Source organism: Thunnus maccoyii, chromosome 4, assembly GCF_910596095.1.
Source record: "Thunnus maccoyii chromosome 4, fThuMac1.1, whole genome shotgun sequence".
In the NCBI taxonomy this organism is placed as follows: Eukaryota; Metazoa; Chordata; class Actinopteri; order Scombriformes; family Scombridae; genus Thunnus; species Thunnus maccoyii.
Window position 1 is genome coordinate 4,866,445 of NC_056536.1, and position 72,089 is coordinate 4,938,533.

General features: G+C 40.6%; 1 protein-coding gene across 3 annotated transcripts; it reads right to left on the reverse strand.

Moving 5' to 3' along the window:
• Positions 1–4,823: 4,823 nt before the first annotated feature.
• myt1b (myelin transcription factor 1b) lies at positions 4,824–48,032 on the reverse strand. 3 transcript variants are annotated; one of them, XM_042410386.1, is made up of 23 exons: positions 47,915–48,032; positions 38,373–38,479; positions 33,373–33,427; positions 31,468–31,498; positions 30,295–30,357; positions 28,822–29,216; positions 26,225–27,418; positions 22,395–22,529; positions 21,068–21,158; positions 18,979–19,095; positions 17,116–17,330; positions 16,559–16,746; positions 14,037–14,294; positions 13,244–13,380; positions 11,687–11,749; positions 11,169–11,237; positions 10,656–10,718; positions 10,249–10,329; positions 9,406–9,627; positions 8,506–8,597; positions 8,073–8,176; positions 7,030–7,173; positions 4,824–6,821 (listed from the first exon to the last, which is right to left on the reverse strand). In XM_042410386.1, the coding sequence occupies exons 1-23, from the start codon at positions 47,937–47,939 to the stop codon at positions 6,681–6,683; spliced, it is 3,990 nt and encodes a 1,329-aa protein (XP_042266320.1). In that variant the 5' UTR covers positions 47,940–48,032; the 3' UTR covers positions 4,824–6,680. The 3 variants fall into 3 exon arrangements, with proteins under 3 accessions (XP_042266320.1, XP_042266319.1, XP_042266321.1); XM_042410385.1 differs by having other exon boundaries at positions 4,824–6,824; XM_042410387.1 differs by lacking the exon at positions 11,169–11,237 and having other exon boundaries at positions 4,824–6,824.
• Between the last annotated feature and the right edge of the window lie 24,057 nt (positions 48,033–72,089).

The window sequence follows — 72,089 nt, forward strand, 5'->3', positions numbered from 1 at the left end:
TGTCAACTTTCTGATAGGTCTCCAAATCAAAGTAAGAATCTTGTATGTGACTGTATCATAAACACAAAATGAAGGCACAAAATGTGGAAATTCATGTAAAGTGGGAACTATTTAGAAATGGAAAACAAAATGTACACATCTCAATGGCTATCCAAATACTCCTGTCAGTCTGCGTATTACAGTGTTTCATCTGACACTTCAACTGAGTAAAAACCATGGTAAGTAGTCAGTGTTGGTGACATTAAACAACAGGTTCACTAAAATGATCCACCAGATGTCAGTGTTGTTCAACATAACACACATGTAACTGCATGTTAACAGCATAGAGGTCACCCATTTTGTTCACCAGTCAAGCAGTGTGTGTATCTGCTCAGCCAGTATATCAATGCGCATAAGATATACTTAAACATCTTGCATCCCAGTTTACTTATCCACAAGACCTGGTGTTATGGCAATGTAAAATTAGTAAATAATAAGTAAATAAAAATAGTTTCTTTCTTATGGACACACACAGTTCCTGGAGACTTACTCCAACCCCTGACCATAACCACAACTTGCCTAAACCTAACCTAAAATGTACTTATTTACAGTGGTGGAAGAATTCTTCAGTTCCTTTACTTAAGTAAAAGTACCAATACAGCAATGTAAAAATACTCCATTACAAGTAAAAGTCCTGCATGAAAAGTCTTACTTAAGTAAAAGTATTATCAGCTTGATGTAGTTAAAGTATTAAAGTAAAAGTAACGGTTTGGTCCCTCTGACTGACATATTATTAAATATCATTAGATTATTATTACTGAAGCATTAGTGTGTAAGCAGCATGTTACTGTTGTAGCTGCTGGGGGTGGAGCTAGTTTGAACTACTTTTTTTAGAGTTAGCTAGTTTAGTCCATTGGTTCCCAACCTAGGGGTCAGGACCCTCCAAAGGGTCACCAGACAAATCTGAGGGGTCGTGAGATGATTAATGGGAAAGGAAAGTTGTTCTGATACAAAAATCTGTTTTCAGTTTTTTATTGAAATGAAACCATGTGAGAAGTTTAGAGGGAAAAATCACTATTTGGTGGAGCTGTTAACAACGCATAGACATGTGAAATGTGACCCCGACTACACACTGCTTTTTGTAAGATGTCAAAAGCCAAAAAGGTTGGAAACCACTGGTTTCATCTTTAACAACTGTTGTATTTTAAAAGTTTGTTATTTTATCCATGGCGTTGGATCTTCATCTGAAAAGTAACTAAAGCTGTCAAATAAATGTAGTGGAATGGAAAGTACAATATTTCCCTCTAAAATGTAGCAGAGTGGAGGCATAAAGTAACATAAAATGGAAATAGTCAAGTAAAGTACAGGTACCTCAAGATTGTACAGTATGTGAATAAATGTACTTAGTTACTCTCCACCCCTGCTGATTTATGTTATGGGAACTTGGTTTTTGTCCCCAAAAGGGAGGCGAGTCCTCACAGTGTGACTGTGTAAACAGATTTATGTCCCAAAAACACACAAGTATACACCCGCACACTGACACAACTGAGTCATCCTTGTCTATGATTCTTTATTTGCGTTTTTCATAGAGAACATTTAAAATGGTTCATACCCCCACAATAACTGACATCACTTCTCTGGTTTATAACACTGACACAGGAACAGGGGAACATGTACACAAGTACACAAACACACAGTCACAAATTCAGCCCATCTACAGTGTTTTACTTCCCAAAGAAACGCAATAAATAAAAATAAAAAAAACAATAAAAAATACATGAGACCCCGAGGACACACAGCCAAGGCCTGTCCCACTTTACAAAATGGTGCAGTACCAAAGGAACAACCACATCTACAAAAGTAACAAAAATTACCATACAATCTATCATTGTGGAAGTGCTTGTAATTTTGGAAGTTTTGTACTTTCTTAAAAGGATATCAATATCAATGCCTAGAAAATCACCAGTAAAAATAGCTCATCTCTGTAAAAATGTGCTAGCAGGACAACCCTTGGCTGTGGATTTATTTTTTTGTCGCAAACTATTCTTTTTTTTTTTTTTAACCATTTTCAACTTGACTTCAATACAACAACAATAACACTGTTTCTTCTTAATACAAATATGTACAGAGACTTCCACTTGTTTTAAAATAATGCCCTGCACAATGATGCATTATTTAGGGATGATGGTGATGTTCTTCAAATTCCTTCACAGAAACTGTCCGTGCAGTTTGGTACCTGAATCAACTGAATGAGATCACAGTTTCTTTACTCTAACAAAAAGCTTGTTGTTTTGCATCTCTGTCACAAAATGGCCTCTACCTGCATGTAATAGACACATTTATTTTTTTCCCTATACATACTGTAGTAAAACCCCCACTTCCCCTAAAAGTATTGGTTAAGAGATCTAGATCCAGACCAAATGTTTTAAGCAGTATTTGAACCAGGTTTGCCGAGTGTAAACACACCATATCTTGAAATGAGTTGAGTGAGAAAGGCACACACGATAAGACCACACAGCATACAGCAGGGAAGAGGAGGGGAAGAAATGGGGGAGGGGGCTTTTGGTTTTGCTCAGCATGATGGAAAGTGCCACTCAACTTGACGTTTTACACACACCTGTACCTAAAATGAAACCAGGATGCAAAGGTGTACCCCCTCCCCTTCTTAAACACACAGCTGGATTTTGGTCTGGGCTGGTTTCCCTGAAAGTGTCATCATGTTAAATTCATTTTTATTAAGGGTGCTTTAGGGAAAAAACTGGACCCTGACCAGTTTGTTGTTTTTAATTTACTTTGCTATTTAGAATAATACAACTCCTTACTCCATCACTCAGTACTTTAATGTAAATAAGAAAACATATAGTACGTGGGCACAGAACCAACTGTAGGCTGTATTTGCTTTCACAGCTGACATTTTTTGAAAATGTTATGCTTTCATGGTCTCAGTGTTATTCATTTACATACCTCACTAGACAATGTCATCAAGCAGTTTAAAATTGGTCATGCCATATAAATAAGTTAGGAGAATATTCACACTTAGGAGTCTTAACACTCTTGGGTAGTATTCTCGTGCATTTCAAGAGAGGAAGAATATCCTACTTTGTTAACCAAATGCATCAGAACTATCTTTCCCGAGGAAAGGTTAAACAAGACATGAGAGAGAGGGGGGTGGACGGGGAGGGGGGTTTAAAAGTCATAAAAAGCTTTGACATTCTTTTGAGTGATGGACACATGTTTATGCAACAAACGCCTCCTCCTAAAACAAAGGGGAGATTGTGAAGCCTGGCAAATCAATTTCCCACTCCCACACACTCATCTCGTTTCACACAAGTCCTTGATCCAGCCGCTGCTATCGCCTCTAGCCTCAGCTGACTGGCTGACCTATGGCATTGCTCTGTTCTGCTTTAGCAGCTCACTCCAGTCACCTGAGAACCAAACTCTGCTTCCTGTCAATCTCTTTTGGTTTTTGTTTTTGGAAAAGAAAGCATTGCTTCCTTTTTGTACATTTCCGAGCTTTGACAGCACGGGCTGAATCCCCTGACTCAAAGAGAAATATCTATCTGACATAATCTATAGGTTGTTTCTATGTGAACAGCAACAAACAGCAACAAAATGCTTTGTAATGCGCCCTCCAGATGGGGGGAATACTTGCTATTGCCCGTGATCTATTGGGTTCTTACAAGTCAAGACTCAAATGCTGGCATTTTCAACAGTTATTCAGAAAGTGCACAAAGGATTTTCATTCTACATTGGCTAAAAGCACATTTACAACAGGCCTTTGACATCAGAGTTACACAAGGGTATCATACTGTACACCACAGTAGCTGCAACAGACCACTCAAAGGCAGGTTACACTAAAGTATCCTACTTGCTTGTTTCAACATTAGAGAGAACGGGCTCATAACGAGCAGGCCTTACCATTAATAATACAATAACTGCACAACATAGCCAAACACTATGTGCAGGACATTATTCAGAGGCATCAGCTTTTTTTTGCTTTTTTTTTTTTTACTATACATGAATTCACATGACACTTAGGAACAAAGAGCCAACCATCTAGTTCAAATTGACAGTCATTTCTCAGATTCAGTAGTACAACATACAGTAGATGTTTCTGACATTCTGGGGACAGACAAATAAAGGGTGGGGAGGGGGGGGTTGGAGACACATCCAAAGTATTGTACTGTATCATCAACAATGCCTGCTTGCCTTCAGCTTGACTGAATTGTATGTTTAAAGCCACAGTTGAACAGGTCTTAGTGATATTAAATAAGGTGTAACTGCCTCCTATTGATAATGCCCCTCACATCTCTTCTAGACAGCTAGTGATCCTTTGATAAGGTAATACAAGAGAAGAAGAGCAAGTCAACAATTACACTGGAAAAATATATGTATGTTTATATTCATATATATATCATCTTTAAAATCTATTTATACAGAATGTATATATAGTGTTCTTATGGCCATCTTGGCAGAGAAATAAAGGCATCTGAAACAATCACCACTCTCTTGATGCCATGGTCTTCCTGGGACCAGACATTGTTACATTGCAGAAATGCGAAGGATCAGGAAAGAAAGTGAGTTTTTTTGTTTTTATTTTCTTTTTTAGTGGCACTTTGTGCATCAAAAAATTAAAAACTAGAGTAAGGCTACAAGGGTGTGTATGTTTATCTGATAGAAGTTTGTCAAAGGAGGCCATCCTACAGTGTCTTCGAGGGTTGGATATGTCATTGTGTGTGTGTGTGTGTGTGTGTGTGTGTGTGTGTGTGTGTGTGTGTGTGTGTGTGTGTGTGTGTGTGTGTGTGTTTTAGAGTCATTCATCCAGCCTAAAAACACAGCTGGAATACAGCTCTATATATGTACCATTGTACAGATGAAAATAAAAAATAATCAAAAAGCATCACTTAAGCATCTATAGTACATTACAGAGGTTTTGGGTGAGCCAGTGTGGCCGCTACAAAGCGCTTAGAAGAGGTAACATTTTTGAACTGTATTTTTTTTTTTTTCAATTTCCTTGGTTTTCTTTCACCTGACAAAAGCAAACACAAGATGGCTCAAAAAACACAGACACCAGATACCAACAGAACAGTGATTGCTTTTGTTGGATTATTTTTATGTCTTTACAATCAGCTGCTGGTATGTCTAGGTATAAGCCTAAGTAATCAAACAGTTTTTGTATCGATTTTGTTTCTTTATTTAAATATCAGCAGTGGATCTTTAAGACTACTCAGACTCAACCGTCACATCACGCACATAAATAATAAAATAAATATACAGCCATGTCAATCAATTTCTTTCATATTAAATAAATAATAAATACATATTTCCTTTTTTTTCAGAAGTGGGTTTCTGAATGTACCAGTAACAGAAAGAACACAAACAATAGGGAGGAAAAACAAGAACAACCCCACAAAAATTACTTTTTTTGTAAAATTATCAAAAAATGCTTTTGTCAGTTATAAAACATCTGCACTGTTTTAAAAAGTACTCAAAACAAAATATGCCTTGTCAGTTATCTATAGAGATTCTTAAAATATTGACGTAAGACATCTGCAAATCGCTTCGACCATGATAATCAGTAAAGATGCATTCTTTTTGTGTTACAAAACAAAGTTAATAAATAGATTGATTCAAATAAATAAACCTCAATAACATAAATGGCAATAAGTTACAATTTAAAAGTTTGCTAATTTAAATAATTCATATATAATAATAATTACTGTACCACAAAACTATTCATTGAAATGAAGTGCAATTCCTATTTTGATAAATACTATAGATATGACTAACTGAATTTGAAATGTGTGCACACTATCACTATTATCATTTCAGTTTTTCAAATAAAAAAACAGAAAAAAAAAGGTTTTATATGCTGCTTTTCAAAACATAGTATCAGTTGTCCCATGAAAAATAAACAACCTACACTATTCCTGGATCGGTCTCACGACCTTGCTTGGAGAATTTCTTTTCTGCTAAACCGAGTCAACATTGCGTTGTTGACACCTCAGTAATACCACAAAGCAAACACACATTCAATTTAGTGCCTTGCCACATATTGCTGGGGTGTGCGTGTGTGGTCATTGATCAGAGAGCCTTTAGAGTTGACGAACATACACACACACACACACACACTCACACACTCACACACACACACACACACACACACACACTCGCCACACACTGTGAATGCTACAGGACAGCACTGAGATACTTTACGTTCAACTCGTCTTGTGTCCTCTTAGTGTCACCGTGCTCTCCTGTAAGTGATCCTCCATGTTTTAAGCTCAGAATCTGATCAGCCAGGGAACAGTGAAACCCTCTCCAAAGACAGTTCAGGACACAAAAGAGACAACAGGTAAACATACAGCATATTGAAACCCCCCAGATACAGTTTATAGTAACATTATTCTTCTTTTCCATCCATTCTGACTGACAGATTTGTTTCCTCCTCCTATTTCCGCTCCAATCCCAGCAGCAGCATGGTGTGGATTTTGGTCCGCGTCACTTTTTCTTCTAACAGTGTGCTCCCTGGGTTGATTTTCTTAAGTTGCCATTTATTAAAATAACCTGAATTCCCTTTTTGTTTTTGAATCATATTTCAATATATTGTAGAGTATTTCAACATCTCTCCTTCATTTCTCAGACTCTGTCACGCTCCTGCGCTTCAGGACAGCTTCACTCTTCCGTGTGCGTGTCAAGCCTCAGACTTTGATGCCCTTCACAGCTTTGTTGATGCTCTCAAGCAGAGCCTTGTTCTCAGGGCTCTGGAAGCAGTCCTTGTTGGTGTACATATCGGTCAGGGTGCTCACGTAGCTGTCAAAGTTCTGCTCTGTGATTGGCTCCTGCTGTGGTGCAAACAACAACCAATCTCAACTGAGAAGAGCAGGTAAATGAATAACTGCGCTTGTCAACACACCAGATTCACCTTGAAACAAATACAAAGTTTCTCTCACATGTTGAAGGCGTGTGAGTGGGTCCCTGTGTGTGTGTGTGTGTGTGTGTGTGTGTGTGTGTGTGTGTGTGTGTGTGTGTGTGTGGACAACAACTCACCATGTGTGGCAGTCGAATGTTAGCCAGGCTGCGGATCAGGGCGTGACTGAGACCGGACAGCTCCATGAACAGAGCCTCGTTCTGCTCCTCGATCATTTTGTTCTCATGCTCAATAGTCTTCAGGTTCTTCTCCATGGATGATATCTGCAACATAAACAGCAGCCAGAGTTAGCTCAACACCACCAGGACCAAAAGAACATGTGTTTGTTTATCTTTACTGCCCAAGTAATACAGTAGAAGTAGAAATACAGGGATATCACACAGTTCTACTGCAGAGCAGATACATTTCTACACTTAAGGTGTTAGGTTGAAGCATGTCTTTTATCTGCAACTGGAAATTGAAATATGAAGAGACTCATTTAAATGAGTCTGGTGATTTTCTATATTATTCTTCATGTCAACAAATCCCATAAAAAGACCAAACCAATGATGAACTGATCCTACTTAAAAGTAATGTGTGTATTGTGTTGATATATCTTATTCCTCGGTGCTGTAGAGCTCCACACATTAATGAGCCACACTGTTGCACTGGGTGACATGTTCTTTCATTACCATAACCACAGTCACTGTAGTTTATTTTAAATTAATCCCACACACACTACTCTGTGGAGAACCAAATCCTTGTCAGTCCATTGCTGAAAATAGTCCCCAACAAATGTTCTATTTCCACCTGTTTGAGTAATGTTTGCTAAAAACTACAATGACCAACTGTTTCAGGAAATTACTGGTCTTACTCGACTTGTTTCACTCAACTGTACAGATTTGTTATGGTAGTAAGTGCTAATGTAGCCCCCAGCAGGGATGAGGAGCGGGCTACAGAGGTCTGGTAACCTGACTTCTTTCTAACTCCACACCCACAGATTTTTTTCCTTTTCAAACTTGAAGTCTTCAGCCCCAACTGACACTGACTCAAGTGACATCAGTTGAGGCCTCATCTCACCTGGAAACACACTTAGATGAATAAATTCAGTGATACACATATCATCATTTCTGCCCTGTAAGAAGCCACCACACATTAATAAAACAAAAATAGAAACACACACCTGAGTCTGCAGGTTGACCATGTCAGCCTCCATTTCATTGTTGGATTCGTTGAGGTCATCAATCTCTTTGTTGAGCTGCTTGATGTCCTCGTCATTGTCCAGAACTAAAGGGGAAACCAGATACATTAGAAGAGAATAGCAGCTGTGTATGTGGTCGGCATTTGTGTTTAGTTCTTTCATATTTTGGTATTCACAGTATAGTGGTTTTGTTTAAATGATGTTGTTTTGAGTGAATCATTACACCTCCATTTACCTGGACTTATCCTGTATGTACTGGTGACATGTAAGTTCACAATGGTTCTATTTTTGACATCATCATTTTTGTTTGTTTGTTTCTGTTTAGATAAGTGCTCTATGAGCAAAAGGTATATCATGTACACACATAGGCCCACATACACATTTATTGATTGATTTTTTTCCCCCCAGGTCTTACCATCACTGGCTCTGAACTTGGTGCTCAAGTAGTCCTCCGTGGGGAACTTGGCCTTCTTCTTGGCATACAAGGCTCTGGGGCATCCTGAGAGACTGCACAAACAAGTGAAGCACATGGGAGGGGGGGACTATTCTGTCATACAGTGTTACACTGAAATATCAAATTTGACATTATGTAAACAAATATAGGACACTGTAACTTGCAGTGGACCAACTATTAATACAGCTAGCTGGTAATGTCACAGAGACATAAAACATGGAAAAATGACAGTACAACGTGGATTTTAACAACCCCATACCTGCTAACCCTTTCCTCATATAAAAAAAACTGTCAAAATGACACAAGTGACAACATGGTATGTTGAAAAGATTTTTTTCACCAGAAATATGTCAAATTTAGGAAAGTATCAATGTGAATGTTGTTTTCTTGTAACTTAAAGAAATAGTTTGGCATTTTTGGTAATATTTGCTTGCCAAGATTTAAATGAGAAAAGTTTCAATTTGAAAAGTTTCAGTGTCATAGTGTTCCTAAACACACTGGCACAGAGTGTTTCAAAACAGTCCCTGCTCATTACAGATTTAGTATGTGAAGACAATGTAGCATTGACAAAAATAAAAGTGCAAAGTATTTGCTGTGATGGACTAAGAAAGTGAATAAGCGTATACTTTCCGAAATGTTGAACTATTTCTTTAAATGAATATGTTTAATACAAAAAAAAACTTAATGCACAGGACTAAATTTGCATTAGGTTCTTTCCCAGCTAACTCACAATACTATCCTTCTCACTTTGTGACCCACAAACAGGCGAATAAGCAGTTCTTATAGTTTAGGACACTGGATAACACACCTAAGGATCGCATAACTGAACATAAATTGACTATCCCTTTAAAAAAAACCTACCTGCGGTGTGTGAGGAAGCTTCCATTGGCGTGTCCGGAGCCGTCACATCCTGGTGTGGGGCAGGTAGGCCCCTCTGTCTTGAAGGCTTTCCAGTTGAAGGGCGTGCCATTCAGGAGACCCTCCTTCTGTCTGCGGGCTGCCAGCGGACATCCGTAGGCGCTACGGTGCGTGGCGTACTTCCCACTGATGTGGCCCAGGCTGTCGCAGCCTGGCACCGGGCATCTACAGGGAGCAGAGGAAAGGAGGGAAACAAGAAAAAAAGAGAAGAGAGTTGTGCAGTAGGAGAGGGAGAAGAAGAAGAGTTGAAGCCAGGCAGAGGTGAAAAAAAATGAAGAGAAGAGAGTGAGAAGGCACAAAGGTTAGACATGGAGAATCCAAAAATATAAACTGTAGAGAAAGTTGAGAATAGTCTACTGAAGATTGAAGTTATACACTTTCTCTACTGGGCCAAATTCATTTTCTTAGGTCTGTAACTGACAGATTATTTATGCAATGAATAATATTACTGGATAGAAGAGCTATTAAGGTTTAGCACATGCTGTTATCAACATGCTGTTGAATTTACTGTTTTGTGTGCAAATGCAATATGAAGCCCATGTATTTCTTATGTATTGACAATCTACTCTACAATATTCTACCATGAACTACATTCAGAATCAGTATCTGCAGTCAAGCGTCTTTTCCCATGAATAAAGGCCTGATTGTTTGATTCCATTACGGGGGCAGGTCACTACCTCTGCATATGATTCACAGAGATTTTCTCTCTCTCTCCTTCTCTCTCTTTTTTTTTTTACCGTCAGTCTCGCTAAAAGCAGACATTATGGCTTTCTGAGCAGTACGAACTTTAAAAGCTCGGAGTCCTCCTGGTTGTCCTTGGTAGGAGTTTTAATTCCACTTTTCTTGGCACGCGGGCACCCAGAGAGACTGAAAACAGAAAGTATGGAATTGATAACATAGGGTTGAAAAAGGTCTGGTGAAGTGATTGCTTGATAAAGGGAAAACATTATAAGGAAGAATATTTTCACAGAGGTTGTTCAACCAAATTACAAACCAAATCATCTCAAACGCCTAACATGGCCGAAAACAGGATTATGGAAAGTTGTGAAAATGTGTGAGTATGTGGTCCCTGTCTAATTCTACCATGAACTGTCACTAGGCCTCTCTGACTGACTGTGTGTGTGAGTGTGTGTGTGTGTGTGTTCATGTCTGTGCATGTTTTTGTGTGTGCATTTGTGTTTTTACTTTATTACCTTCTGTGCGAGGCGTAGTTTCCTGTGATATGACCTGAGCCGTCACATCCTGGAGTGGGACATCTGGGAAAAGACACAGCAATGTTTAACATTTAATACAAGGTTAGCAGGAAAGATAGCACTGCAGATGTCTCACAGTGGAGTGTCTTAAAGAAAATGGCATCATGCAAATGAGAGAAATGGTCTGCTTATTAATTCTGCTCATCTCTGTGTTCACCCTTGAGTGTAATGTTTCTTTTAAATCTTTTTAAGGCTCATTGCCATTTCAACACTTCTTGTATCTGTCTATAGTGAGCCATGAAAATCTTATTTTCTAGAAAAGCACTTTATATACTACAGAACTACAGTTATAGTGCAAGTAAGTATAGCCCAAGTCAAATGCAGCAGATGCAGCAGCCAGCAACAAAAGATAAGTGAACATCAGCAGAATAAAGCATTGTGGCATTGGACAGTGTCAGTAGCAGTGCATCGAAGTGGCAGTGAAAAGACAGTGAAGGTGTAGAGCAGACATACTTGAGTTCAGGGGTGTGGGCCGCCATGAGGGACCGAAGGCTCTTATCAGCAAGAGGACACCCAGACAGACTGAAGGGTGAGGAGAAGACAATAAGAGAAAGGAGAGAGAGAGAGAGAGAGAGAGAGAGTGAAGGAGCGAAGGACAGGCAGAAGAAGAGAAAGATGAAAAAGAGGCGAGGAAGCGAGTTAAAGGAGAGGGGAGAAAGACATGAGTGAAGGGAAATCAAGAATGCGAGGTATACCAAGGTCATTTAGGAAGAAGAGGACAGACGGCAAGAAGTAAATTACTGATGCATATCAAAGTCAATGACCGTCTTTGCTTTCTGGGCTCACAGTACATTATTGCCTCTGGCATGTCAGGATCAAATACAATATTTGAATTAGTTGTGGTGCACCCACTTTGGACTCAGGTGCAGAGTGGGAAGCAGAAACTCTCAATAGAGTCAACATTTCACACAAGAGTTCATATAGAGCACCAGCATAGTGTATCATCCAAATAAGTCTGCAGTGGTGCGTACCTGCGATGGGATGCATAGTTTCCAGTGATGTGGCCACTGCCATCACAGCCAGGTGTAGGGCACCTGGAGAGGAAAAGGAAGAGAGGGGTACATAGAGGAGAAAAGACAGACAGAGATGCAGAGTTAATTACAGAGGGCCTAAACACCTCTGATTAAATATGAGAATTTTCCATCCCTGTTTATTAATTGATGTTATCAGCCATGCTAGCAGGGTATGGATGGTCTGTTTTTTCTGTCCAATACTTTGGTCCAGACTAAAATATCTCAACAACTATTGGATGGATTGCATTAAAATTTTGTACAGACATGAAGGAAGATAGAATGATTTGCATCAACTTTGGTGATCCTTAACTTTTCATGTACTGCCATCATCAGGTCAAGATATTAATTTTCAGAATACTTTGTTTTATGACCAAATACCTGCAAAACTAATGACATTCCCATGAGCCTCGGCTGGACTTTGTGTTTGGTGCTAGTTAACAAATGGTAGCATGCAACACATTAAAATAAGATGGTGTACATTGTAAACATTATATCTGCTAAACATCACCATGTTAGCATCATCCCTGTGAGCATGTTAGTGGTGATGTTAGCTTTTAGCTTGAAGCCTCACAGAGCCTCACAGAGCCTCACAGAGTGGCTAGCATGGCTGTAAACACTTAGGAGCAAATCCACAAAAGTACTGCACAGCCTTTGTGGCTGCTAAACCTGCGCAAATGAGACAAAAGTAAATTGTAATTCACAAAGCACCCGCAAAGGGTGGAATGCAAAACAGTGCTGCCAAGCAAATAGTGTCTTAGTGCTCATTTGCTATTTGTATGTATGTAAATTACATATTATGCATACTTTTGGTGCAAAATTGGCCGCTTTCTATGCAAATGAGCCTTATTGAGAAAACAGAACATTAATTAGCCTACCATCAAATCCTGACCAATCCTGTGTTAATGAAGTTACTGCTGCTATGCCGCATGCGTAAATGCACTGCGCCTCTTTCTCAGTTTGGAGATGTACTTATCTTTTCAGCTGCTGCATGATGCTGCAGCCAGCTGTGACACACAGCCAGCTGTGGGTAACAACAAAACATCAGTAATGATGTTGTTTCGAAATCCCTGATACATTGAGTGACACCTGAACAACGTTATTGTAAGATTCAGACATCAATCTAACATGTTTCAAACCTGAGTCACATTAACAGCTGTATTTTGACATTTGACATTTCAGTAGATTACATTATAGATGTGAAATACTAGAGAAGTAAAAGAAGCAAAATAAATGAAAGTTGTGTTCTGAAAGTATTGTGCTCTCTGTGGTTATCGACCAATCTGTGTGCTGAAATGTGGAGAAAAGCCTAAAACACTGGAAACTGCTTCACTCCCTCAATCAGACGCAAAACAGGGGCAAATTGCACTCAGCTGCGAAACTTTGTGCGTGTGTTTGCACCATCATATCATTAGCGCAAAAGTCTTTTATGAATCGGACCTTGAACAGGGCAGATAGCGGTTGCAAATGATGCGCAATCCATTCTTTGTGAATTCACCCCTTAGCCTTGCTACTTACGAGAGCAGCTCTTTTTTGCTGTCCTTGGGCTGGAACTTGACCTTGAAGCTTGGAGTCGTGACCTCTCCCGGGTACTTCCTGTCCTCAAGACAGTCCTCTGGGTCGGATGAGACAAATGACTGACCAGTGTGCTCCATCTGAAAAATGCAGAAGCCGAATTAAAATGAGAACAAATGTGTTCTGGGCATTAATGCACCAGTAACTCCCCTGTGATATTTTTGTTATTTGAATCACACTAATGTGCTGTTGTGTGAACTGTGTTGACTTTTTTAGACAGTTTTTAAAGGGATACCTCTCCCTCAATAGTTTGAATATTTGTACACAAGAAAAGACACTTTGCAAACCACTGTGCACACACTCTCATGAGCCATTTTTATTCTTCTGTAGACAAGTGATGTTTCCAAATGCAGAATGTGCTCATAAAAAATTAACACTCAAGACCCTTTATATTTCTTTTGAAAAAGTTCAAAGGAGTAAAATTTGCATATGCCAAAGACAGGATGGTGCAATGCACCTGACACACCACCTCTGTTACACAGTGCAATGTTTTAACGGTACAGTAACTCCCGCATTTCAGTGAAATAAATTAATAATAGAAAGAGGAAAAGGCGACAGGAAATAAGGCAAGGGCATTAGCGAAAGTGATGTAAACAATTATGAGTTTTTTGTTCAAAAAGCTTAGGGGGGATTTTGTCTGTTGTTATTTATGTTGCAATACTTCCTCTGTGACTAATATCACAGGAAATATTGTATTTTTATAACTTGTACTGTTGTTCAGTCTCATTGTACCGACCTCGTCCATTTCCTCCTCCCTTTGGCGGTTGGGTTTGGTGTAATCCAGAGGTCCCTCCCATTCCTCCTGCTTGTAGCTGTTCAGGTTTGGTGATGTCATTCCACTGCTTCCACCATGATGGAGTGAAGAAGAGGAAGAAGAAGAAGGGTCTGGGGACCGAACCCCAGGGCTGGTGCCAGACAGACTGCCCTCTCGTTTGATGGGCTTCTTCATACTCAGGTCCAGAGTGCCATTCTCATCCACCTCAATGTCCATTTCCTGGAGAAAACACATGAAATATTTAGAACTGCGGCTGCATCATCAGCTTTTCATACAACCAATAATCTTAACTTGTAAACGTTGTTTAATGTCTTCTACAACTTCACAAAAATCCTCATGAAGCCCCAAATATTAAATAAATAAAAAAAGACATTATGAAATAAATAATCATATCAATAAGTAATGTGAAATATGTAAATGAACCAATGCATAGCAAAATCATTTAATGAAAATATATTATTAATAAAACTCATTATGAAAATGTTCATAACAGGAGTTTGTTTTTTATTTCAAATAAAAGCAGAAGTATGTGCATTGTGTTTATTTATAGCAGCAGTTGGTTGGCTGGTTCGAATGATTTGAACATTTTTAAAAAGGTTTTTCATTTGTAGTATCAAAGGTAGCAACTCCACATTATGAAATTAAAATAAAAATTATAAAATAACATTTCATATTAATGAGCTGGGTTTTAATAATTTGTATTAATTTAGTATTAAAAAGTATTTAGTATAATTATTTAACAATTTATTGGTTCATTTATATATTTCACACACTTATTTTATACTATTAACTTATTTAACACTGAGCACTTTTGGGCTCAATACATAGTTGGCAACTGGGAAAAAATGAATACAGATACATAGTTAACTAATACATCTAATTAAGTATTCTCAAATATAAATTACTAATGCAGTCTCCCCTGGTGCACTTCAGTGTATATGAGAGGCAGTCCTGTAGGATGATGACTATGATTATTTTAATTACCCTCTTGAGCAGATTCAGTTGCAACACTACACATACATTAACATATCTACATTTTCCCGAATCATAACATCATATAACCCACAGTCATACTCAGGGAGATTCAGATTCAGATTCAGATTCAGATTCAGATTCAGATTAAACTAAACTTTCATGTGGTGAAACAATCCATTTCCTCCCAATTTCACCCATCCACCTTCACCTGCTTGTAGAATAGCACTCTAGCTCATACTGAACAAGCATTTACATGGGCCTAGCCATACAACAGTGTGATACACTTTACTACGTGTTTGAGTTCAGAACACCACCTTCATCGCTTAAGCATGTTAGTGATGATATCTAATGTACTGCAGTCACACCTTGTCAACAGCACCAACACTGCTGTTCATCTCTCCGTGCTCTGTTATAGTGCTGGCAGGTGAACAGAAACAGAGGGGTGAGATGAGCCATGTTTTCCAGCATTCATCTAAAATGGCGCTCATATGGGCTGGTCAAGGGCCAGAAAAATCAAAGGTTTAGGAGAAGAGGAGAGAAAACGGGAACAGTTCCCAGAAATGTTCATGGCTGATGAGCTCAGTGTTCCAATGTTTCAATATTGGATTTCAACTGGCTCCGATTCTGATTCCAGATCAGTCCCCAGTTGATGTGCGCCATAATATCATGCAGCTAAGTCCTGCTCTTGGATCAGTGCCTCGCTGAACTACACCTTGTGCTGCTGTGCTGCCGGAGACATTAATCTTTTATCTTCCTAAAACCATGTCAGGAAATCGAAAAATGATGAAGCAGTCACTTTCTCTCCTCTGTGAGGCAAAAAGGCTTTTAAGAATCACAATATGGGGGAAAGTGGTGTTCCAATTTCACCTCCTGTGCATAGGAAGGGAAAAGAGGGAGCGAGTGAGAGACAGTGAAGTATAGACTGAGGGGAGACAGAAACAGAGAGAGAAACGGTAAAACTTGCATGGGAGGAAGAGAGGACAATAAAAGAGAGGAAAAAGAGATATGAAAAGAAAATGAAAGAAAGAGTGGCAGGGGTGGAGAGAGAGAGTGGGAGATCCTCCCAGCAGATAATGAAAAAAGGCTACCTGGTGGAAAAGTAATCCAGGGAACTGGCAGTCAGCCAAATTCAATAACAACATGAAAAGTGTGTGGGATGGGGGGATGAAAGGATGAAAGAGGATGGGAGAGGTGATGCAACTGTGTCTCAACACCATCCTGTTGCTGTAAGCTAATACCTCCTGATGATATATTCAAGCAGAGTTGATGGAAAGGGGAAAAAATGAGCAACAGAGAGGAGAGGAGAGGAGAGGAGAGGCACACCCACTATCTCCTCTCATCTGACCAGCTGTGGTCTGCAGTGTTTCAATCTGCACTATAATGAGCTAATAATCTCTTTCTTTGAGTGCTGAGGAGAGAAGAACAGGGTAACACTTTACAATAATTATCATCACCCATAAATTATTAACCTGAGAAACTGTATATACGGATAACTGAGGTCTGTTTACCTTGTTTTGGGGTTTGGTGCTGAGGTTCTCAGGTTTCTCCCAGCAGCGTGTGGACAAGTTGAGGATGGCTGTGGCAGCCATGTGGGCGGCCTCGGCATCATGGGAATAGTCATAGGCCAAGGAGCTGCTCTTCCCATAACCGTGGAGACTCAGGCTAGGCGACAATGACTTGGGGAATGAGGGCTTAGCTGCAGGAGGAAAAAAAATTCAATTTTAGATCAGATGATAATACAAGTAGGATACAACAGTGTGGTAAAGTAATTAAAACTGATGAAAGAAAGAGACTAAAAAGCAAAAATAACAAAGGGAGGGCAGATAGCCTAGCTGAAGCTTACATCTGCTTAGCTTAGCTTAACATAACCTTCTCAGGCATATTTAGGCATATTCAAAGTATCAGACCATTCCTTTAACAAAATACCAACAGTAGAATATGTTGAGACAAAATGTAAAACATATGCAAAAATATGCATGATATGAAACTGAATGGCCAGCATTAACCTACACTTAACATCTCAACCAGGACCACTCAAAAGAAGAAAATGCATTCTCTCTCTTACTTTTGAAGGCTTTGGGTGAGGTTTCGCTGGTGGGCATCTTTGGAGCAAGCATGTGCTTCCCAAATACTTGAGCATCAAAGCTTGCATAATCAAATGACACCTTGGAGTACTTCTCCAGCTCCTTGGCCAGGTTGGCACGAGGCGTGGTGGGTGCCATGTTGGGCCTGTAGCTGCCATACTGGGGCACCTCCAGCTGCTTCACAAAGCACATGGGCCTGTAAGGAGGAGAGGGAGAGGGAGAAGACGTCAGGGTGGGGCTGCTGAAATTCAGGCAGGAGGGGGATTTAAGACGCAAAAAAAGCAAGTAAAGTACAATAAAATAGAATAAACCTAGAGAGATGGAAATAAAAAAAAGGATTGATGCAATAAAGAGTCACACAGTCATCACAAAAACAAAGAAGGGGAAAAAGAGTGAGAGAAAGAGAGGAAGGTAGAGTGACAGAGAGAGTAAAGATAGGGTGTATTTAGCAGGAGTGCAGCAGGATTAAAAGCTCTCTTATCAGCAGAGGGCACATTTGCATGTTGTACAGCATGGAATTTATGAGCTTTAAGCCCTCTCATTTTCCTGGAGAGCCTGGGCTTTTGTCAGACCTGTTGGCATAAATCCACTGATAGACCAGGGAGAGGCGGAAGGGTGAGGGAAGAGAGAAAGAGGAGGGGAGGAGAAAGAAGTGGAAAAGAAAGAAGAGGGAGTGGTGAAAGAGGGAGGGAGGTAGGGAGGGTAGGGGTGGGTCCTCATCTTTTTTTTTTTTTTTAAATCCAATCCGTTGGTCCAGACCTCTTTCTCCTCCTCTGCATCCCATATCACAATCTCTGGTCTCCAAGTATACACTCATTAATAAGCTACATGACCTGGCCTGTAGTCTCACTGCTGTCGGAATGGCACAATGATAAAAACAGAGGTCATCTAAAGGAGGGTTTTCATGACAGTAAAAACTTTCTACCATTTATCACAGGGTTTTTTTTCCTTTTTTATTCAGACAACATGGATTCCATTAGATGACATGGATTAAATGAGAAATTCACATAACTGACAACCAGGCTCATTTTAATAACAATCTGAGAAGCAAGGCAAGCCTTATTACGTTTAATCCTCAATGCTTTGTCCAACCACTGATGAGGTTTTCCTCAAGGAAAGCAATTATTTTTCCTATCCCCCTGCAATGCCCCTATAACTTGCATAATTAGCTTATTGGCTGCATTATTAATTAAAATACCAATGAGGATGAGCGTGAACTTAGCATAATACCAATGTCTGGTTCATGTTAATTATCATTCTTTTGGCCATGATCATGATGCCTGGCCAGTTGGGGATATGAATGGAGATAAAGAGATCTCAGTGTTTGAGGTGACAGTAATGATTAGACCGCCAGACTGGATGCTTCACTTTCTTGTTATATTCAGCCGTTCACAGGCCAGCTCCACCTATGGTGAGGGGCCCAGTAACCAAGGTCAGGACTGTCTCTGCGGTTTCCATGTGGCTCAGAGGTAAAGTAGCTAACCTTGAGAAGGACTCAACTGTGTGGGGTTTGGACTTTTTATGCAGTGAGGTTCACTATCAGCATGCTAGTTTGTTTTGAAAATGTATTGAAATAACAAAGGTGAGTTTCCTCTGTGAATCCACAGTCACGCATTCCATTTATTCCTCACATTGTGTCTTTTTGCATGTTATAACAGCTCATAGTCTAGTCTACCTTAGTTCTTCACTATCTTATGTATGGAGCCATCGGATGAGTCAACGATATAACTGAATGCATCAATTAATAATGTTATTAGTTGCATTATTAAAATGAGGCACAAAAGGTATTTTTTTGTTTTTTGGTATATGTAAGTATATGATTTTATAATTTTTTGGTCACCCACCTTAACACCCTGTCGTTGGAACTTCCTTTGAGGTGCTCGCTGCCTGGCTGAGAGAGATGCTGCTTATCGTGGGTCTTGGACAGCTTCTCTGCAGCAGCAATGGGGCATCCAGAGAGACTGAAAGGTTGGAGGAGGAGAAGAAAGATAAATATTCAAGGAGAGCGTGTTGCTGACCATGTAAATCTGCATCGCCCTGATGTGGACTGATACATTCATTGTACTGCATACATGAATATATGAGCTTGCAAAAACACAAAGGAAAACACGCCCTGTCTGCAGCAATCATAGACTGTAAAAAATATGGACGTAATGACTGTGACGTCTGCCATTGGTTTGCGAACTGCCGTTTTGAAGCCTCAAGTGTAGCGATTTGACAATCGCCATCTTGGATTTGGCCGTCACCATGTTTGATTTTTGGTGCCAGAAGTATCCATATTTGGATGAGAGAGTGTAGCTGATCATAGTGCTAGCTGCTAGCGTGGTTAGCACGGTGCATTTACAATCTATGGTTAACAGTGATAATACTAATGCTAAGGCTAATTTTCGCTAGCGAAAAACAGGCCTAAAACTATGGAAGCCCATTTCTGCCACTGTGATGAAAAAAAAAGATCCTGTAAGTCATTATAATGAGAAACTATCTCAAAATAATGACTTAGTATCTGAAAATAATGACTTAGTATCTCATAATAATGACTTAGTATCTCATGATAATGAGACATGAAAATCTTAAATGTATTTATTGTCTTGCATATCTTGTATCATGAGTCTCTGTATTGCATGTTTTAAGGATATCCTGGATGATGTTTTTATTAATATTAATATGTTCTTTTTTTCTTCATCTTATTATTTGTTCTGCATGCTTATAAATGATCTCAGTAACTTTGTAATTTCAATCTCATTTCCAAATTCTGTTTTTAGGGTGACTCTAACATCTGTCCAGGGACTGCAGATGAAAAATAGCCTCTTGGCTAACTCTGGCGCATTTACAGCAATGTTAGTATCTCAAAATAACGACTTAGTATCTCATAATAATGACTTGGTATCTCAAAATAATGACTTAGTGGCATAACACCTGTAGATGGCATTGTTCAGTCATTTTCAAGCTAATTCTTGAACTGAAAAATATAACAAATAGGGGGAAGATGAAATAAGAATGAATCATAGAATCATCATGAAATGGCCTTTAATTGATTTACAATCCTAAATTTTAATTATTTTAATCTAGATGTGAAAAAAGCAGTGCAATCTCCCTGTTTTGCATTTTCACAAATAAAATAAAGGTTTCAAGGTCAATAAGAAAAAAATACACCTGTAAAAATGAAATAACTCAGGATTATGATACCCTGTGATGTCCCCTGTCATATTAGAGCATTGGTTTCTTGAGACTTTTTAATACTGAGCAGGCAGCAAATAGGCAGGAATAGCAATAAGACTCAAAATCAGTTTAACATGACTAAAGGCAATGAGAAAAAAATGCTACAGTTAAAAAAATCACAGAGGCGGAAATGGGCTTCCATATAAAACCGTTAAAAGAAAATGTACTCACCGGAAAAACTGATCATCCGACTCATTGATGGGTCTTTTATTACAACCAAACCCTGAACAAGACTATTTTTAGGTGACCACAATGTTACAATTAACTTCAGTGAACTGAAAACAGACTGTGAAATAGCAGCAGCTATGTCTATATGCAATGGTTACGTTACGTAAGCGATGTTATCGCCGTGATGGCGACTTGTCAATCACAATGTAGCCACGCCCTAATTCATACCCTGCTTTATCATCAAATTTAAATTAAATGGGACCATAATTTACAAAATGAACATTATGCTGTATAGCAATTGAGACCATAAATTTATTAGGAAACAGTTTACTGAGGTAATAAATCAAGAGAGAAGTAGGGTCATTTTCTTATAGACTTCCATACACGGACTTCTTTTTGCAGCCAGTGGAGTCGCCCCCTGCTGGCCATTAGAGAGAATGCAGGTTTTTTAGCACTTCTGCATTGGCTTCATTTTCAGCCCCGGAGGTTGCCGCTTGGCAGGAATATACACTCAAACACAGATACTGTATAATCATGTATGTATACCTGCGGTGTGTGTTACGGTTGCTGTTAACATGGCCCTGTCCAGTGCAGCCAGGAGTGGGACACTTCAGCACATTCTCATGCATGGCCAGAACTGAGGAGAAATTAGGATACATACAAATACATATGCACAAACAATAACACATTCAGTCTCCAGTTTGAAGAAAAAATCCACAACATTCTTTTGATGTAAGGGACTGCATGAAAATTACTGGGGTTAGGAGGGGGTGCTGAATCTTATATTTCATTCTATTAAACAGCAAGACCCTCCCCAGCATTACAAATATTTTCTCTGGAACCTTCCCCTCCCCTAAATTATGGCAAACATGGTGAATATTCCAGCCACTATCTATTTTTGAATAAAGAGCTGCTATATAAACAGTAATTACTGCCACCAGATGGGTGAACCGGACACAGGCGACAGTTCTATGGCTACTGATGGAGTTGAGCACTGCAATATTTTTTTATATGTCTGACTTTTCATCAGAACTAAACCAACTGAAAGGCCCTGTTATTCGCTGTTGGCAAATAAGTTGGTGTAAGTCCACTGCTTGCCACACAGGGAGAGCAAGATAACTGAGTATGGTACACATTCCTATGTTTCTGGGGTTTTTTTCTTTTACAATAAATATTAGATAAAATATAAATGTGCCATGAGAAAAAAAGAAGATTATTTCATGCTCTCCCCAAAAGAAGTTGACTACCTTACCATCAGCAAAAAGGAAAAAATACAACCCCCCCCCTTGCCATTCCTAATTATTTTCATACAGTGTAAATACCAGCAGGATATGAAATGAACCTTAATCAGAGAATAGCAGGAAACTGGACTACATTTAATGGACCTGTAGTCATGACTACTGTAAGATGCCCTCTGATGTGTACGTAGGAAGCATCTTTACAATCAATATGCAGAGACAAGGCTAAGCAGGAAAAAACACACTAACAATGCAGATTCTGATCAGCATATTTTTAGTGAATCAAATCCAAACATCTATTTTGAATTTTGGCAGCCTGTCAACCTTTTTGACCTGTCAGCTTGGACATGTTTGACCATATCCTCAATCAACAGCATGCATAATGGTAAGAGTGAATAGGTTGGTAATGACAACAGCCTGCTGAGTTAGCTGTGTCCTGCAAAATGTTCTGTGATTAATTGATTCAGTAAGCCTGGATCAGAAAACCCACTCCTAAAATCAAAATGAAATCATGATTATTTACTACTTGTGAATATACATGTGATGTCTAACTGTTTCCATCACTGTCAGACTGTTCTTTGTTCTTCATTTTTCTTCTCTCTGTGTTTTTCATATTCAGCTTGAAGAAAACTCACTCTCGGGGGGGATCCTGTCCTTGTGAGGACAGCCTGACAGGCTGCGATGGTGGGGGTAAAGACCAGTCACGTGACCCGTCCCATCACACCCTGGGGTGGGACACTTGATCTCCCTCTTCTCTGGCCTACTGCTCTCTGGATACAAGAGAATAGGAGGGTAGGAGGAGAAGGAGGAGAGATAAGAGGAGACGGGAAGATGGGATGAATAAGGAGGACAAAAGCAAGTGGTTCATGCCATCAGACAGTCTGCTTGGCTAAGCATGAAATCTAGACATATTTCAGACAACTGTACAAAAGCAACACCATCTGTATCTGTTCCTCATGTCTTATGTATCTCTGTAAATGCACAATGTGATTTGTGTGTTTCTGTTAATGCTTTCAAGGATGAAATACTATCATATGTATGAAATATTACTGCTTTTTCAGAGTTAACCAGAACAAAGTCGACCCACTTATCCTGTAAAGTTAGATCATTTCCATCCCCTTGATACACTTATCTGACATTTTCAAGGATCTTGTTCAAATCTAAGACAAAACACCTGAAAATACATCAGGGAGAAATCATTCCACTATAATTTACACACAATTAAAGATGTCCACTCATCTCTTCTGCTGTTGGAGCTAGGCCAGCTAGTATCACTGGTGCTGGAGAGAGGAAAAAGGAGCAAGAGGCTGGTGTGATGCTATATTGGCCTTCAAATTGAATGTTAACGAGACATGCATCTCCTAATTAGCGTTGAGCTGAACAGGAACGTCACCACAGGAGGGAGTTGAGGCCAAGGAGAAGGCAACACTACCATGCATGTAATCACACTAGTGCTATACTGTGAGGAGCATGACAAGTGGGCAGCATGCCAACTGTACAAGGCTCGAAAAATACAAGGCTCGAACACATGCAGCACGTAAACAAACACTCCACCACTGACTGTGGAACAACCTGCACTCTTTCTCTCTCGTCGTTCTTTCTCCTTCTCCCTGACATGCTGTTGTCTCTCTTATGTTCCCTCTTGCTGTTGTCTCTTCTTGCTCTCTCCTCAAGCACTTCCTCTCCACTCTTCATGGAAGTCTATTCAGCTGGAACCACTTCATCCCCATCACAATGGAGAGGGGAGTATCTAAACAGAACTCTGTGACTCATCGCTGTTTATTTGGTACACTGTGTTCATTTGTACGCTCTGCACTAGGGATGCATGATAATGGACTTTTTGCCGATATCTCATGTGCCGATATTTCCAACTCATTGTGGCCAATTGCCGATGCCGATACCGATATATGCACATATTTTTTTCCAGCTGGCTGAAGAGACTATTATGCATGCAAGCATAGATTGTACTAAGTATGATCAAGAAAGACAACATATCTCTGGTCCACACTCTGGAGCAGAGGGTGGCGGTAATGCACCTAATATGCTAGTTGCCAACCGCTGGTATAAACCAAAAAGAAGAAGTTATTTTTTTCCAAACAGAGCGGTACATCCTGGCAGCCGAAGTGTTTCCTATCTGTGCAGCCGAACATAGCAGCTCCTCCGCAGACTGTTTAACCCGGTGTTTCCTCCACAGGCCCCACCCACTTCACTCAGCTGCCAGTCAGACCCACTGCTTCTTCCCACATTAACCTGAATAACATACCTTTGCTGTGCAAAGATGCTCCAGTTCAGCACGTAATAGCAGGGTGTAATATGCAGGCATGAACAGGGTACATGGAACACCATAATAATTTCTCCCGTTAGCTTAACAACAATCCTTAACAGTCCTTCCATGGATGTATAAAGAGTCCTTCAGGCTGTTACAACAAGCCAGCTGTTACATTGGCTAACGCAAGCAGCTATCTACTGCTGCTACTCCGCCTTAGAGTGGAGAGAATTGAAGATGAAATCTGGAAACTATCACTGGACCAACTCAATGTCAATATTGCATTCTGGTTGTTGATTGGTAAGGGAGGACAGCCTCCCTTGGAGCGTCATTTTATGTGTCTTGGCCAATCACAGATTAGCATGAAAAAAAATAAAATACATTAAGTCCAATGTAAGAGATCCCGCCCTGCGGAGGTCAGCAGGCACCCGTCCTCCTCTATCCCCAACTCCACCTCCACCAATTGCCCCCTTCACTCAAGCTGCCCGTCAGACCAGCTGCTTCTTCCCACTTCCCACTTTACACATGAATAACAAATCGGTGCTCGGTGCTCCGGTTTGATCCACATGGAGAGCCGAGGCTAATGTTAGCTGAGAGGCTAGCGGAGCGTTAGCCACAGCATGACCAGAGGGAAGCACAGCCAGCTAGCCTCCCAATTAACGTTAGCCCCGGCTCTCCATGTGGATCCAACCAGAGCACCGAGCACCGATTTGTTATTCATGTTAAAGTGGGAAGAAGCAGCTGGTCTGACGGGCAGCTTGAGTGAAGCTGAGCCTGCGGAGGAAGCCCTGGGGAGGGGGCAATTGGTGGAGGTGGAGTTGGGGATAGAGGAGGACGGGTGCCTGCTGACCTCCGCAGGGCGGGATCTCTTACATTGGACTTAATGTATTTCATTTTTTTTCATGCTAATCTGTGATTGGCCAAGACACATAAAATGACACTCCAAGGGAGGCTGTCCTCCCTTACCAATCAACAACCAGAATGCAATATTGACATTGAGTTGGTCCAGTGATAGTTTCCAGATTTCATCTTCAATTCTCTCCACTCTAAGGCGGAGTAGCAGCAGTAGATAGCTGTTTGCGTTAGCCAATGCAACAGCTGGCTTGTTGTAACAGCCTGAAGGACTCTTTATACATCCATGGAAGGACTGTTAAGGATTGTTGTTAAGCTAACGGGAGAAATTTTTATGGTGTTCCATGTACCCTGTTCATGCCTGCATATTACACCCTGCTATTATGTGCTGAACTGGAGCATCTTTGCACAGCATATATATATATATAGAGAGAGAGAGAGTACTGTTGTTTAGATAGATATTTAGATTCTATGCAGATTCTATGCAATACCATCAGGGAGGTGTCTGATCGGTCCCGAATTTATTCATGACATGACAATGACCCCAAGCATACAGCTGGAGTCATAAAGAACTATTTTCAGCAACAAGAAGAATGATGAGTCCTGCAACAGATGGTATGGTATGGCCCCCAAAGAGCCCTGATCTCAACATCATGGAGTCAATCTGGGATTACATGAAGAAGCACCTGAGATGGCCTAAATAATAAATCCACAGAAGAACATTCTTTCTCCAGGATGGTTACAACAATCTACCTGCAAGTTACCATGAAAAACTGTGTTAAAGTGAACCGAGGAGAACTGTTGCTGTTTTACAGGAAAAGCTGCTCACAGCAAATATTGATTTCATTTAGGTTTCTGCTGTTTACTCAACTTTGTAAGAAATTAATTGATAAATTAAAACAATTTATAGCAATATTTTTGTAAGCATTCTCACTTTACTTTTAGTGCCTAAAACTTTTGCACAGTACTGTATATATGAAGAATAAGCGCATTTTCCAAAGTGAATTTTTTTTTTTTTAATGCAAGAAACAACCAATTCAGTCTTAACTTCATTGTTTATTGTTTTGTTTTCTGAATTAGATTTTTCCCCAACACACAGTAACTTGTAACTTGTGAAATACAATCAGCAGGCGACTATCAAGCCTCAGATGTTGGAGTGTCCTTGAATTCATCACCATGTTTAGGTCTTTGCTTGTAGAAACACTTCAATGTGATGCTAACGCAGCTTAAAAAAATAATATAAATAATAATATGTTCATGATGTATTGCCTATCTCAAGCAATTTTTTACGTCTCAGTACATGCTGTAACTCTGCTCTCCCCTATTTGTTTCTTCACTCCGTCCTACCTTTGCTGAAGTAGCTCTTGCGGAGGACATCCAGGTGCTTGGGCCTGTCATCCATGGTGAAGTATCGCTGGTGGTGGATATCTGGGGCACAGCACAGCTCTCTGGGCCCGGCTGGCTTCACCTGCTCTGCCTTCAGGGCAATGGCTTGCTCCAGCAGGCCCAGGTTCCCTCGGGTCATGTCAAACATCTCTGACTCATCTGTCACAGTAGAACGCTGGGAAAGGCTGTCTTCGTCATCGTGCTCGTCATCCCCATCAACATCATCAAACTCCTTCTCTTCTGACTTATCGGAACGCACCTCGATAATGTCGGGAGAGGCTTTGTGGATTTTATAGTTCTCATCTCTGGTGTTGGGAAAGTAGTCCTCCAGTGGACTGGTCCTGTGGGAGCCGTAGCTTAAAAGAGGGCTGGCCTTGTAGTTCTGAAGTGGGCTTGGTTTATGAGAGTCATATTTGTCAAGTGGACTGGCTCTATTGACATTGTAGTTTTCGAGGGGACTTGCTCTGTGTGACTTGTAGTCCTCCAGAGGACTGGCCCTGTGGTCTTCAGACATTTGTGTTCCCTGAGCAGCTGCGGTGCTGGTGACGGTGCAGATGGCAGTTGGCACATCAGAAACAGGCAGAATGTGGTTCACCTCCCTGTGTTCCTCTTCATCTTTCTCCTTATCCTCTTCTGCTGGAGAGTTCTGCCTCTGCTGTGCTGGCACTGCCATCTCTTCCTCTTCTTCTTCTTCCTCCTCTTCATCTGTGTTTTGGTGGTGTTGGACATCTTCAGTGATATACTGGTGGTTCTCCTGGTTCATGTGGTTGCTCATATCTTCGTACTCTCTTTGCTCCTCTTCCACCTCCTCTTCCTCCTCTTCAGCCGCCTCCTTCTGCAGTACAGATGACTCTTCCGATACTTGAACTCTCTGTGTCACCTCCTCCTCTTCTCCCTCATTCATTTCCCCACCCTGCTCATCCTTTACTTCTTCACCCCCCTCGGCTGTCATAATGACATCCTCCTCAGTCTCCATAGCAACAGGCTGCTGAATGGCCACAGTTGGAGTATTGTTGTTGGTGGTGGTGTTGGAGACTCGGCCGAGGTGGAGGAGAGAGTTGGCCACCTCTTCGGCGCTCTGAGAAGGAGACTGACACTCCTCGGCTGCAGGTGGCGCCACGCCAAGCTCAGGCTCAATGATCACACACTCCTCCTCTGTGGAAACAAAGATGAAGAGGTCAGAGTGGTAACACAGAGGAAAGAGTTAGTCACACAGTGAGCTAAAGTGGCATCACTTCCCTGCCTGCCAAGTCACTTACTGTGAATTCACAATGAAGTAGAAACACCTATTGTGATGGAGTGTATAGATGTAAAGCAGCACTCACTCACAAAGTCCTAGTGCCTCTAGTGGTTGTTAGAAGGCATGGCAATTTATCTCTTGCAATATTAGATAACCATGTAAGGACTTCTTTGTAACTTAGTGTTTTTGTGTGTGTGTTTTGCTGGATTGATATTAACCACATTCCCATGATTTAATCTGTGCTTTTGGCCTTCACATATAGAAACCACTTAGCTCCACTCTACCTAAATGCTAGTGTAGTTGGATCGCAAATAATGTGTTTGGGGAAATTTCTTGCCCTATTTAAAGCCTCCCAGGCAGTATTCATTTGTAAGTTCTGTACCACAAATGAAAAAATATTATGTTCGGTCATACAGGTTATGGTTAAACTTAATCTTTATTGTCAATTAAAGGATACCTTAATCAAAGGGCTACAACTAATGATTATTTCTGTTACTGATTAAAGGAGCAGTTCAGTTTACTCATCAGGAGAAGTACCACTCAGCCTGTGAAAACAGCTGTATAATGCATTCTATGGCCCTGGAGGGAGCTTTCCAGTCTGAAAAAGTTACCCTGATAATGTCATAGTGACATAATCAGGGTCATCTTGGCTTATGCTTGAAACTTAACATTTTTAGGAGGTCTAGGGTTTGAAAGAGATGTCCATTTAGTAGACAAGGAGGGTCTAATGAAAGATGCTATTGGGTTGCATTACAGGAAATGTAGGATCCAGCATTTCTGGATCCATACAATGGACAAAAATCAGGATATCTCAGCCTCTGCTGCTTCGAATTTGACCATACTTTTTAAAATCTGTACCTTGTGAAGTGCAATTCTAAATAACTCCTACCCCTTTAATCTCACAATTATTTTTAACCATTGAATCCATAAAATGTCATAAAATACCCCTCACAACTTCCAAGAGCCAAAATTGACGTCTTCAAATTGCTTGTTTTGTTCTTTTAACACTCCAAAACCCCAAAAGGTTCAGCATATAATGAAACAAAACTGAGAAAAGCAGCAAATCTTCACATTTAAGAAACTGAAGCCAGTGAACATTTGGCATTTTTGCTTGATGAACAAATAATCAGTTATCAAAATTGTCATTGATGGACTAGATTATTGTTTTATCGTTTGGAATTAGTTGGTTCTTTTTCAAAATCATATGGACATAGAGAAAGCTCCTGAGTTTAGTTGGAGCAGACATTTCCTCACCAGCAAAGAAGAGGCAGAGATGAGGTTAATATTAGCTGGTTTGCCTCAATGAGAAGAAACCTACCTTCATCAGCTGCAAATGTGTATTCCTCTTTCTGATATGTTTCTTCTTCCTCCCTCTCCTCCTCCTTCTGTTGACTATGTGTCTCCTCCTTTTCTCCATTTGTCTGTCTGTCTTGCGTCAGGTCTTCTGTCATCTCTTCTCTCTCTTCCTCTACAGCTGGCTCTGTCTCCTCCTCCTCCTTGGTCTCTCCTCCTCCTCCTTTTTCTCCATCCTTCTCTCCCTCTCCCTCAGCCTCACTGCTGGCATCACTTTCTGCACTGAAGCCCTCGTCCAGGGCCAGTTTCAGGGGATGGGACTTCCTCTTGGAGGCTGGGCGCTCTGTTTCTTGTTCCTGCTCGTGATCGGCCTCTGATTCTTCTAGACGGCGCTTTCTGGCTATGGGGCAACCCAGAATGCTGATGGAGGGAAAGAGAAGGAGAGAGAATTGTGAAAACTTAACAGGGATGCAATTGGAAATCACATACTCACTCTAACATGTCCAATAAAACCTCATGCACCTCATCATGTCCATGACTGAGTTGAAGCAAAGTGATGGAGGGTGTGTGTGTATTTTGATATGAATAGTGATGAGAGTATGAGTCAACACATACAGCCTGAGGGGGGCGCCATGCTCGCTCACTCAGACATCAGAACCAATCTCAGCCAATTGACTAACGTTTAATGAACAACTTGTATGGAGAGAGGGGCAGGCGACTCAATGGAGGGTGAAATCCAATAAACTCCCTCTTACTCTCACCTGGGATACACCAAGGGAGATTGAGGGAGGATCTATAACCAAAGTGCATCTGAAATAGCCTGCTGAACAAATACACATGTAAACAGATAGCTAATATCTGCCCCTCAATAAAGAGGAGTCACAAGCCAGTGAGCTGCCTTGAGTCCCACAGGCTCTCTGATGGTGAACGGCAAAGATGAGGATTACAGCTGCTGAATAAAACCTGAAGAAATTACTTTTCACTGCTGCCCATGGAAATCTTTACATTTTAAGTTTATATTAAAACTTCATATCTTGTTTGTTCATTCTGTTCAAGATGGGGTTTTTTACAGTAGGTTTTGTACTAGACTATTTCTTGGCAAGGAGCAGCTAATGAATGGAGTCTTGTCGTCACCATGAAGTTGCCATGGAAATCACCACAACCAGCCAAGAAATTGTCCAGAATAGTCCCCCGTAAAACCACATCTTGTCATTTTTACACTTTGTTGTATGGATTAAACAAACAAGACATATCGTGTTAATTAATTAGCTTTAGAGGTGCTGGTAGGTGGATTTAAGTGGTTGTATCGATATTCTCATCTAGGTCTCGGCAAGATAGCAATGAGTGCATTTCCCAAAATGTCCAACTATTCCTTTAAACAACTGAAACGAAACTGGCTGTTTTTTCCATGAGCGGATGCTGTGGGGCAGAGAAGACAAGGAGAACAGACAGACAAAGAAAAAGGACAGACAGAGGGTGGGTTTTTAATCTGCCCTACCTTCTGTGTCGTGAGTATCTCCCACTGATATGGCCAGAGCCATTGCATCCAGGGGTGGGGCAGCTGGATGAGATGGATGGAGGTTAGAGATATGTTTAAGACATGGTGCATTTTAGTTCCTATGCAGAAGCAATGATAACCACAGGCAATACAAAAGTAATTTAAGATGAACAAAACAAAGAAGCAAAGACATGCAAACCGAGCACACATGTCACACAAAATGCACATGCACAAAGGCGCACATTGCTCACAGATATGTAACCCCCCCCCACACCTTCTTCCAACAGACACACATAATGCATGAATGCAGGTGGCAACAAGCTGGGGAGAACATAATATTGTGTGTCGTACATCAACCCTGGCCTATATCCTGTTACTATGATCGATAAGGATCAGCCAAGACCTGCTGTAATTTCCCCTGCTCTGCTCTCCTCACCAGACATCATCATCAGGTCTCCCTCTCTCCCTCCCTCTCTCTCTCTCTCTCCTCTGATTCAGGTTGCTACGACCCCTCAGGACGGCTCATTTCAATTCTCATTAACTTCCCCCAGCAATTGCCCTTTATTACTCCAATTATCCTTACTATTAATTTCACTTATTAAAAAATGCTGCATTTGCATTTTAAATGAGGTGGTTTCTGGCCCTCCGACTGTTTTTTTCCTCCCATGATCCAGACACCCAAAGGTTTTTTTGGAGTGCTGACAAAATGAGAGAGGATGCAAAAATAATTTAGAAGGAGGGGAGAGGAGAGAGGACAATGGACTTCATGACTAGCGAGGCCCTGAAAGGTGTAGCCTGGGTGGGAAAGTAAGAGGAGGACAAAACCGGGAAGGTAGGGCAAGAGAAAAACTAAATATTCGCCCCTCACCATCCTCTCTCCTTTTGCTGTATCCCTCGATCGAATTGCAAAATGATCATACGCCCCTTTCACTGCATCTACTCTATGTGTTCACAGCAGGAAATAGCAAAAGGCTATGATAAATCAATAGCAGCCAGTAGGAGGTACTGACCACAAGCTAAGAAGTGATGATAAGAAATAAAAAAAAATATATATATACAACATCATCTAAAGAAGCACTGATAGTGAGTCTACAAGTGCCGGGGGGTGCTCTGCCGTGTGCATAAAAGAACTTTCTGAAAGGGATTTGCACAAAGATGAAGGTGTTTCCTTACCTCAGCTCTTGTCCTACGAGCTCAATAGGAACTGAGAGAAGGAGAAAGGGGGGAGAGAAAGAGGAGGGTCAAGAAAGATACAGGGAGGCAGAACAAAGGTGAACGACTGCTAAGAACGCTGTGCTGCTAAAAGAAACTCAGATCAATAAATCACAAATGCATACGAATCCCACGAGGCTTCCTCATAGAGGCTTACACACTGCTGACTGTACAATCAGGGGAAACACCTACACACTCCCAAGCTCACATAAAAACACATACACATATCTACATGCAAACTTATACACATACATACACATGCTCACAAAGGCAAGCACAAAACAAACACTAGTATAAGTGCTGGCCTGCACAAACATACCGTATGAATAGGGCACACACACACACATAGGCAAACACAAAAGCATACAAAAAACCTAAATCGGCCAAAAAAAACAGACAATTATATGCAGACTTCAGCAATAAAACAGGAATGATTGTTGCACCTTATGTATCATAATTGGGAAAATATAAATCAAGCTCTGCTCACAAACAACACACACGCACAAACACACATATTGCCTAAATATCCTATTTTCATTCAGAGCAAACAAGAAAACAATACAATCCTGGAGAATTAAGTTTAGGCTCTGATATCACATGCATTAATCAAATGTCAGAAAGACCCAGCGCATACCAATACACCAAGAGCACGGGAAACACACACTAACATGCTGCACACACACATCAGCAATGTGTGTGTGGAGTGTTTCTCAGTCTTTCATCATGCAGTTGGAATGACTGGACACCTTCCTGCGCTCTGAACGCCCTATGAACTGTTGCTGTGCTGCTGCGCTTCTAAACATCAAACACACAAACACACACACCACACACACACATACACACACACTTGTACATGTATAAACAAATGAAGAAAGACACATGTATCAGTATGTATATATACACACACATACAATTGATCTGTATTCACATTACAACATGCACATAGACACTAACAGGCAGACACATTGTTCAAGATAGATTAGAGCTGCACTGATTGTTTTCATTATTCATTCATCTGCCAGTTATTTTCTTAAAGGAAGAGAGACAGACATTTGAGGAAATGCTCTTATTACCTTTGTTGCACAGACTTAGATGTCAAGATTGATACCATTCTTGTATCTGTACACTAAATATAAAGCTGCAGCCAGCAAACGGTTAGCCTATAAAGACTGTAAATGGGGGAAACAGCTAGCCTGGCTCTGTCTGTCGGTAACAAAATACACCTACCAACACCTCTAAAGCTTACTAATTAACATGTTATATCTCGTTTGTCTGATCTGTACAAAAAGTGTAAAAATGACAAGTTTGCTATGCTAAGCTAACCAGCTAAAAGCGATAACTTCCTATTTATCATACCAACATGCCAGTGGTATCGAATAAGCGTATTTTCCAAAATGTTCAAATGTACTGTATCTTTAATTAATCAATTCATGGTTTGGTCTATGAAATGTCAGAAAATAGTGAAAAATGCCATAGTCTAAATTGATGCTTCAGATTGCTTGTTTTGTCAGAAAAATGGTCCAAAATACTTTCCTACTTTCCTATCCTAGAAGAAAAAGAAGCACGCCAAGTCTTACCATCAGAGAAGCTGGAACTTGTGAATTTTTCCCACTTAGCTTTACTAAATTAAACATACACACATTCATATATACATACATATAAGCATGTACACACACACACACACAAACACTCATACCTTGCTTTAGAATATAAAGTTCAAGCTGCCTAGCTGACCTGTGGAACTGATGTTTTCATGTGAAGAATTTTGAGTGAATGTGTATTGAACTCTGTGTGTGTGTGCATGTCTGTTGCAGCATCTCTGACAGACAGGACCTGACATGACGCAGAGAAATGACAAACACTCACCTCTGATTCCCTTGGACCGAGTGCGAGTTCGCTTGTCATCACCCTCTACACTCATCTGGGATGGAGACAAGAGAGGAACAGACAGAAAGAGGAAACGGGTAGAGGAGAAAAGAGAGAGAGGGAGAAAAAAAGAGACCATCAGTAGTAATTTCTCAATGCTCTCAATATATTCCACCACACATCCAGAGTTAATCGTCCTTGCCTACCTGTGCTTCAAAAGAGCTGGTATAATAACCCTCACTCAAAATGTTCCCATTGAAACACACCAAAGGTAATAGTGACACAAAGAGATGATCATATCTTTAATTCTCGCCAAACAGCACTCCTTCCGCCCTCCTCATCCATCACTTTTTCCTCTCACCACAGGGGGGGAAAAACAACATATTCTGATGCTACCGTCCTGCTCACTTCATCAAAAGAAAGACAGAAATACAGACTTATGGAGAGGAAAACCTTCCCCTCCCCACCTTCACCCTCACCCCCACCTCCCATCTCTCCCTGTAATTTCCTGCACCTGAGTGGTGCGTATGATTGCACACTGTGCAGAGGCAACAGGCAGCGCCCGCACAGGGGCAGGGGCCACAGCCTTGGTAAGCAGAGGTACTGATAACTCATAACTATGCTGAATATAATAATATAGCAAAAACACAGCCACTAAAAAAACACTGTAATAACCCTTTTAAGAGGAGGACTTAATGTGTGTGTGTGTGTGTGTGTGTGTGTGTGTGTGTGTGTGTGTGTGTGTGTGTGTGTAGAGGGCATGCTTCGTGCCCGCTGCTACTCCTGGCTCGGCTTTTATGCCACAAAGGAGCAGGTGTTAACCCCCAACACACACGTGCACACACACACACACACACACTATATTGACCCTCAGCCACACCTCCTCAGCACTACCTCTCCACACCCAGCGCTGCTCTCAGTGCACTCTAAAGCTATCAGATGCTTTTTAGTCACAATGGAGCCATTAGCTTTGATTACTCAACTGTGTTTTCTTTTAATCACAGGTCTCCCCTCTTTCTCTCTGTCTGACACTTCCTACCTCTTGTAAACCCTCCCTCCAAAATTTCCCCTTTATCCCCCCCCCCCCCCCCCCCCCCCCCCTTCTCCTTGCCAAGGCACTTAACTGCTTTGTTGCCTGCTATAGTCAAGTTGGCACTGCCATAGTGGGATTCAAACACAGGGTCCCTGTTTCTCTTCTTCTTTATTTCTCCTCACCCTCTCTCTATTTGGCAATGCCCCTTTCCTGCTAATAGACTACTTATGAAAAGAAGGAGGGAAAGAGGGATGAGAGGAAGATGAAGCACGCTGTTGTTGGTGTTGTTAAGGGCTTTTCTTTTTTTTTCTTTTTTCACTCCAAGGGTGCGCTTCATTCATTAGTGTCTAGTGTTTGGCCGGAGGTACAGGTGCAGGCACAAGCCCCTCCCTTCCTGTGTGCAGCCTCCACCGCCTCAGCCTGCTCTTCTCTCTCTATCTCTCTCGCTACTCTGGCCTCAACCCTTTTGATCAAGCGCTGTTAATGTAGAAGTTGTGCAACAAGCAGCCGCTTTGTGCCCTGCCTGAAGGGAGCAGTTGACTCCTTCTGTGCTCCACTCACAGTGCTGTGTGGGAAGAGGAGCGGATAAGAGTGCAGTGAAGAGTTTTTTGTGAATGTGTGTGTGTGCTCCTTTACACAGGAGCGTGCCTGCCTGTGTATAGGTCAACATACATTTCCTTACACTCCACTGTATGCACTTTTATTCATGTGAGCATGTGTGAAAGGAGCAGTGGTGAAATACAACTAAGTATATAAGTACTGTACTTTAGTACAGTGTTGCTATTTTAAACCTCTACTGCACTACATTTCAAAGAGAAATATGGTACTTTTGACATACATACATACATTTTACACACAAAAATGACACATGATCAGTTTATAAAATATGATGCATTGTTACAGATTAAACCACCTCACAATATATAAAGCAGTTCAAATGAGCTCCACCTGCACCAGCTACAATGTTAAAATGCTGCTTATTGCAAGTGTATATAATAATATAACATTTAAAATTACCCCTCTCTGCATATTAAGTACTTTTGATACTTTAAATATATTTTGCTGATATTACTTCTGTGCTTTTATTTTAGTAACATTTTGAAAAAGAATTCAGAGTTGCTGCTGTGGCCCAGCAGTGTGTGGAGGCATGGTTGGAAAAAAAAAAAAAGAGTTAAGAAATTTAAGTGACCATAACTTGATGAAAAAAAGGGATTTACTGTCTGTATTCAAAACTGACTTGTAAATATGATTAAGAGTGGGAATGAAGGCTGAAAGTTGATGAATCAAATGCTAAAGTAGGTGGAAGTGTAGATAAATTGTGTGTGTGTGCGTGTGAATGAGACTAAAGCGCATGCTCCTCCTTCATGAAAAGATTATATACTATTCTATTACTCCCGTACTTTTTCATCCTCCTTCCTTTGCCTCCTCCTTACATTGATAGTCATGGATTGATGAAAACCTGGCCTGAAAAGGGCCCCTATTGCTTTCATGTTTGCGTAACCATAGTTACACACATTTAAATAGGTAAGCACATCTGAGTTCTCCTCTTGTTCCTGTCCTTTTTCTCAATTCCAGCTCATTAAATTTGTATGAACACAAAGTCACAGCGAGTGAATCTGAATGCAGCAAGGCAGGCATTCACCTGATTTTCATAATCTCTTTCAAAGGGCCCTTTTTAATGTATGTTCAAAAGTTGTCCTTTACCTTGTCATTTAATTAGACTCCTTCAACGATGCATAGGTAGGCCTGCACTGTACCAGCAATGTCTTGTGCATATCAGAGAGAAAGAAGGAGAGAGAGGGAGTGTTTCCGGGTGTGGGTGAATGTGCATGAAAGTGTGTGCAGCAGCAACAGCAGCATGTGCATATGTGTGTGTGTTTGTGTGTCTGTGTGTGTGTGTGTGTATGTGAGTGGGTCTGTCATAGGGTACTTTCGGGGACAAATTTCAGACTTAAGACTAGTTAATTGGGGACAGCTTGTCCAATTGAGGACGAAAGCTGTGTCCCCAATTGCTAAAATGCTGATTTTTGGGTCAGTGGTTAAGGTTAGGGTTAGATTAAGGTTATGGTTTGGGTTAGGGTTAGGCAAGTAGTGGTTATGGTTAGGGTTAGGATAAGTCTCCAAGAAATGAATATAAGTCTATTATATTATTATTGTATTATATCGATTATATATCTAGTCAACATCTGTGTGAGTGTGTGTGTGTGTGCGTGTGTGTGTGTGTGTATGTGTGTGTATGTGTGTCTCAGGGTGTAACTTGTGTGAAATGTGGTGTGGAGCAGCGGCAGACGAAGAAGAAAAAAGGAGGAGGAGGAGGAGGAGGAAGACGCGGCTCATCCCTACAGGCTGTGTTGTACATTATCAATGATGTCCTTTTTTGTGTGTGACGGTCGGTGCAGGAGGGCCAAGGCTCTGCTCTGCATTCTGACAGCTCTATGTAAATGGATGGCTGGGGGCAATGACTTCAGAGAGAAGGTCACCCTCCGTCCCCTGGTGCACATAAATGACTCTTTTATTCATTTTCAGGTTTACAAGAGATGAGGAAAGGAAAGGGCTTAAGGAGGGGTGGAGGGACATCAAGTTGGAAAGGAACGTTCACAACTGGTGACAGAGACTGACATCTCCAAAAATTACCTGCAGACAGTAGCTGCCAATTAGAGGCGAGCTGCACAGTTCTCAACAGGTGGACTATGCTGCATGGCCTCCATGTTGGATCAGTGCATGGTGAGCCCTTCCACAGTCTCACTTTAATAATTCACACAAGGCAGAGAGGAGTGTCGAGGAGGGAGGAGGGGAGACGTGTTTCTCACTTCATATGCGAAAAGACTGTGTCTGCGTAATGGGTCAGATGTGAGTGTGTGTGTGTTTATGAGTCATCCTGATGTGATTTCAGCATTCATAACTAAACATATTTTCTGCTCTAATCCTAATAAGAAGGTTCTGTGACAGGTATCACATGTGCCAGGCCGACAGGGGGCCGCCTCAGATGATGTAGTGTTTGAAACCGATGCGCCTCACTCTCTCTCTCTCTCTCTCTCTCTCTCTCTCTCTCTCTCTCTCTCTCTCTCTCTCTCTCTCTCTGGCTCCCTCAACAGCAGAAATCAAACCAAATCAATAAAAGTCATCTCTTCAGATGAACCCGAGCCATCAGCGGGGAAGCAAAACTACTTTTTACTGGGCCCAGGGGAAAACAAACCCTCTCCTCCTCCTCCTCCTCACCACCCCCACTCCTCTCTCTTTCAATCTCTCCTCAATCCCTCCAACTCTTTGTTGAGTGTCACAGTCAGTTGTGATGCAGGGGTAAGAGAGAAGGGACCAGATGTTTGCAGAATAGAGAAATAACCTTGAAATGGCAGCAATTTGGGTGAGAAGTTTCAGACTGAAGTACAAGAAGGAGGGGAAACAGGTTTGGGGGTTAAAAGAGAAGAAAAGATCTGGTAGGAGAGAGCGACAGTATTAGTCTACTCTGCTGATAAGGAGTAATATCATGGACAAAAAAGTATGAGCAGCTCAAGGACATCCTTTTGAATTTCTTTTTTTATTGTGTTTCAATACAAAAAAAAGTCCTGTGAAGTGAAGTGAACTCAGCAGTGGGAAAATGCTGAGCTGTGCCATGCTGAGCTTAACTAAACTGAAGTAAGCTGAACAGGGCTGGAGCAAAGGATGGGCAGGGCAAAGCGGGAGATTTAATGTGGTGTTTGATTTATGTTTTTCTGTCTGGCTTGGCCATCAACCCAACCCCCCCGCCCCCCAACCTCCGACCAACCCCTTTCCCCACAACACATACACACACGGAGCCTGCCTCATCCCTCCATCCTACCTCTGCCTACACCCTTTTCTACTTTCCTTGCTGAATTAGGGATTGGGGAAATGCCCAGGAAGCAGAATTGGGTTGGTGGTGGAGTGTGGGGGTAGCAGTAAATGGTGAAGGCTGACGGGGTGGGGGAGGGGGGGCCTTGTCACTCACCATGATTGGTCGACGGCTCTGCAGTCTCTGGGAGGCCTGACAGCGGCTGCTGGTCCTCTCGCCTCGTGTCCACCGCTGGTTCACCAGCTCGCCCCGAAACTCATTTTCTAGCACCGGGAAAAGAGGAAGCAAGGAGGTGGGATGAGGGTTAGGGAGGGAGAGATTTTACAATTGGGGGGAAAAGAAGACGATGGAAAAAAGGGGGAAGAAAAGAGAGTTGTCATACTAAATCATCAGCATCAGCACCAGTGGACAAAGAAGGGTCTGGATAAAGGAAGGAAGGGGAGGGTGAGGGTGCTACTTTGAGGGTAGGTTGGGGCACTCGAGCATGCTGCACACACCTCTTTATTAACTAAAGGAACAGTGTGTGCTTTACACACACACATAGGCATGGTTAAGTGCCCCAGCTGGGGTCCCTGTCAGTCTGCTATTAGAATCAATCAAATTTGCGCATTTTTATCAAGCTTTTCAGCATATATAAGCGAATGGGGGAGAAGGGGGTGTGTGAGAGGAGAGGGGGTGAGGAACGGTCAGTAAATAATGAATCATCCATAAATCAAGGCCCTTTTTTTCTTTCACTCTCTCCCCTTTTTTTCATCAAGGTAATAGCTCTTCACTTCATCTTCCTGATCGCCCAAGAGAAACATACTAAATCTATTCTAAATCTCTTCTCCTTTCTTCCTACTTGCTGTTGATGCTGCTGATGGAGGAGGTGTTAAATACAAAACACGGCGTTATCATAATAGTTTTTCTTTTCCCCCTCAGTTTTGAGTTCAGGGAGAGTGCCGAGTATTTTTCTATGAATGCCCAAGGCTGAACTTTTCAACTAGTGTAGCTTTAAGACTGAGAGACTCCGAAACATCCGGATGTTGCTTCCTCTCTCTCTACTCTTTTTTTTTTATGCACGGCTTAGCTGGTGCGGTGAAATCTGATTCTTTTTCGGAAATATATACACATCTATACCCTTTAGTTTTCAACCTTCATATGGATTGTGCATCTCTGCAGAAGGCAGCACAATGCTGTGAAAGAGGAAGCGCCCTTGAGTTTATAGCGACTCCTCTTCTGTATGGGCTACCTATCTGTCTGGCGGTCCTCAAGAACTTCATAGAGAAAATAACACTCAAACAGACCAAGGTTTGGGTCAGCGCACTCTGAATCCACTCTATTGAAAATGTAAATTGAAGCAGCAATATTGTGAAAGAGTAATCATTCACAATTAATCACACAGCGGGAATTCAAGGCGAACTGTTATAATTATTTGAATTTTTTATATAAAAACTGAATATTCCAAATTTTTTTAATGATTCCAGTAATAAAGCACTTATAAAGCTGTAAAACACTTTGAGCTGCATTTTTTGTTTGAAAGGTGCTATACAAAGTTATTATTATTATTTATATAGCACTTTCAAATATTATGCAAGAGAGGCAACAAAACATAAACCTCTTTACACTTCAATGTACGTATAAATTCCTGGCCTTTGTAGGGTGCAAGTTGCATCTGTCCATCTATTATCTTTACATTTTCATCTCTCTTCATGTTGCTTTCAAAGATACAGTGAGTTATTTCCCCTGCACACACTGTCCTGGGCATGAACCCGCAGTGCAAGGAGGAAAGTGCACACTAAAAGCAAACAGTTAAAGAGACAACAAAAGGCTGCATGCCCGTATTTGAGGGGCCACAAAGTGGACAAGCCCTACCCTCCACCTGCCCCTCCTCCATCAAACTCCCCACTCCCTCTCCGCACCCATCCCTACTTTGCCCATTACATGCAAACCTCGCCAAAGCCCAGCCAGCACTCTGCAAAATGCTTGTTTATCAACTTTCACTCCCCCCTCAGCCGAGAAGTGATTACAACAGCAATACTGTTGGTCTGCATCTCTATCTCTGTCTCTCTGTCTCAGCTATTTCTGTCTCCACACATGCACACACAAGCACGCAAACTCTCTTATTTGCTTTTTGAAAAAATGTTTTCCCCTCTCCATCTTTTAAAGTGAAGTGAAGTGAAGTGAAGTGAAGTGAGCATCCGTCCTGTATTGTTAGTTTGGGGGCCAAGGAGCTAAGAGTCCTTCCTAAATGCCAAATATATAACAGCGCTCTATTAGGACACGTTGCCTCCGGCCATGTATCAGTGTCCCTGCTCACTTTGTTCAGTCCTGAGCCACTGCTCCCACAGCAGAGAGAAAAAATACAGCTGAACATTCTGCACTAGATATCTGATTGTTTGGCTTTATCAAATCAGGTAATTAATCATAAAAAAGGGTAGCTAAATTGACCCTTCTACGCTTTCATCTGTTGTTTCATGTGAAAACCTGAAACATCTGGATTGTTCACAGATGAAAAAACAAAAAGTAATTTGAGCCTCGTCTACTTGGGATACTTACTCTCTTTGGATACATACTCTCTTATTCTTTGATAAGATACTGCTCATTCCCACCTAAAAGACTTGCAGCTTGTTATTTTGCAGTGAACACTGGAGAAGTACTAGACAATTAACCATTCACTGGGGAGGTTTGGTTAATCAGAGGCGAGGGGGGGCATGGGGAGACAGATGAATGCAAAATGAATGGATTAAAAAAATGTATTTTACTGCCAGGATTCTGTGTTTTTCAAAGCTAGCATTGCTCAGAGCCATGTTTAAAATTCTTTCTTCTTTTCAGCCAAAAATCACAAAAAAATTCTAAAAATAAAACATTTAACTTTTAAATTGATACAAAAAATTGAAGGCTTAAGTAATACTATTACAGGCCTGTGGCTTACTGTACTGGGACAATGAAACAAAGAGGCCTAAAGCTATAGTTAGATTAGATACCAGGGTGAACTGACTATAACAGTATTAGTGTATATACAGGGCCAGGGCCAGCTGTACACTCCTGCTCCTGTTAAGCAGGATTTAGAGACAACTTAGTGTGATTACAGCAAGCCAGGCAGAAGAGACACAGAAATCAAAAGTTGTGGAGCGGTACAGTCTCTCATTACTCACTGGTTTCTTTGTGTCACATGACAAAAAACAGTAACCAGATTATCTGGCAGATGTGGAAATTGGATTGGTGATGTATAGATAAGCAAAAAATAATAATTCAGATAAGTCTGTCAAAATCTTAATTTGCTGTTTAAAACATCAACGTGAGTTTTTACATCGCAGCCTGAAGGTCAAATAAAAAAAGAGCAGGAGAGGTAACTAAAAAAAAGGCATCACGACAAATGCATAGTCTTATCAGTTATGGGATGGGAGTTTAGGGGCTGGGGTGTGGAAGGGAAAGGCAGCACCATGGTAACCAGCTTTTGGAGGAGCTTCCCTGAGGGCCACCCTGACCTCAACATCGGAGAAACAACACAAACGTGTCACTGCTGCTTATAAAACATAACGCCAGCTGTGTGGCTCTGTGCACCTGAGGAGTCCTCCACCTAAAGCTGCAGTTTGTGATGTTCTCAACACTTTTGCATGTCATGCTCCTCTCTCTGCCCATCAGAGAATTATGCATATTTGGCTTACTTTTTAATTAATTTTCTTTCTTTTTTTTTAACTTATTTATTTATTTATTTATTTTCCCTTTTAAGGGCATGAAATTCATTATTTCCAGGCTTTTCATTTTAAATGCCTCCTCTCCATTGAAAGCCTGGCCGACCCTGACCTTTGCTTGTATTGCTTAGATTTCTGATAGGCTTTGAATGAGGAGGGTGCAATTTGGCCCCAGCTGCTCCTCCAACATGTTTATTACACTCCCTCCTCCGGCACCTGCTGTCTTCACCATCGGCTATTCAACCCTTCATAAATAGAGGGTAACTAAAAAAACAGAAGCAACTTCATATCAGGGCCTGTGCTGCATGCAGCTCTATAGCCTCTACTGACAGCATAAGGCACCAATAACCTAATTCTGTAATCCCCTGAAACTAGGCTACATTTTACAGAAAAAGTAAGCAAAAGAAAAACAATAGGTGTTTTATCACTTTTGCCCATGATGCATTAAATTTTGACCTTATTCATTCTACATTATAAATAGACTCACAGCTTCACTCTGAGTAACGGGTCCTTCTTTACATTTTCACAAGCTTCATTCACTAAATAGCCTAAAAGCTTTAAACATAAGTACAACTGCAGACTCTATTTTACAGCTACATAGCCTAGCAGAGGTTCGTTTTTGGATTTTAAAAGCAAGCAAGTCAGTGAATCATCATCATACTTTCTACCATTAACAAAAAACACATAAAACATTTATTAATCATTTACCATAAAAAGATTTTTTTTTCTCCTAAATAGCCAAACTTGCATTAATTGATACCGTGTCTAAAGCTGGAAGCATTTCGAATACAAATATAGGGGAGTGAAGCAAGTTTACCCTCAACCTCCTCCGTGCTCTTAACCCTAAAAGATTTTCAAACCGGATCATCTAAACTAACCGCTGAAGTTTCTCATAAGAGCAGCGCTTCTCCGTGACCAAGCTACATTGGCGGTCCTACTGGCTGGTACAGCGGGAATGAGAGAGAAAAACTTAAGGGGTGACGCCGTGTGTATCATCATCCCCCATCTCTTTCCTCCATCTTAGGACGCAGGTGCTTTGACAGACCGTGAGGCGCACAGCACATTACGTGGCCATCTAAGCAAAGCAAGAAGGGGGGTGGGGGTAGTAAAGGAAAACACAACGCACAGGCTCACATTATGCACCACGCACAGTCTCGGGCAAGATGATGGCTTCAAAATTCCGGCGAAATGTGTAGCTGCAGCCTGCCTTCCGATGCCCGGTGTTTATTTCCAGCGTGCTTCTTTTTTTTAATCTGCTCACCACTAAAGGCGGCTGACATTTGAAGAGAGCATCTCTGTTTTTGCTGCAGAGGATCAAATGGCCAACCCCTCCCTCCCTCTCTCAAACACACTCACTTCATCCTTCCATCCATCCATCCATCTGTCCGTGCACACACACACACACACACACACACACACACACACACACACACACACACAAACACACACACACACACACACACACACACACACACACACACACACACATACACAAACGCCCACTGTAACATCATAATAACACAGCAGAAGCCATTCGGTCAGCCAACTCTCCAGATATACATCACAGTTTGCGCTAACAATCCACAAACAGAGAAATGTGACTCGTATAATGTGCAGTAGTGTGTGGCGAGTATACAGTAAACGCCCCCCCCCCCCCCAACCCAACACACACACACACACACACACACAACCACACAGATGAACTATCCAGCAGAAGCAGAGTGATGAGTGGGTAAACACGCATCTCTGAGGTTCCGAGAAAGCGCCGTAGTTGGTTTATTCCCACTTCTTATTAGGCAACGATGTTAATATGAACACTTGTGAGCCAAAACAGCGTCTTCTCTATTTCCAACACTCTAATCGATGCGTTCTGAAAATGTTAATAAACCGAGTAAACAAATCCACACTTTAAGAGGAAAAACAGATCAAAGTGTTGAGAGATCGCAGCTATGAGTAAGTTTTAATTCACATTAGAGAAATAATAGAAATACAAAAATGTAAGGAAAAACACTTATCTCGGTCAAATCACGCTGTTGGTGATGCTTTAAAATACTGCGCGGATGCGCGGAACATGCGATAGATACATACAAAGTAATGCATAAAAAGAGGCCTGATAATTTTCGATTAATAATAAAATAATACAAATTATTTGTAACCTGCATCAAAACATAATCACCATTTCTGATTACCTGAATTCAATTATACTTCCTTTAGGGGGCTTTGGCTCTGTGTCCTCGCTGTTTTGAGAGTTGCAGGTCGCTGTCAAATAGTTTGCTTAAAAAAAGATATCCCGAGTAAGGGTTTCAAAAAACGATCATCTATCCCGTTACAAATGCCCAGATGTCGTAAATAATAAGAGCGAGCAAAGGTTTCCGGGCGGCCTCTCCCACACAGCGCAGCGGCGCACGGCTCCGGATCGAGGCGTTAAGATGTTACTTGTTTGTAAGCAAAAACATGGCTTCATTTGCCTTTGTCAGCGAGAAAAAACGTAATATTGACTTACCTTTCCCTCATGAGCCATTGTACCCCCCTCCATTTCCTCTCCACTCCCCGCCCCTCCGCCCCCCACCCCATCCCTTCCCTCCGCCCTTTGCCATGACATCACGGAAGCTGTAGTAAAACCTCCAGCATCAGATGGGCAGGGCTTGAGGTCCCCCCTTACTACACACTAAGTCAATGGGCACATGTACACACTCCCTCTCCCTCCCTCCCTCCCTCTCACTCTCTCTCTCTTTGACTCCCCTCACTCCCCACCCCTCCACTTTCTCTCTCAAACACATACATCATCTGAGCCAATAAAGCTGACAACTTCAAACTACAATTTAACATCATCTCTAACATATTTTTTTCTCCAAATATGAAAATAAGTTCCCCCGAGCTGCTTCCCTCTCCAAACATTTCTAACATCATAAACAGTCTGCACATAGTCAGTAAGAAAGCATCTCTGCGCCTCTGGGCTCTACAGGACGCAGCCAACACAATATGACACATCGGTATAAGCTCATATTTTATACATTTCACCCGCTGACAAGTTCTTGATGTTCCGCAAATGCATTATGGAGGTTACAGCTACTGTAATCCTTCAACCCCCCACGCATCCTGGGAAGTGGTACCGTCCAATAATTCATTCAGGGGACATTTTTTTCCTTCCAGGACTCGGAATTGATGTAGTAGTTGTATGCAGAGTTAGTATATGCGCTGTGCACTGACAGCATCTGATAATTCCTCCGTATGGAACGAAGGGGTTTAACGACATATAAGCACAGCGGCAAGTCTCCAAGGCAGCTTTACTTAAAATTATTTACGCTCTGGGGAGGTGAGGGAATGAGAGTGCGATATTAATATGAATTATCACAAGGGGGAAAATGCTACAGACAGACAGTTTTGAAATAATATCAGGTTGAAATCGTGTGACACTCGATTGGACGCCTGCAGGAGTTTGAAGCAGAGTGATCTCTGTCACTTACAGATTTGTTGATACTTCTGAAGGCACATTGAGAGAATAATGCCAACTGTCAGTGCAGCTCCAAGCAACAAACAGCCAGTATTAATAGTGCAACTTGGAGTCACTCCCAAATGTTGCTCACACCGGTTTTTGCTTTGTTGTTTTGAAACCATTAGTGGAAATGACAACCATTCATTACAAGCCATTTGAGAATAGTCCCCACAAATGCCATCCTTTATCTGCTGTCTCCACGCCGCGTATGCAGGGAATATTCAAAAAGCCCAACCTTCAGCTTTCAGAAATTCTATTAAATTCTTATCTCTTTGCAGCAGGCTCTTTTTGTGCAATCCCATTGTTATGCATTGGAGCTGAAATCAATCACCGGCCGTGCACGCCGCATCAGTATGATTTCAGACTGTGGGTTCGGAGGAGAGAGGATTCGCACAACAACAGTGTCGACAATCGAGTAAACAAAAGAATGGGGGGGGGGGGGGGGTATGAAAATCCCTGATCTGGCGGGGATGGGTGGGGGTTAAGTGAAAAGTTGGGCCTATAGGTCAGGTGCGGATGTGAGCAGAGAGGCCACCAGCAGGGGTCGGAGGTCAGAGTGAAACATATTTCTCGAGATGGTAGAGAAGAAGATAGAGAGTAAATGTCGCACACAAACCTGTAATATAAACTTAATATAAACTCATATTGTTATTATTGTTCCCTGCTGTGTGATTTCAGGACTGCGGAAAGCTCCAAAGTGCTGTGCTAGTGTGTGTGTGTGTGTGTTCAGCACCGTGGACAGCTCAGGCCTGCTGTGGCTCTCAGGCCTGCACAATACCTTACATAAGCTTATTGTTGAGGTAACAAAGGCTTTTGTCTGCACGCTGTTCTCGCTAACTATCTGCCTCATTAGGTGTAGCATTAGGCTTAGTTTAATGACAATACACAAAACTATTTTTGGAAGTCATTTCTTTTTTATTTCTATAATCTACCCACTTGCTTAACGTAGTTTCACTTTTTAAAAACATTTTATTTGGAAGGATAAGACGCGTAGTTAACCAGCAGCTGGAATATCAGCTGGAAAACTTTTTTTTATTTGTTTTTACACAGTTTGTGTATTCTGTGGTTCTAAATTAAAACTTACCCAAATCCACTCAGCTAACTTGACCGTTCCTTATCAGTTTAAACTAAATTAAACTAACTGAGACCAAACTAAACTAACGTTAACTCTTTTATAAGCTTGAATAATTGTTTTTTTTACAAAACCAAACTGAAAACTAAACTTAAATAAACTAATTTTATTCCTCGTTATAAGTTTGAATAATAGTCTGTTACTGTAATAGACTAAATCCAAAGAAACACAATTCGCATAACCCACTTTTATACGCATGGATGGTCTGCTAAACTAAACTAACCTGAACTCATGTTAAACTGAACACAGTTGATCCACTACTATACGCCCAAATTGTTTCTACTAAATAACTTAAACTTTCTCAAAACAAATTCCTTGATCCTTTATTATAAGCCTGAATGGCTAAATAACTGGCTTCCACTGAATTAAACTACCTGAACTCATTTATTCCTCATCATTGAATAAAATACAAGGGAAACAAAATTAACTTTTATAAGCCTTAATTGTCACTACTCAACTAAATTAATCTAAATTTAACAATGATTAATTATTCTAAACTAATCTAAACACTTAATTATTTCAAGATTCAACTTCACTATTTTACCTTTTATTTTAAAAGGATGAGACTCTATATTTACCCAGCAGTTGGAAAACTTTTCCTTCTGTTTTAACAAAGTCAATCTGCAGATGCAGATGGCACAGAAGCCTGCAGGACTTTAATGGTCACGTCACTCCAGACTAGGAGCTGTATGGTGGCTATATTATGCGGAGCCGGGCTGTGTAGGCAGCCAGTATAAATATTACATGGGGCAGCAGCTGACTGAGCGCTGAGGTTGGGACCGGGGGAGGCCCCTATAGTCCCTCGACAGATGGAACAAGCCGGCAGACCAACACAACAAAAAAGTTTTTAATAAGCCCGCAGCTTGGCATTGTCCCCACGGTACCGGGGCCACCCGGTCCCCTAGGGGACCAACTGTCCTTTGTCTGGCCAGCTTTTACCACGGGGGTCGAAGTTTAGTTCGAGTTATAGGCTGGAGAGAAGTTCACAAGTTTATTTAGAAATGTTTGTGTCGGATGAATTCGGCCGGCAGCCTGTTGTTGGCACAAAAGTTTTAAAGTTACAGCTGGTGTGACCAGACAGAACTATAAGCCTCTTTTAATTCCGCTCAGCGATGGATACAATGCATTTTTTTTTTTTTTTTTTTTTAAAAAGCTTATATTTTCATCATAAACAGAGTTGCTGACTCGCGTGGCCAAAACTTTTAAGATTTAGCTCTGTGTAATATTTATCTGCAGTACGTCTAATTAAATTAGAAAATTCTCAGCGGCGTCAGTGCAAAAGCGGAGGCAGAATAAGACATAGTGTCATTCTTAAGAGAGACGCAGATGCCGAAACAGAAAGTTCATCTTCTAAGTTGCTGCTGTAAAGTCAAAAGAAGTCAGTGATACGAACCTAGAAAAGTGCGACACAGCTTCATCCTTGCGGTCCTCCTCTCTGTCTCTCTTCAATCCCGCAGCGACCCCCAAGTGCTGCTGGCAAATTTACTTCTGTCGTACAAAGTTCCTCAAACTTTAGCTCAACTTCCCCGGCCGGAGAGAGGAGGGCTGCTGAGCGGGACGAGCAGTTGATTGACACTCTGGGAGAGCCAATAGCGCGGCGCAGTGTCCTACTGCTGCCGGGAGCTGGACCCAATCCCAGCCTTTCAAGTCTCAGCTTTCAACAACAATAGCCTGGCCAGCAACAAAGAGCATCTGCCGCGCCCGGCAACTTCTCACACTCACACTAAGCTCCCTCGGCAATCTGATATAAACAATATAAACACACAACTGTGCCTACCATCTCATACAACTATAGCATTTGTGCACAATTTTTAGATCTGCACTCATTTATCTCTTACCTGAGCCTGCTACACTAGGAGCAACTCCAGAAGAACCACAGAAATTTTATTATAAAATATAGGATGCTATACAAATATCACATAAAAACAACAGTTGCAAAGACAGAAACCACAACAATACTGCAAAAAAACTACATCAACTCAAAGGTCTAAGACCACACTGGAATATTATAATGATGTCTTTGCAACCAAGTGAGCAGAAATACTTATTTCACACTTAGGTTTTAGTTTTTTAATTCTGTCAGCCTCACCTAGACCTACCCATACCCCATCATTCATTTACACAACTTTCCAAATTTGCCCATAGTAATACAATCTCTCCTGTGATTGGTGTCAATCACGTGTGACCAAACACACCAGATGCACAGCTAATTTAGGTAAGTTAGAGGAACATTTTCAATCTAACTCAAGGCCTATTCAGAGTGTCTGTGTCTGGGACAGACAGACAGTTCCTCCCTCCCAATAGCAGATGGTCTGCCAGATAATGAGCTCTCCCATTGCTCACTCCCATTACCCCCATCCCCATCTCTCCAAGATGTAATGGGGGGTAAACCACCCTCAACACACATTCTACTGTTTTTCTTCCCCGCTTCATTTTATTTTATTCACATTTAATGATATGATTGTTTTTTCCCTTGTCTGTTTAGAAGAGTTGCACATTACAAAGCAAATTTGTCTCTTGCCAGGAAGGTGCACTTTTAGTATGTACATATACCACTCACCAGCCACTTCATTAGGTACACCTGTGACCTCTGACAATGTCAACAAAAATTGAAAATGTATAAGCTTCGTAAAAGTAGAATTTATGGCAGAGCTCTTGTATTGGATTGCACAGGTGTACCTAATGAATGGTAAATGGACTGTACTTGTGTAGTGCCTTTCTATTCTTCCAACCACTCAAAGCACTTTTACACTACGAGCCACATTCACCCATTCACACACACATTCATACGCTGAATGGGTACAGGGGCTACCATGGAAGGTCCCAACCTGCCCATCAGAGGAAAAACTAACCATTCACACCCATTCTCAAATTGCTCCATCAGGAGCAATTTGGGGTTCAGTATCTTGCCCAAGGACACCTCAACATGCGGACCAGAGGAGTCAGGAATCGAACCACCAATCTTCCAATTAGTGGACAACCGGCTCTATCTCATGAGCCACAGTTGCCCTGTGGCTGTGGCTCAGGAGGGGCAGTGAGTGTTTTCGTGGTACTAAAACCAACTCAACTCAACATCTAAACTAAAACCACTTTACTCTCATTATAAGCTAGGAGGGGTGATGAGTATTTGTGTGGCCTACCTAACTACCTACCCACCTATCTACCTAACTAACTAACTAACTAACTAACTAACTAACTGAAGTGAATTCAACTAAAGTTAAAAAATAAGCCCAAAATTTTGCTACTATACTCAACTTCCTTGGTCTTTTTATTATAATTACATAAACACATGTGCTACTACACTTAACAAAAACTCAGCTGAACATAAATTTCTTAGTCCTTTATTATAAGCTGAATAATTGTGTGCTACTCACTAAATTAAACTAATTGTGTGCTATTAAAATTAAGTAAAAGAAACAAAACAAAATTCATTTAACCTACCTTTATGAGCTCAGTCTGTTACTATTAAACTAAACTAAATTCAGTTTAGCCACTATTTTAAGCCTAAATTGTTGCTACTAAACTCAACTTAAGACAACTGAACTCAACCTACCTTTCCTGTTTTTTATTATGAGCTTGAATAGCTAAATATGTGCTACTAAACAAATTTGAACTTAACAGAATTAAACTAAACTAAACTTAGTTGATCCACTATTTTAAGCCTAAATTGTTGCTAGTGAACTCAACACAAATGTCTTAGGCTGTTATTATGACCATGGATAGCTGAATGATTTTATGCTACTACCTAAATTAGACTTAATTAAACTCACTTCCTTATTCTATGCTTCAATAATTTGCACGTTATTAAACTAAGGTGAAAGAATCAATATAAAATTCACTTAACCCACTTTTATAACCTTGGGTTGTCACTATTAACTAAACTAACATAAAATTAAATAAATTCAGTTGAGCCACTATTGTTGATATTAAACTGAACTAAACTCAACTTCTTTGATCCTCAGTTAAAAAGGTCAATAGCTAAATAATTGTCATGTGCAACTAAACTAAACTGTCTGACTCCTCATTTAAAGACAGATGCATCTAAATTGAATTTGCACTAATTTTAAACTACTAAACTGTGTTAAACTAAATCCAGCTGAGACATCGTTTTATTTGTGACATTGTTTTCCAACTTTTCAAACCTGACATTTTTAAACATGTATCCCTGTTTTCTAGTAAACAACTATGCTGATAGTGCTCTTAGTAATCTGAATGTTTATAATATATATATTATAGTATATAAATCTCCTCTTCACATCTCCATTCCCATAACTGCCTCCATGGCACAAAAAAGTGAAAGAGAAACACACATATAATGAATTCACTGCTTATTAAATTGGCTTTTGGTGTATGTGGACAATGATGGTGTCGCTTTTATGAAGGACTGCTGGGTCTCCACTAATGCCATGGCAAGTTTTTTATCTGAGGATGCCAGACAGCTTCTTGTATTCTTCCTGAGCACGGTACTCTCATTAGCCTATTAACTTCACTATTCACCCCCCACCCTTCTGTTCCACTACACAGATAGGACCAAACACACACACACACACACACACACACACACACACACACACACACACACACAAACATACGTACTGCACATTCACAGGCATATGCAAACGCACAGAAATGAATATACACACACAATCACAACCCCCTCTCTCCCCTTATTCTTTGCTCCGTATAACAAGCAGCTGAACTCTGACATAGCCTCCAGCTGTCCTGGAGACAGTGGTGACAATAAAGTTTAAACAAATACACATACACACACACACATACACACACACAACACACTGAAGAGCAGGAAACAAGACCTTGTTGAGAAAATGACCCGTGTGAGCTAATTAATGGAAATTTCACTCCAGCTTCATCATCATCATTATTCAAAAGTCCTCTTAAATGTTCACGCCTAAGCTTTCATTATCATTATTCAGCATCTCGAATAGTAACAACTTTCCACAGAGCTGGTGAAGAGACAAAAGGGTCACCGCTCCGCTGGAAGGGAAAAGTTTTTTCTTTTAATACATGTGCAGATTTGTGTTTGAAGTAACAAAGAAGGTGGAAGTTGTGTATAATTTCGGAAACACAGAGGAACTTTGAACTAGGGATATGTGTGAAGAAAAAGAAAGAAAGTCTGGGTTTTGTTTTCTTTTTCTGCAACTTAGCTTGGTGTTGTACTCACACATACATATACACTCAAACATCCTGGGTTCATGCACAGATGGACATTTAACATCGAATCCTGCTCCCAGTCTCATGATTACAATCAGGTTCATAACACCATGGCTTTTTTGACCCCCCCCCCCCCCCCCTCTTTCTCGCTTTCACACCCCTGACCTCACTCTCTCTTTCTCTCTAACATCCATGCAGCATGATCATACCCATATCTGTCAACTCCCTTTAGACACAGCTAATCGCCTCACTCACTTGTACATAGGGAAGGGATTTTCAAAAAATCTATTTTTGTATTTCATTTATACATCCATCCAACATACCTTGTTTGCAAACATAACTGACTTTGGTATAAAAATATATGCTGCATTGCATGGCTGCCTTTTAACATGATAAAAACACAAAATCGCCTCTGGCTCTTCATTACTCACTTATTACACTTCTCCTTCCTCTCTCTTCTGTGGGAGCTATGAATTTTTAACAGGCATGCGTACACACACTCAAAGTGAAAGGAAAAGGCCAAGAGACAGACAAAGTTTGGTCTGGATGCCACTTTGGATGACCGTCAACTCTAGAGACCTAGACCCTCCTTCTCCGCCCTCTATCATCCCTACTTACCCCACTCCATACACAGCTTGGGGAGATTTGGCGTGGGGTGGGTGGGGGTTGTGGGGGGCACAGACACATGGAATGGGGTCAGTTCTGCCAAAGGGCATCACATCGCTCCACTCCTCTGCGTTGTCTGCTCCTCTGTTTGTCCGCTGTACCTCTCACAAACTTCTAGTCAAAGTGTGGATCTCTTCATCTGCATGGCAATGCCTCAAGTCATGGGAGGGAGTTGTAAATAAGCTCCTGTCATGCCCCTCCTTTTCTATCCCACAGTCCACAACCCCCCCCCCCCCCCCCCCCCCCATCCCCTTGTCCCCCTGTCCCCTTGTCCCCCTGTCCCCCTGTCCCCCTCCAAAGTCACAGAGTCAAATTCTTTTAGGCCTCCACCCCTGCTGGTTTTTTCACTCCTTTGCACCTTCCTCCTCTCTCTCTTCATGCCAGCAACTATTCCCATCTCCTCTCCCCTTCTCTTTTTTTGCCTCTCCATCTCTTATCTTCTCCCATCTTTGACCTACCAGAGTCTACCTCCTGTGTTCACCCGACAGCAGCCGGCTGGGCAAATATGCACCTTGCGCAGTGGTAAATACAGGCAGCACTTCACAAACAAGGCCTGATTACAATGACAAAGGCTGCCACACTTTAGGGAGGAGCTTGGAGCAATTTGGAGGCTGCAGGGGCCATTGAGCGAGTGGCATATTTAATGGGCTTTGTGTGCCAGGAGAAAAGGGTCTGAGCTTCTGGGCCCAGCTGTCACTATGGAAAATATCAGACTGACACAGCACCCGATGCTCTTTGGCTTGCTCTCTTTTCTTCTTTCAAACCCCCCTCCCATCCCTCTCTGCTCCCTCCTCTCTTCTCTTCTCTCCACTCTTTTTTCTCTAGTTAGCGAGCACAAAAAAGTGAAAGCTGTTGGATAGAAAGAAAAAAAACTAAATGAGAACTCCCTCTCTTGATCTCACATACACAAGGGGGAAAAAAGCAAGCATGCAGTCATGGTCACACACACACACTAACAAATATAATGCACAGTAGGCTGACTCTGCAGCAATTATTAAAACCCTAAACCCAGAGGGATAAATGACATTATTACATTTCACTACTTAATTACGTGTGTGGATAGTTACTAAGCGTTAGCCATCATGCATGCATAATGTGTCAAGATATAGTCACTTCGCTTCATAAAGCATCCTTTCATTACCAAATAGAAAAACAAATTAATGCATGTGCACTGTGGAAAAAATGCATATACAGTACTTAAGTGAGAAAAATAAATAGAATAAATACACATTAAGAGAGAATATATGATTGTTAGGTCTAACATGGCGAAAATAACTCCAACATTTAGTGGATTTCTAGCAGCGCCAAATGACAGTTTATTTTCTGGAAATGATTTTTCTCCAGTGATAATGGGCTTGGCTCGAAAACATAGGAGATCCTCTTAAGCAGCTCTCTGGTTAGACTTTCTGAATCCTTGTATGCGAAGAAGCACTCACACTCCGGATCCAACTGTATTACACCAGCTCTGTGACTTTATGGCACCGTAACACCGAGCATAATACACACACACCCACGCACATACACAGCTGAGCCTGTGCACAGGCAAACGCACACTGGAGGCAAGCATAAACACGCACACACACAGTCGCAGAGCGCTACATTATTGAAACGCAGCACAAAGCCAGAGTTGGATGTTGTTTCACCTAATCTCTTTGATACCACTGTGGTGCTGCTAAGCTCCAGAGAATCAGCTTAGCAGATGTCCTAAAGTGTAGGTGGCTTGTTTTATGAGGCAAGACAAGAAAACACTACAAGAAGAAGTAGTTAAAGAAGGAGGGTGGGGGCAGGGCCACAGATTTGGAATGGGGCCCTGACGAGTCCAACTCACTCCCCTTTTTACTTCAGTCTGCCAGGCACAGTTGTTCCAGCAAAGGAGTTTTTTTTCTCAATTCACCCATCACTCTATCCTTTCTTCCTCCCCTGACCTCTCACTTTTCAGACTGCTCACTTTACTGCACATGTGTGTGTGTGTCGTTGTACTTCTAAAATAATGGTAATAATGACCGTAATGAGTATTTTTTTTTACAAGGTTGCGCAATCTAACCAAATTTGTACTCAGATGTCAGCTGATTACAGTCGCAGCTTCACACATTTTCACACTCTCTCTCTCTCACACACACACACACACATACACAAAAATGTTGCATACATTATCAGCACAAGTGAGACATCTGTATGCAAATGTCATTATGTTGGTGGGGAGGAGGCTTGGAGTGGGCTGGGTGTGAGTGATGTTATGATAGTGAAGGGGGGACTGAAGAAGGTTGGGCTCTAAAGGAGTGTGTGTGTCAAGAGCTGATGCATATATGTATGGTATCCATAGTAACCAACTAACCCAAATAAAGATGGCTTACTGATACTGTCACCTTTTATCTTTTTCTCCAGCTTCATGTGTTGCACTTGTTTTACTCACTCAGATAGCTCACACTTTCATCACAGGCATCTCTAGACATTGATAATACAGCACACGTTACTATGTTTTAGACAGATAAAATACCAAATCCTTCATTGAGATACTCCAGTTCAATGCAGAGAAGAAAAATGTTAATAATCCCAGGTGCTGCGCAGCACACTGCATCTATTGTCTCTCAAATATCTGAAAAATTTAGTTTATTCCAGTCTGGTGAATAACTGCATGTGTGGCCTTTTCCTCAGTTTTTTCTAAGTGACTGTGTGGTATGTAGCAAGCACTTCATAGTCAAACCATCTCCTCCTAATGGCAGCGCCTTGTATGTCCATGGTGACTGGAAGCAAAGAGGCAAAATCAAATGAAAAGTGAGGAGGAAACTGAAGAGAAAAAAAAGAGCAGAAATGCTCCAAAGCTCTCATGACTCTGAAGACATTCTGTGGCCATACCAAACAATACAGTATGTTCTTTTTGCACCAATTAATTTAGAATCTTACTGAAATTATTGTGATGTCTTGTGTAAAGTAGAATCTGGTTAATCCTACAGCCAACAGAACTCAACCTTTAAAATTAATTTTTAATTACTGTGCATATGCAACAGCGTAATGACACTGGAAAAGAATAAAGGATGGAACAAAAAGCTGTCCACCACACTATGCTACACAATTATCCATTTCATTGGGAGAAGATCAGGACAGTTTGGATAACAGTTTGAAGACTTGCCATGGAACGTGTAAGACAGAATTAAGCCAACAATAACTTTACATGCCATGTTTTTTCCAGGCTTGTGTCTTGGATTTTTAAGTAGTCATGCTAACTGGTGCAACAGATGGGAGATGTAGCTTCTGAAAAGAGATTGATGAGTACATTTAAAAACACAAACACTATTCATTAGAGGTAAGTTTCATTTTTTTCACTATCTTAATAGAAAAAAAGATAGTTCTGATTATATTAACTTAAAGAAAACCTGGTTTCAAAACTTGAATATTATCTTCAGTATTGAATATTCACAACTAAATGAGCAAGAATCAAAGTTAAAGTTAGAAAAAAAACATCTTTTATTATCAATTATGAGTTTAAGAAAAACTCATAATTGATAATGCTTCATCAGGACTATGTAGGTGTGGTTTTGATTCAAATGTTGCTAAACTCTCATACTAAAGTATGTGACATCACCTTTCTCCAACCAACACCCACCCACTTTAAACCACTGAGAAAAGCAAAGACAAAAGCACCAAAACCAACAAACAAAAACTCTTCAAACTTTGGCAAAAAATGTGTTCATGTCGGGCACCATCCCTTATAATGAGACACTGATTGATAAAATAGGTTTGAGGGCCTTTAAAAAATTTAAAAACTGCAGTTGAGGGCCTCACATCCAGAGCAGAAAACCTCATGTTCCCACTCAATGCAATACGAAGACAATCCAAATCCACCACCATCTACTTGTATTTTAACTGCTGATAGTGAGTCAAACCATTTCTCTTACAAAAGGTAATGAGCCCCCATCTCAAGATATAAAGTAGATGACAAAGCAGAGATATTATTTCCATATCCTTTGTGGTGATTTGGCTCTTCACTGTAAGTTTCTGTTGGCTCTCACCCCTAATTAGCTGGTTTACTTGCCTCTGTTGTGAAAAGGGATTGATAAGGTAAGAGATAAGTTATATAATTTTAGTAATTACTTTTGGCCTTGATGGAGGTCAATAAAAGGCTGATATATTGCACCTACTGTATAAGTCAGCACATCAGTGCACTCACCCCTGTGTTTGCAGATACTGTGAACTCAGGCACTCAGCTGGATGCAGCTTTACACCACAGTCAATATCGGCCACAAAAATACGAGTATCAAACCACTTTTTATCAAGTCCAGTCATAAATTATGGCCAACATGTATTTGAAAGTCGAAACAAATGAAAACACTTAAAACTATCCTCCCACTTTATCAATTACAACTGTATTTTAGACTCCGAGCAGCTGAAAGTGGAGTAGTCTTTTGGTGGTGATACATTTCTGGAAAATTCTATCATTATATGGTTACTGTCATTATTACTATTGCCATAAGATTTATGTGGATCTATGTTCTGTTGGTGGGAAAATTGTAAATTCAGGACTTTCGAATTAAACAATACTGCATTTGCATACAGTCATTTCATACAGAAGTTATTATACAGTAAACAGCTATGGAAGGTACTGCCGTAGATAGAAGGTTTGGGGAGGATGCACTGCTGTTTAGTTTTGGATTAAAGTGCCTGTGAAATGGCAGATGAGAACACAAACGCACAACCAAAAAAGTTAGTTGAGATTTGGGAAACCTTGGTTTGCAAGACATAAAAGGTACTCCTTGTTGCTTTGTCTTTAAGAACGTTCATAAAAAGTCCTAATGCCATGCACTACTTGTGTGAATAGATTCTCCTGCTATTATCTAATCCGAACATCAGAACTGCATTTGGGCACAAAGGGTGAAACTTATTTCTTATTTTATGTATTAGGACACAGATTGGACTGAGCAGTGTTATATACATAGGGAAACAAAATGTAAAATGGAAGAATAACATGAAACACAATTATGTTTTGCCTACATTTCAAATGTGAAATATATATATCTTTTGATAGTTGTTTCTCATTAATCATCAAAATACCCCCTGTTTTTTTTGCTGCTGAGCACTTATTGCTGCATCCCAACCTGTGAATTTCACAGGATATGTCTGTGAATGTAAGAGAGAGAGAGAGAGAGAGAGAGAGAGAGAGAGAGAGAGAGAGAGAGAGAGAGAGAGAGAGAGAGAGAGTACAAGCTTTAATAAATCAACTGTATCTCTGCTGTGTCGTATCAGTGTGATAGAAAATATGAGAAGAGAACCATAGATAGAAGGTTTGGGGAGGACACACTGCTGTGTAGTTTTGGATCAAAGTGCCTGTGAAATGGCAGATGAGAACACAAATGCACACTCAAAAAAATTAGTCTATGTCTCTCTCTCTCTCTCTCTCTCTCTCTCTCTCTCTCTCTCTCTCTCTCTCTCTTTCTCTCTCTTTGTCAGGCTGATGGGTAATTGAGGCAGTCACAACACAGATCGGGACGCAGTGTCATGCTGCGCCCTGGTCTGGCTCACTGCCCTGGCCCTCTGGCAGCATGCTGCGACACGCTCTGGAGCACACACACACAACAAAACAAATGGTTGCTTCACACACATACACACGCACTAATAAAAACATATGCTCACTATGCACATATAGGGACATGTGAACACTTCACAGACATTCACTCGTTTTTCACAAATGTTTATTACCACCAAATGCTAACAGGCTGTCTTTACACAAGTGTATACAGTCACACAGGTGGACAAAGACAGAAGCACAGGCAAGTGTAAGGGCACACACAAACACACACACATACATCTTGAAGTCACACTTCCATCCATTTTTCCATCACAAAGACTACAGCATGCCCCAGCAAGTCATTTCCCCTCTTTCTCTTATTTCCTTTCCATTCCTCTTTGTCCATCTCCTCTCCTCCTCTTTCCTTAACACTTATCTCTTCTCTTCTCATCTCCCTTTCTCTTTCCCCTCCTCTCCTTGTTTCTATTATTTTCTTTCTTCTCCTCAACTCCTATCTCCTTTTCTACTCTTTCTTCTCCTTCTCTTCATTTTCTCTCCTTTCCTCTCCTCCCCTCTCCTAAACTCTTCCCTCCTCCCCTCCTCTTTCCTCTCTTCTCCCCCTCTCTATCTCTTATTTCCTCTACTCTCCTTCTCTTCATTTTCTTTCCTTTCCTTTCCTCTCCTCCCCTCTCCTCCCCTCCTCTTTGTCAGACCCAAGACAAACAGGCTTGGCCCTAGGCAACGCTGAAGCCTCTTCTGCTCCTCTTTACTTTGCTCCCTCCCTCGCTCCATCCCTCTTTCCTGGCGATTCTCCAGTTTAAACAGAAGGCTGTGCTGGGGGAGAGAGGGAGAGGCCAGTTGCTTGTGTGAGTGCTGCATGATTCATGTTGCCCTGTAATGAAGCTGGTCCAGTCTTTTAAGTGTTTGGTGTGTAATGGAGTTTCAGGGACAGGCCTATCATTTTCTCCTAATAGCGCTTTCTCCGCCGCACGCCATGACCCCTCTCTCTACACCCCCGCCCCACACACCCCTACTGTGGTAACTGCACATTACCCGGCGCACGCGCACACATACACACACACAACGATTACCGACAGCTGCAGGAGTTTCTGAACGGCAAAAGTGGCCAATTTTCTCTCCCTTCCATTTAAACAACAAACAGGGCGTCATGTTAAAATGGGCAAGGGAAGAGAGAAGGGAAATTGGGCTGATAAGGGTTATTGTGAATCAGGAAGAGAGTGGGTTAGTTGTTGGGAAGTAGCAATGCGTGGCAAGCAGTGATTTTAATATTCTTGAGGAATACTTTGAGAGAGACAGCACTCACAATGAGAGACCATGAAGATATAACGTTCAATGGATTCTTCCTCCTCAGTAAGAGGCAGATGAATCAGAAAACATGGGTGTGTGTTTATGTGTGCTGTTACTTTTGATCTCAAACACCAATTTTAGAGCCCAAGACTGACATTTTGCAAAGTGGAGGTCAGTTTGTCCAAACTTTATTTTTAAAGAGGTTCGTTTTCTTGAGGATTAGGGTTAGAACACTTCACTGATGAATGCAATCAATCAATGGTCCTCATAAGGATAGATGTATGGGTCTGTCTGTGTGTGTGTGTGTGTTGTGTGTGGTGTGTGTGTGTGTGTGTGTGTGTGTGTGTGTGTGTGTGTGTGTGTGTGTGTGTGTGTGTGTGTGTTTGTGTGTGTGTGTGTGTGTGTGTGTGTGCAGGAGGGAGGGTAGGGCCAGTTATACTGGAGCAGATTGTGGAGTGTGTGTACAGACCAGACCTGAGATTACTGAACAGATTGCACAGCTGGCAAGCAGCCCTCTCTCCACACACAAACACACACACACATACACACACACACACACACACACAAATGCAGAGCAAGAAAAACAAATATTGACAAAGTATTGATCCTGGGAGTATTGGTCCATATTGACAAGGCACTAATGCCAGGAATATCATTCTGGTCCACATGTTAAATCACAAGTGGTCAAATTCCCAACAATTAGGCGAGGTGTATCAGTAACAAAGCAAATTCCACAGTTCAAATGAGATTATAGAGGCACTGGCCACAAACTGATATTTTAAGGTTGTGTTAGGGTTAAAAGATTTTATACATTTTAAATCTGTAAGCAGTAATGTGAGGAATAAAACTTTGTCGCTGAAAGTCGTGAACAAGATACATAATCAAGTGACTTACACGTTCACACAGTGAAGTGTAGGAGTAACCTTTAAGAGCAGCTTTCAAGTGATCACATTAATCACATGTATGCTCACAGTAGGGATAACCAATCAGAGACAAGGATATACTCCACGTCTGCCCCATTGTTCATTCTTTAAAAAAAGAAGGAAACCTTAGATTTAGATTTTGTTGTGTTTTTAATATATATATAGATATATTTAGATTCTTATCCATTATGCAATACCATCAGGGAGGTGTCTGATCGGTCCCGAATTTATTCATGACATGACAATGACCCCCAGCATACAGCTAGAGTCATAAAGAACTATTTTCAGCAACAAGAAGAATGATGAGTCCTGCAACAGATGGTATGGTATCGCCCCCACAGAGCCCTGATCTCAATATCATGGAGTCAATCTGGGATTACATGAAGAAGCACCTGAGATGGCCTAAATAATAAATCCACAGAAGAACATTCTTTCTCCAGGATGGTTACAACAACCTACCTGCAAGTTACCATGAAAAACTGTGTTAAAGTGTACTGAGGAGAACTGCTGCTGTTTTAAAGGCAAAGCTGCTCACAGCAAATATTTATTTCATTTAAGTTTCTGCTGTTTACTCAACTTTGTAAGAAATTAATTGATAAATTAAAACAATTTATAGTAATATTTTTGTAAGCATTCTCACTTTACTTTTAGTGCCTAAAACTTTTGCACAGTACTGTATATATATTTGATGAAACCCTCATATCACCAGTTGAGGTTAACATGTGAAATGAACAACAATCTAGTATATTTATAATATAAAAAAAAAAAGATCAATAACCAGGGAAGAAAGGTCCCCTCCAGACATGTTTTAAGACATATACAAATACTTTGCATTGAGTAACAATTTGTGTCTGATAGTTTTCCACAAAAAAAGTTCTATCTAGTTCTTAAAATTATGTATTCCTCTTCTCCCTCCTTGAAAAATCTATGGATATGCAAATATTGTTCATGTCAAAAGGTGAATTGCTGGACACAACCACGACTGGCTTCCAAACTAGTTGTGATGTCACAAATCATGTTCTTAAATACATGTGTAATGTGAGGGTTCAATGGGTGGTAATTTGACACTCTTCATAAGAGAAAATAGCAGGATGGAGACAGGTGACTTTTTAAGCAGCACTTTTACTCTAGCTCCCAGCATCAGAGACATAACAACAACACTTCCTCGTCTTTTTGGCACATGTGACTAAACCAACCAATCATAGGCTAGACTGAGGCAGATCCAACTGTAATGAGGTAAAACCACAGAAGCAGATTCAATACTGTTTCAACCTTCACAGGATGCTGATGCAAATATTTGAACCTGTAAATATGTAAATAATACAGCATCAATATATAAATAATTAACTGTGTAAACATTGTAAATACATATTTTGAGAATTAACTTGAATGTATAAATTAACTTCACTTTTAAACCTTACACATGTGTCAAACTGAAATTTAAGGAGAGCACAGAGAAACTCTCCTCCTTCAGAAGATGAATGTAAAAATAAACTCACGCACATACATCATTCTGCAAAGAGAAGAGAAAAACATCCAAATGGAGGAACAAGAAGAAAAACACATTTTTGAGCAGAGGGATACTTAAATAATAATAGGAATTTGGCTGAAATGGAAACAAAAATAAAACCAAACTCGAGCAGAAAAGAAATTCTTCCGCTGGTTGATGAGGTGCAAGATCTGAGCCAATGTTCAAATCAAATGCAATGAGAAGGCGAAAACCCACTCTGTTCAGTGTTAAACATCTTGTTTCAGCTAACATATTCATCCTGATCAATGATATTTTGTACAATCATTCCAAAACATGTCCCAGAAGGTGTTTGAAGGTGTGTCTGTACTGCAGTTATTTAAGGCCTAAACGCACTGGGAGCGATAACGATGACGCGCGTCAATTGATGCTCTTATGGCGCACTGCAAGCGTCAGATTTGAAATTCCAACACCACAAAACCAACACAAATTTGTCATTTGTCCTTGTATTAACCGCTTGTTGGGTGTAATGAATGAATGAAAAGGAGAAATGCAGAGGAGGAAAATGAAACTGAAACGAAGAGCGTCTGTGTCCACAGTTAATCATTTGTTGACTGTTTGATGGTTATTTATTTGTGCGTTAAAACGTGACTGCCGTGAAATAATCAGAGTATAACATTTTATTTCTCTCATTCAGAGGTTTTGTTCTCACTACCGCTCGCTCTCCTTGCTCGACCACCGCCGCGCTGTCTCTCTCTCGCTCGCCGGTGCTCAGCTGACTTGCGCTATCTCTCTCTTTTTCGGCTGCAGAGAAAACAACTTTGGGCGCTGGGCCCTCATTTGACGCTCCAAAAATCGAAACAAGTTCGGAGTAGGCGCGTCAAGGCAGTTTGACGCGCGTCATAACGCTTCCAGTGCGTGTTCGGCCATTGAAAACAATTGGTGTAATTCAAAACGCGCGCGTCAGACGCTTCCAGTGCGTTTAGGCCTTTAGGATCAACTTCTGAAAACCGATTTCAGATACCTCTGGAGCTCTCTTAAATTGAAGCGCATTTTAAGTTGTAAGAATGTTCATAAACAATTGTATTTATAAGTTTGTGAGTAGGAGTAAAAGTGAAGTTACTTCTATCTTAAACATAAGTCCAAAATTTCACTTTTAGCAGTTTGGTAAATACAGGCCAAGGTTACAGTTGATAAAAAAAAGTGTGACCTCTCACCTTGATAGGTGCCAAAAGTAATACATGGGTCATTTGTATGTGTGCACAGTGACATGCATCTGCACATGCTTGCACAAGTTTTGCTTTATCTATCAATGTGTGCTAGTTAATGGTTACAACTCTGCACCGACGGCTTCTGTCCTTCGACTTAAACAGAAAAAAAGGGGATAAAAGTTGGCTTCCAGTTTTCCCGTCCATGGAACACCTGCCATTCCATGCGATGCCATCCCTGACATGTGAAGCTTTGCTTTGTTGCTACCCGGATACAGGGGCAGTCATGTCTTTGTGCGTCTGCTCTTTGTTTTCCCTGAGGGCTAAAAGAGAGGGGACTTCTCTATGAGTTGAACAAATAAACAGCAGAGAGTAGGAGGGAGGGAGCACCTGCCGAGGGCTTTGTGTCTCTTAATAAGGCACACTACTGTCTGGGAGCGCACAACCCAAACACACACACAGATACATACACACAGACACACACACACACACATATATACATACATACATACATACATACATTATATATATATATATATATATATATATATATATATATATATATATATATATATATATATATATATATATATATATATATATATATATATATATAAATCCCCCATACATACATGTATGGGAGGTTATGCATGGGGGGTGTTTGAATTATATGTTCAACCCTGAAATTCTATTTTGTTACATTAATTGTGTCAATAAAAAAAAATGTTTAAATGAAATTTGAAGTGCTTTCACTTACTTACACTTCAACTGCTTTCACCTCTTCCATGTTGGTGTGAGATTTGAACTGATTTCAACTTTTTACTTACAGTTTTACTACTTTCAGATCTTAGACTAAAATTTCAACTGCTTACAGTGCACACACTTGAACTGTCTTTAGTGCTTCAGCTTAACTGAAATTCAATTACTTTTTTCACTTACACATAAGCTAACAACTGCATTCATCTTTTCTCTTTAACTTCTTTTATTGCTTACTCTTCAACTGACATTTCTTCTTTCAATGCTTGAACTTTCATCACCTTTGAACAACAAATTAATTCTTCATCTGCTGTTCTAAATCCCCTGCTTCCATTGTTTATGCACAGTTTACTCCAACTGCTTTAATTGCTTCCATTTTAACTGCTATTTCAGCTCGTTTCAGTATTTGTATTTTAACTGCCACATCAAGACTTCAACTGTTCTGACAGTCTTTCAACTATTCTAACTGATTCAAATTTCAGCAGCAAGCACTTGCACATTCTTTGTCAGAAAATGTAGCCTTTTATAGTTCTTTATGAGTTGATAAAATGACAGCATATAAAAGCAATGTTACCCTGTAAAACTATATTTTACTATATTATATTGTTGACATTCAGGAACGAATATAGTTTAAAATTCAACAAATGTTTAAAATGGCTATAATCAATATTTTTATAATAAAAAATATATGAAATGACAGTGTGTAATGTGTTAGGCATGGCTCGTAGTGATGAACCTACAGAGAATTATCAGCAACTCAGCAGCTCCCCTTGGCTTTACGGTTTATGGACTTTCAGCTCAGTGTTTAGCAGTCCAGCTGCAACTTGACTTTTTTAGTTAGTAGAGAGTAAAAACAGAGCTAAAAGAGAGTGAATATTGGACTTACATTCACCAGGTAGATAGAAATACAACTCCAAATGAATGATAATGTTGCTTTGAAACTGCTGGGTTTGGAAATAAGCAACTGTTTGCTAACAAGTTCAACATATCAACTTAAAAGGTGATATGTCAGTGCTGTGGCGACAACTTGTTTCTGCTTGTTTCTGTAATAACAATTTTATAAATTCATGTTTTTTCAATGACAGGATCTTAATGTCCTTGCATGTTTCATTTATTATGAAAACATGCAGAGGTACAAAAAACCTTCCACTCTACCTATAATCAGTATAAAATCACATGTTAAGAGTTACACCAGTTTGGTTACCTGTTGTTTGTAAAAAAAAAAAAAAAAGAAGAAGAAGAAGAAGAAGAAGCAAATATAGTGTAGGAAAAGCAGCTGTAATGAAGGGGTGTGTGAATGAGAGATGGGAAAATCTTTGAAGAGACAACAGCTACCCAACTTTGTGCAGTGTCGTTTTGAACAATGTTAGGTTCTGACCCATGAGAATGTGACGTTGTGAAATGGATGAAAATTATGACGTGATGTAAACGACAAGCATGATATTGTACGCCTAAAATACATATTTTTACTCAATTTTCAGTTTTGTTTGCATGAAGAGTTTTGAGCATGGATTTGCTGTTTTGCAAATGGAAGCACAGTTTTGGTATTTGTGTCACCCGTCCCCAGGAGCAAGCTTTTGTTTCTGACATTGTATCAACACAATGGACAAAAATTATAATGTGCATAAAGTGCTCAAAACATGCAGTGAAAGAAGAAGAAATGACAAAGAATGCTTTTCCATTCGTCCTTTTCCTTCCCGATGGTGTTATGAATTTTATTACATTCATTGTTCATCAGCTGCAGCCGTAGGTAGTCACATGTTCATATGTGTCTCTTTCTGCAGTACGTTTTAGTATGTGTGTGTGTTTCAACACATATGAAGGCAGTATAGTTTTATGGTTGAATGGGACTGTCAGTCGTAAAAGTGTGGCAGCACTCACATGAGACATATAAATGGAGATGGTATACCTCTTTGACATGTTCTTTATAGCAGCCTCAAAGGGCCAAGGCCACGCAAATATGTGTTGTACCTGGAGAGAAGCAAGACGAGGACAGGCTTTCTTTATCTGAATTCATCCAGTGAGTGAAACAAAAGATGAGAATCAAGAGGGTTGGGGGGAAGGAGGGAAGGACAGAAGAAAGAAAGAAAGAAAGAGAGAAAGAAAGAAAGAAAGAAAGCATAACTTATTAGACATTTATCATCTGAAACACACAACAAACCGCTGGTAAAAGTGTTCAACCATCTCTAAATTTGACGTGAAAACACCACTCCATATTGTTTCAGGGTGGGCCCTGTTTAGTTAGCTGCATTGTTGCAACACAGCACAGTAGAAAAAGTAAAACAATTCTACTTTCCAGCTGCAAGTAAGCGGCAACCTCCAGGGCTGAAGAATGAAGCCAATGCAAAGTGCCAAAAACTGCAGTTCCTCAAATGACCATATATGGGGTCTATTCCCCTGGACTCCCATGTTAAAATGTCCAATTTTATAGCAGAAATAGCCGCTAGATGGCTTGTTTCAGCAGCCAGGCTTCATTCAGCCCACCTCAGCTCCACCTCTTTGCCCATTTTGGATTAGCCGAGAGTTAAGCATCGTCAGGCATTGCCAAGATGGCAACGGCCAGAGCCGCCCACTTTGAGCTTCAACAACGCTCTTCAGAAACCAATGGGTGACGTCACGGTGACTATGTCCAACAAGCACATGTGCAAAAGTTTTAGTGGAGGGAGACTTGTGAGAATTGTAAAAATATAGTTGAAAAAGGTAGACTTGTTTGTGTTTTCAGGCAGACAAACTTAACTGTTTCTAAACTATCTAAAACATAGCTTTCTGTGCAGCAGTTCTTGTCTCTTATTGACCATGACATCTTATGAGCTAATATCAGCTGATATATCAGCTCTACATCAGTGAAAGTTGTACATTTTGACTTGCAGTTTGTGGTGCGATTTAGCCGCAATGAGGAGCTCACTTACTACTCAGCTGGTGATGTAGCAACTTAACAAGGGAAGAATTTGGCCCCTGCATACACCAGTTTCTCCCAAATCAGACTATGTAACACACCTTTGGTTACCATCCCAAACACTGAAACCCACCGCCTCACAACTCATTGGGCCTTTAGGCCTCAACTCCTGCAAGGCTTCAAATTTGCAACAGTGTATGAATTCTTTACGGGAAAAGCAAAGCCATAAGCCACAGATTAATAATGCAATTTTCTATCTAAATTCTTATTTATGTGAAGCAAAAGGTTCCCCTGAGATTCTTGTATTATTCATAAGCATCAGAGAGGAGGAGGAAACAAATCATTTAGCACAATGTGTGTCTCTGTTTGTGTGGATGTGTTTGAACATCCAGTACAGCAACACGTCAGCAGCACTGTATGTGTCCCCTATTGCAAGGAAAGGCTGAAATATGTGCATTTCTATGTATAAGAATGCATGCTTTTTGCCTCATGTTTGAATAGTTCATGTTTGTGATATCTGTACACCTTTGCGAGATTGAAGGAGAATTGGCATCTGTTTATGTGTGAATGTATGTTTGTTCATTCAAGTGATTATCTGAGAGGGGAGGTATGTGTGAGCATGAATGTTAATATGTGTGTTTGTGAGTGACAAGCAGTTGGGTAATGGAATCAGGATGTATGAGCGTATAGTGTGTGATTGCACGTAAGTGGCGGGTGCTTGCATGCGTGCGTGTGTGCATACTGCATACACGTGGCTATACATTGCGTGCTAATATGAACATGCAGAGCCACTTGGTATTCCACACAACTCATCCCTTGTCTGTCAAGTATGCGCATGGAGAGACTGAAAGTTTGAGGAGCTGAATGGCCCGCATGCAAATGAGACAAATACACTTGTTTTCTCCTTCAAAATCACCCTCAGCTTTTTCTTCATTGCCAACCATTTTGCCCACCATCATCTTTTCTTCTCTTCTATGCTCTCTCTTTCTTCTCAACCATATTTTCCCCCTGAGCAGGTTTAAAGTGAAGTCTCACTGCAAACTAAGAATGTGTGCTGGAGAAAACGTGAGGATTTTCTCTGCCATCAATAAAACTAGTTGTTCTACTGCTCTTCTCTCGCTGTGAGTTGAATGAAAACGCTCATCAAAATCTAAAAGCATCTGCAGGGTGAGAGGATGATTTCCATCTGTGATCTAGTATTAATGGAAGTGTTAATAGGGGTGGCGGCTGCATGTGGAAGGACTGACAGAGAAACAGCCAGCAGTGCTGGATATACGCACACACACACACAAATGTAACACATGACTAACAACAACACACATGGTGCATTCACAAATAAATAAAAAAGTACACAAGGGAGAAATTCGAAAAACTTGGAAATAATAAGCACACACACGCATTTAAATTTCATGGACACATACAAATTGGAGATGTAGAAAGTTACTTATAAATAGTGTGCACATGAACATACACACACGTTCAAAAAGCATACACTCACACATGAACATATGCATATACAAACACAAACAGACACATCCACGAGAGTGACAAATAAACAATAAAACACTCAGAGCACTTGTTAAACGCACAGATGTACATACAGTACAAACATGCACAAATACAGATATGTGAGAGAATTATTGAGGAACTTGATTATTGCACACTACGAGCACAATAAATTGACATATTTTCATAATCTAGTGTGTGTATGCATCTAAATCAAACATGATGCATGCCAATATTTATACAACCACACAGGGTACAGCAGAAAAGAAAGAAAATGGCTTTGTGAAAAAAACAGTTTACAGTAAAAAGAAAATTGTGTGGCCAGGCTTTTACACTACTTTTTACACACTACAGGTGCCCTGGTATGAGTCATACAGAAGAGGGATGAAAAAAACACAGAAAACATCAGTTGGGTTTTCTTAAACAAAACCTGCTTATGCCTCACAAAGTCTTCCTCAGTGACCTGCATGTTTGCAGATGGACAGCAGTGTTTTTTGTCTTTACAGCTGTCAAACACTATGTCAAACACAACCTGATGCTGGGGCAGTAGAAACTCCTTTCTATGAACTGCTCAGTCTAGAGTCACAGTATGATGACGTTGCTGGCTTTACTGTCTTTATAGGATTAAACAATTGATATTCTATATTTTTCTTATTTCCAACAAATCCCATGAAAAGACCAAAACCAACAATGCATCTTTAATTGGTTCCAGCTTCCTCACCTTGTCTATGGCTTTCAACCCTAAGCCCACTGGTTCCTGAAGAGGCAAATCTTTAATAATGGCTCACAAACATATGGTTTATATAGCCACTTTAGACTTATTCAAGCAGGCATAAATATTTGTTGGAGGCTATTTCCAGTGCTATAGTAAGTATTTACAGCAGCAGACTGGTCACTCAGTTACCCTGGCTGACTAGACCTCTAGTCAGGCAGAAGTTGGGTGGAGCTATGCTGTGAACCACTTGATGTCACCAAATCATGTGTATAAGAACGATTAAGGTGTAAGTTGTAGGAAAGTGAAGGAGATGTTAATCAAGCACGGTCCGCACAGGCCCACACAGCCTTGAGAAGATCTCTAATCAGGCAACATAAGTGAAAACATGTGTGTCGGTGGACAATGAGCCTTTAAGGGCTGTCATAGTTTTTGACAACAATGGAGGGCTTTGGCACAATAAGATATATTAGGCTTTGGAAACACACACAACATTTTCATTAAGATCAATTCATTGCTGCTTTTGGTCTTTTCATGAGATTTGTTGATAATAAGGAAAATATTAAAAATTACCAGACTTATTCTTTAATTCTTTAGCCTTAAGTGTCTGGAAACAGAGTCTCAATCTGCATCATTAGGCCTACTCAAGTCTGTTATGATTGAACAGTACAAAATCTTTTGTCTACGTTTTGTGTACCTTACTCTAACTTTAATACTAATCCTTCTGCATGCCTGGCAGGTTTAAACATTTTTTCTACCCAGACAATCTGGATATTGTCAGTAGCCCATCAATTGTGAAAGTGTATTACATATATTTTATTGTAAAATAAAACAGTAAGTTAGCCATTTTTGTTTTTGTGCTTTCTTAGGGGGTCTCTGGAACCTCATCAGCAGCTCATTCATGGTTTCCTTCCATTTTTTCTTGTCATTTTCAATTAGTTGATACAACCTTTGAGCTATGTGTGTCATAAGAAGCTCTTGTTGAAACAGAAAACATATTCAGCTTTTGGAGATGTGGGGACATTATCTCCAGGTGAAATCCTCTGCTTATTTTATCCAGCTACTTTTCTGGCAAAGATCTATAAAACACCAAATTATGGCCCTTATATGTATGCATGCTTATATGTGATAGAAAAGATCTAACCATTCTGTTTAAAGCTTCTATATACCCACAATTTCTCACACTGTTCATTAAACAACCTCCTAAGACTGACTATCCAATCAGAGCTGAGCAACCATAAGCAGGCATTGCAGCTCTGTCATGCTTTGTCAAAGCAGTGTACATGGGCCTCTATAAATAGTGATACTCTGTATTTTAATAGTATGGGGGGTCAGGTCTTCTCCTATTGCCTTTCCAAACCAAAAATACAAGAGCAGAAGTGTAAGGGATGTGATGAGTACTCTAACACTAGCATGCCCGGCTAACTAGTTATCTACACTAGTAACAGAGTATTAAGGCTAAGAGTTGATATATGATTAGCTAACTATATTATTATCTATGGTTATATTAGGAAAAGTCCTGTTCAGGACATTGACTATACACTGCTTCCAGATGCTACTGATCATTATATCAGAGTTTAGGGTAACATTAGTTGCTCTGTGCTGCTCTGTATTGGATTTGGGGAAGTTTATCTGAGATTGTTTTTGCCAAACACCTCAGTTAATTGCAATCTTCAGAGCCCTTTCTCACGTAAAAGTGACATTTTGTTTTAAAATGCTCACAGTAAAGTATAAATTAAATTTTTGCGTTGTTTGTCCAAGTAACTAAATAGCTATTTCTATAGTCGTATAGAATTGTATAACATTAGAAAGAAATACCAGTCTGATATTTCCTTCATCATACAGTATTATAATACTAGGGCTATCTAGATCCATGCCAATTATTTGCTGAAGGTTTAGTGTTGCTATTTTGTACATCATTACACGGTGCTGAGTTAGCACAATATCATGTATGTAATCTTCAAAGATCCTTTTGTATCATTCGCGTTTTCAAACAAAGACTGAGATGGAGTTTTCAAGTAACTCACACATTTAATATTAGCTAGCTATACTTAATAAAATCTGCTAGTGACAGTTGTGAGTAGCTTACTCTCCTTTACTTTCTGTGAAAAATTAAGAACTGATTAATTAAAAAAATTACCTCAATCTGCCAGCATTGTCATTGTTAACTGCATATGTGCCGTGCTAGATTGAAAAGCTTGACACAAAAGGCAACAGTAACTAAGGAGGGCCAGGCTTAGCAAAGGGTCACTTATTAATTTGCCTAATGCTTAAGAGTTAGCCAATTCTAACATTGATGATTTACCCTCTCAGCCAATGTTGTGTAAGGACACCAATGAGCCAAACACCTGACAAAAGTCAACATAGTTCTTCAAACTTGAAAAATATCTTCAATCTCAAACTGGTTCACTGATGTATGGTTGTTTAATGTGTGACAATCCAGCAGTTTGGATGGTGTATTATTGTTTGTATACAGCAAAAGGAAGCTGAAGTTTTAGTTAAAGTCAAGTATGACAGGAGCGATCGAGGAGAGATGTAAGATTATTTTCCACTGACTGTTTGCCTTCAAGAATTTCTCTTCATATATAATTCATGCACTCAAAAACATCAGGCTTTGAGCAGTTGAAAAATGCTCGACACTAACCAGCACACTGCAGAGTAACCTCTTCACTAGCTGTAGGCTGATCGACATTTATTCACAGCCTGTTTTCCGTGTTTTGCATTTGTTGCTTGAGAGATCACAAGAATATCATCAGCAGTTTGCATGTTGCAAAATGTCAGCCACGCTGAAGCTTTTATATCTCATCACTGTGAAGTCAGAATTGAACGAAAAATTGACTGAATGAACTGACTGACAGGATGAAAGACAACAAAAGTGCAAGTGTGCTATGCATTCTCCACTGCCTGCTGTGCCCTGAAACCTAAAGTGTACGTAAGAAGAAGAGCTGATGTTTTCAGTCACTCACAGCGAAAAACTACCACATTAAAGTCAGCAATTTACCAATAAGGTGTAGGGAAAAGCCCACCATTCTTTAGTCTATCATTTTTAAGTCAAACATTAGTGATTTTTAACGGTAATGAAGAATTACACACTCTTCTGTGCCTTCAAAAAAATACAATTATTAGGTTGATGGTTGTGGTCAAACTCCAGACAAGGCTGAAAATATGACACATTGGAATAGTGAGAGTTTTACCCGACGACAGTGACGTCCAAATGTAATATTTCCATGATTATTGATGGTGATGATCCCGTTAATTCAGGCCTGACTTGGCGTTGCGTTTCTTTGTTAAACCAAGATCAACAGCAGATGCACTGTTGTGGCAGCAGAACAGAACATGGCACTGTGATATGACATCACACCCCTGCTAAGAGTGTGGCAAAAACACAACCAGTCCGCTGCCAAACAGAGGAAGAAACATGGCATTAACATTGCACTAATACAAACACAA

Bases quoted from the DNA above. Each gene is read 5' to 3' on its own strand.
- myt1b (XM_042410385.1), bottom strand. From the start codon at position 47,939: ATGAAGCTGTGTCGCACTTTTCTAG. The intron at 17,331-18,978 runs GTGGGTGACCAA...TCCTCCTTACAG, and splicing joins TCCAACGACAGGGTGTTAAG to GCCCATGTGCTTTGTGAAGC. The intron at 8,177-8,505 runs GTAAGACCTGGG...TTTCCCCTTTAG, and splicing joins CAAGTTCAGAGCCAGTGATG to TTCTGGACAATGACGAGGAC.